The sequence below is a fragment of the Ursus arctos genome, unplaced genomic scaffold (assembly GCF_023065955.2).
Source record: "Ursus arctos isolate Adak ecotype North America unplaced genomic scaffold, UrsArc2.0 scaffold_19, whole genome shotgun sequence".
NCBI lineage: Eukaryota > Metazoa > Chordata > Mammalia > Carnivora > Ursidae > Ursus > Ursus arctos.
The window spans coordinates 54,392,899-54,461,480 of NW_026622863.1; the positions used below are offsets into that span (position 1 = coordinate 54,392,899).

Sequence of the window (68,582 nt, forward strand, 5' to 3'; positions counted from 1 at the left end):
CATGTTTCAACCTTCCTCTCCCCAGGAATGTATGAGAAACCGTCCCTCTCAGCCCAGCCGGGGCCTTCAGTGTCCTGGGGAGAGAAGGTGACCCTGCAGTGTCGCTCTGAGATCTGGTTTGATACCTTCCACCTGTCCAAGGAGGGGTCCCTCGCTCCTCCCCAGGTCCTTCGTCTGCAGGACCCAGCCATACCTCATCAGGTCAACTTCACCCTGAGTCCTGTGACCTCAGACCACGAGGGGACCTACAGGTGCTACGGCTCACGCAGCGACTCCCCCTACCTGTTGTCACACCCCAGTGACCCCCTGAAGCTCCCGGTCTCAGGTGAGGGGCCCACACCCCATGTCCATTGAGTGCCCAGACCCTTGGGCCATGGCACTGTCCCTGGAGAGCGCTGGGCTGGGCTGGGAAGGAGGGAACAGCATGGAGCTCAGCCACTGGGTGACCCCTCTCTGTGGGGGATGGAAAAACCAGAGAGTCCCTTACCATCTCCGTGTCTTACCCCACCCAGAGGGACAGAGGCAGGGCCAAGTCTGTGCAGGGAGGAGATGAAGATTGTAGAGAACGAACTTCGAGGGGAAGCATGAAGAGCCATCTCAGCCCCACAGCCTCCTTCTTCTTCCAAGCAGCATTTCAAGTCTTCAGGCCCTCACCCCATGCACAATTTTCCTGTCCCTTGGGAAGAGAGTCCTTTTAGCTTAGAGGAGACAGTCTTCCCAGACCTGGGCTGAAATTTGCTGATCCTCTGCCCCTCGTATATATACACATGTTCCCACAGGTCCTGGGGCCAGGAGAGGGCCATGAAGGGAGGGACATCATGTATCCAGCAGCACTGAGCTCTCGCGGGCTCCCTGTGCGTCCGTGGGAGAGGAAAAGCACGAAGAAGCCCAGCTGAGGTGCAGAGAAAAGAGTTAACTCCGTCTCTGTCCTTGTGCTGATCTCTAGAAAGTAAGACTATCGTGGCACGTATGGAATCAGGCCCATGACGTGTAGAGCACGGTAAAGGGTGCCTCTCATGTTCAGGTCAGGAGGCTGGGGAATCCCTGGAAGTCATAGCTCGAGCCGAGCTCAACCAGCCACTCTTGAGGGAGACATTGACAAAATTCTATTCATATCGGAGACTTGATTCTCCCAGTTATCAAAGGTTGAATCCTATCCTGGATTTCAAAAGACGAAATCAGATCGGAAATTTGGTACAGTGAATTCTCTGGAAGATGTTCCAGGAATTCCTCTTTCTTGGGACTTCTCTACTCTGAACATGTCCCGTCTCCACCAGTAACTCTTGGCATTATGGAAAGGAAAGAAAGGCTGGATTTCTGCCCAGTTTCCATGAGCACCAGGCTGTCAGCTGGGTCAGGTCAACCTCCAGAACATCTTCCATAAGAACTTATGTTTAGCGTTCCCTCCCCCAATCCTGGTGTTACCTGGTATTTCTTGATATTCCTGTCTCATATCTATAGATCTCTATATGTCTTGTCCATGTGCCCATCAGAGTTTTTTCCTCTATCTTTGATCGGATGTTTGGTTTTTTTGTTTTTTGCTTGGTTGCCTATTTCTTATCTGTCTGCATATCTAGACAACAAATTGAGTGAATCATTAGAAGCGATGTGAATTACGGGAATCCTTGCCCGGAGAAAAATGCCTGATGTGTGGTATATAATCCATCATGTATTTTTTTATTAAGTTCAGTGAGCCAGCATACAGTACATCATTAGTTTTTGATGTAGCGTATAATGATTCATTAGTTGCGTATCACACCCAGTGCTCCTCAGATCACATGTCATTTTCAAAAAAAACCCAGGGGCGCCGGGGTCGTTCAGTTGTTAAGCATCTGCCTTCAGCTCAGGTCATGATCCCAGGGTCCTGGGATCGAGCCCCGCATCGGGTTCCCTGCTCGGCGAGAAGCCTGCTTCTCCCTCTCCCGCTCCCCCTGCTTGTGTTCCCTCTCTCGCTGTCTCTCTCTCTGTCAAATAAATAAATAAAATCTCAAAAACAAACAAAACCTGGATGGATAAAGATGGAAAGTGCTGTGGAAATATAATCCCAAGTCAGGGACAAAAACAGCTGGCTGATGAGCAGGAAAGAAAAGGGAGACCCTGCCTTTCACCCCTCCACGTTCCTGAATCTCAGGACAAAATGAAGGCTCACGTGTTTATTTTTGCCTCCTAATCAGGTACAAGGTGCATGCCGGAGACGCTCACCTCAGGGATGGAGATGGCATTAGCTAGTTTCAGGGACTCCCTGGAGACGAGAAAAGAGATTACTTCAACATTTCTACGTCTCCTCAACCACAGGCTCTGTTTTTACCTCTCAGGTGTAGCTGATACCCTCAGATAATTACATAACAGGTCAGCCTCCAGGGTGGATGAATAAGGAGAAATTCTGAGTTCTGTGATGGGCTCCCAGGGACACATCCTGTCGATAAACGCAGGAGGACGGACATGGTCGTTTCAATATGCTCTGACCGCCACAATCTCTTTGTCCACAATCTCTAGCCTCGAGCAGCCAAGATTACACAGTGGAGAATCTCATCCGGTTGGGGATGTCTGCCTTAATCCTCGTGGTTCTCGGGGTGCTGCTCTTTCAAGCTCGGCACAGAGAAGACCCCAAGATACAGGCAGGACACAGACGTAAGAGACAGAAGACGGACTTTTCAGTGAGGTAGAACTTTGAAAACAAAATTGATGATACCGAGAGTTTCTGGAAGAAAATCTGGGCATACTCTGGGGAAACATTCTGCTGAGAATATTCTGGGTATTAACACGGTTTGGGTGCGTGGTTTTGGGTGCTGTAGTGGCTCTTCTACAATCAAACTGTGGTCATTTCACTCCCCAGCACGTCTCCTTCCTGGCTTTTCCTTGACGTTTTCTGGACTGGCTTCCTTCTTTCCTCAACCCTATGACATGAGGTTACATCCCCCGTGGTAGCTTTGGGTCCACCTTCATGGGATCCTTGGTTCTCTGTTCCCTGGTGTGTGTAGTCTTCAGCTCAGAACACAGATTCTGTTTTAAATACTGAATAGATGGATGTAACCAAGTCTGGTTTGGGGAAAAGACATGGAAAATCATTCTGTAAAAGAGAATCTGGACCCACAAGACATTCCCTTTTCATCACATGATAAATGATCTAGTTTCTCCAGAAGTATCATCACTTGGAATGAACAGGATGAGGGAACAGCAGGCAAGCTGAGGACAAAGCAGAAACTGACACCCCACAAACACCCCCCCCCCACGGGATGTACGTGACATTCCTCAGGCACTCCTGGCCGCCCTAAAGGACAAAGAAATAGTGAACCTATGGAGACCACAATCCTGCAAGACTTGAGTCTCCCTCAGTTTACAAATGTCTTAGCAGTTTACAAGAACGAAGCATTTCTATCAATAACCTAGCTTCCAGAAGGAAATGCAGATACAGTTAAATGTCCTTATAATCTGCAGCCTCCAGGAAGTTCCCGACTATCTTCTTGTTAATGCCTTGCTGGAGGGAAGAACAACCTTAACCTGACAATGGCAAGGCCTCCGGTATCCTGTGAATCTTCTTTAACGTATGAAAGTATTTTCTCAACTCCCTCTTTCCTCACCTCCCCCAACCCCCTAGTATATAATCAGCCACCCCTCACAACCCGGGGTAGCAGCTCTTTCTGCCCACGGCTCCTGTCCCCGAGCTTTCATAAACCACCAATTTTGCATCAAAGATGCCTCAAGAATTCTTTCTTGGTCGTCGGCTCCGGACTGCACCCCACTGACCCTCACCAAGATCCCACAACCTCATCACACACACCGGTGTGTGAAGTGAGAGCCACATGCTGTGCGAGTAAACTGGCTTTAAGAAAATACCATTTTTGCAGAAGTCCTGACTTCAGGCACTTACTGATTTCTTTGGTAAAAATACTCCCTACGTGGCCAACTTGAAGGGGCCTGTGTGAATTCGCTGAATGCAGAATGAAGAAGTAATGATTACGTCATCTCTCCCACGCTCCTAGGAGCCAAATGCCCCACACCCACTGATAAGACCCACCGGTGTGCGTGTGTGTCCTTCTGTTTTAAGGTTCTGGTCACTTCCACCTCGCGTGGGATGGAGCAAGCCTCATTTTCCCTAGACCCTGAGTATCAACCAAAGTTGTTCTTGAACGAACATAGCAAATGCTTCACGTGTTGGCGTTGAGGTCCCCTCAAACATGTTCCCCATCTACCTGTTCGCCCTCACCTGAGTCTGATCAAACAATGAGCCATGGCCCAGGTGAGAAGTTGCTCCTCTCAACAAACACTTAAAGATCACAGGGTATGCGATTAAGGATTCAAAATAGGGAGCGCCTGGGTGGCACAGCGGTTAAGCGTCTGCCTTCGGCTCAGGGCGTGATCCCGGCGTTCTGGGATCAAGCCCCACATCAGGCTCCTCCACTATGAGCCTGCTTCTTCCTCTCCCACTCCCCCTGCTTGTGTTCCCTCTCTCGCTGGCTGTCTCTATCTCTGCCAAATAAATAAAATCTTTAAAAAAAAAAAAAAAGGATTCAAAATAGGTTCGTGTGAGTTTCGGACCGCGTCCTGTCCTTCCCCATGAATCCGAACTGGGACGGAGGTCATCACTAACGACGTGTGGGCTACTTCAGAGTTAGGGTTCCACCCCATTAGGCAGTACTCTGGGGATCCCACAGGTCGTGGTTTCAGGTCCTATAAGTAGGGGCGGGGAGGCAAGACGGCGGAGGAGTAGGGGACCCTATTTCAGCCGGTCCCCTGCCTCGAGCTGGAAATCTACCAGACCATCTGAACACCCGCGAAATCAGCCTGAGACATACGTCTGGATCTCTACGAACATCTCCGGCGCCGGGTCTCAAGGTAGGAAGCGGGGAGCTGAGAGTCTGCGGGCAGATATGAGAAGATACGCGGAACGGGGAGGGAGCCTCTGTGAACTTCCTCCGGGAAGGCAGAAGCCTCCCGTGCTGGGGAGCGGGCGGTGGCGCAGACCGGTAGCAGCGGGAAGGGTCTTTAGGGCGGCCCCCCAGACTGAGACCTGGAGCTCGGGGGCGCGCGTGTGAGCCGGGGGCGGCTGATGGTTTTAGAAGCACAAAGGGCAGGGACTTGCCAGCTGTGGGACAGAGGACTGGGAGAGCGGTTATGGGGCGCACAACCCGGGACCCTGTGGGGTTTTAGCAGCACCGACAGAAACGGAGTCAGTGTGGCCGGGAGAGCTGAGGGAAGAGCAGACTGCGATCCTCTGTTCTGAGACAGAGGCTAGGATACGGTCACTTCGGCTCAGATCCTGTAAGTTGGGTGCCTGGCCTCATCCTGGTCCCCAATGACGGGGAACTGGAGAAAGTGCATGAGGAAGACGTGGCTCTGCTTTCCTGTAGAATTTCTGCATCGAAAGTCCTTGCATATGACATCCTGGTCTCTGACCCTGTTACCCCATCATGAGAGTCAGAAAGGAACAAAGAAACTAGAAAACAGCCAGAAAACAGCTGATCAAATGGCAATAGCAAGTCTGCACATATCAATAACCACTTTCAATGCAAGAACAACTTTGGTTGATACTCAGGGTCTAGGGAAAACCGAGGCTTGCTCCATCCCACGTGAGGTGGAAGTGACCAATGTAAACGGATTATCAGAACACACGGGGTCCCTGAATGGATAAAAAGCAACATCCACCATTACGCAGCCTACAACAGACTCACTTGAGCTTGAGGACGCGGGTCTGGCGGGCGGACGGGAGGCGCAGTGGAGTGAAAACACACCTTATAAACCCTGTGTGAATTTCAGGTGTACAGGTGTGGACTGGTAGATACCGCAAGGTGATTACTGCCATGTCTTTAACGCCTCCCTCACATTATATAATTACCATTTTTTTGTGTGTGGGGGGAGAACGTCAAAGATCTATTCTCTAAGCAACTTTCTAGGATTTAGTACAGTAGTATTAACTGTAGTCACGACACGGTGCGTTACATGTCCAGAACGTACCCATCTTATAACCGGAAGTGGTAGTCTTTGACCACCATCTCCCCACTTCTCTCTCCCACCCCGGCCCCTGCTCATCACCTCTCTACTTTTGTTGTTTCTACTCCTATGAGTTTGACTTTTGTAGATTCCATACATAATTAAATCGTGAGGTATTTGTCTTTCTCTGTCTAATTTATTTCATTTAGTGTAATGGCCTCAAGGTCCAGCTTTGCTGTTGCAAATGGCAGGACTTCCTTCTTTCTCATGACTGAATAATACACGTATACATACCACACGTTCTTTATCCGTTCACCCATTGTTGGCCATTGATGGGTATGGTTGTTTCCGTATCTCGGCTGTTGTGAACAATACTGCACTGAAGCTGGGAGGGTAGACGGCTCTTGAAGATCCTGTTTCCTTTCTTTTGGATACATACTCAGAAGGAGACTGATGGAACATTCAGCAGTTCTACTGTTAATTTTTTGATGGAACTCCATACTGTTTTTCCATTATGGTGCCCCCAGGTTATATTCTCACCAACAGTGTATGGGATGTTCTTTTCCCCACATGTGTTAAGATACCCTACATTCTCTTAGCTTCCTTTTGACTTTCCAGACTTCTTGTTTGATGAAGATTTATGTGTTTTCCAAACAGACAAAGATAAAAAAGAGAGAAACAAACAACTAAAAATCCCCAGACTCTTAAATATAGAGAGATTGGTGGTTGCCACAGGGCACACCCGCGAAGGGGATGAAGAGCTCACTTACTGTGATGAACACTGAGTGATGGATGGAATTGTTGAGCCCTTGTATTGTACGCCTGACGCTAATACAACACTGTGTTAATCATACTTCAATTTTTAAAAATTAATTTAAATTAAAAAAATAAATAGCTGAAAAAAGATTTGTTTTTTACAATTACACTAACGAGTTTGAAAGTTATACATCGTGTTTCTAATTTTACGTAGCTACCTGCATGGTTATTCTAGGAATTGTCATTTATAATTTTGAACAATTTTTGAGAGAGACGGAGTGCAGGGTTGTGGTGCAGGGGGAGAGGGAGAGAGAGAATCTCAAGTCGACTCCTCACTGAGTATGGAGCCCATAGCAGGGCTGGATCCCAGTACCCTGAGATCATGACCTGAGCTGAAATCTTGAGTCGGTGGCTTAACTGACTGAGCCACCCAGATGCCCCAATTCTGAATTTTTAATTTTTATTTTTAATTTTTAAATCCGCCCTCCCCTCCAGTAAGAAGAGGACACAATTACACATTAGCTGAGCTCTTACTACTTACTTTTTTCTTTTTTTCAAAAGCTCTGTCTGTCTCTGTCACCCACGTGTTTCAAATATTTGGATTCAGCTAATAGTTTGATTCAGCTTCCTTAAGCATTTATGCATATGTGTAAGTAGGACAAAAATGTAACTTTCCAAAGCAAACTTTTTTGCCGTTTCTTCTCACTACCTAATTTTCATTAGGGATTATCTGCTTTTCTAACTGAATTTCACCATGCAGTGAAATTTCACCTCACCTTTCATTGAGATGAGGGCAATAAAATAGCTAAGAATTTGCAGCTCTAGAAATAGCTAGTTTTCATTCTTTTTTTCAAAACCATATCTCAGGAGTGTCTTATATTCTGTTCTAAACACCAGAACAAACTAGCCTAATAATATATTTTTTAAATGAGCACTGGGTGTGCTATGCAACTGGTAAATAACCGAGCTCTACAACTGGAACGAACGATGTACTATATGCTGGTAAGTTGAATTTCAGTTTTAAAAATGACATTCTGGGGGCGCCTGGGTAGCGCAGTCGTTAAGCGTCTGTCTTCGGCTCAGGGCATGATCCCGGCGTTCCGGGATCGAGTCCCACATCGGGCTCCTCCGCTGGGAGCCTGCTTCTTCCTCTCCCACTCCCCTGCTGTGTTCCCTCTCTCGCTGGCTGTCTCTCTCTGTCACATAAATAAATTAAAAATCTTAAAAAAAAATAAAAATAAAAAAATAAAAATGACATTCTATTAGTAAAAAGAAGTTTTCAAAATAGACATTACACTTGTGAACTTTTTAAATTACATGAAGTTTGGAAAGGACTGGATAATACAGAAGAGTTTGGAAGTCGTTGCTAAGATTTCCTCTGGCAGATACAGTTGTCTCTCTTTATCTAGATATTTCTTCACATTTTCTCATTCCAAGGAAAGGACAAGACCCAACTGCTTGGAAGGAAAACCCATCTGGTGGTTGAAGATCTAACCCACAGCCCCTCCCTGTCTGTCTTGAAGGCACAATCTGACACGGTACTTGAACCAGGGGACCGGAGCCCCCCCAGGGCAGACATGGTGCCTGGTCCCCCAGAGCATATAGAAATCTGTCTCTGCTGGTGTTTTCACGTTTGCCCTCACTACTTACCTGGATCGGTGTACAATTCTCTCCCAACAATGAATTCCTTGGGGCCATTTTCCAGTATCCTCTGACACCTGTTTTTGCCTCTAGGCGAGCATGTCATTTTATGGACGATATTTGCATTTTCCCCAGGAAGTATTTCCGGGACATTTCTGTGGACCCCGGCCAGCCCTCACTGCGCACTGTTCCATCGAGGTGAAATTCACAAAGCATAACATTCACCATGTTTAAATGTACGATTCAATGTAGAAACTTGAAATCTAATTTACCCTGGATTTCTGCGGTTTACTCTGAAGTATCAAGATATGGGTTTGTTTGCTTGCTTTTTGAGTACCTTGTTTTATTAGGTTTGGCAGAGACCGCCCGGTAGTCTTCCAAAGTGTCATCGTCTTTCTTCATCTCTGGAAAACACTCACCTACTTACCTCTTGGGCTGCTGGCAGGTTGTGATTATCAGGTCTTCCTGACACAGTGCATGTGACCTAAGCCTCCTCATTCTACTCTGATGTACCTGAAATGTCCTTTTCTGGTCTCACTACTCCACATCCTGGAAAATTTCCTCAATGTCCCGTCCCAGCTTTCCTGTTTAACTTTTCACCTGTGTCTTTTCCTTGATGGAATAACTGCTCTGAAGGTGCTCATTCTGTTCGAGTTTTCGCCATTAGGATTTCTGATTCCTAACGGTTTCCTCTTCTTCTGCAGTGTAAATCATATCCTTGTCTCAAAGATTCAGGTTGCTCCATGATCTCGCAGATGTTTAAACACAGGCTTCATTTAAGAGAAGTCTCAGTCTTCCTAGCGCTGTATCTTCACGCACGCGGTGAGAGCGTTCTTGATGATGGTTACCATTGTCTTTCGTAGCACTTTTTCTTGTTGTTAGGATGCCCTCTTGGGGTGACCCCTTTGCAAGGCTGAATTGCCACGCGCCTTATTTTCCAGACAGATTTCCTCCTCTAGGTGTGCTAGGAGTCAGGCACGGTGACGTGGGCATACCTGCAGTGCTTTCTGCCCCACGGCACCCACTTCCCCTCGTGTGAGAGTATGACTCCAGTCCTGGGAGAGGAAGCTACTTCTGGGGGTTAAGGGAGCCAGTCCCAAAGCCCTTCTTGTCTCTCGTGAGGAGGCAGCCCAACCTTCTCTTAGAGCCCGCACCCGTCTCCAGGGAGAGGACCCTGGGGAACCCTCTGTGACCACACCGGTGGAAACATCCTCCCTACGAGCCCTCCCAGGTCCCAGGCACCAGTGGGGACTCAGCTTAGTTCTCTGTTCTCTGCTGCAGTTCCACCCCATCTGGAAATCCATTTCCGTTTACTTGCCCGTGTCTGTGGCTGCATATTTCCGACGTACTGTGAGCGGCAGTCCTGGTATTCCGAGCAGACAAGGTCTCCAGTGGGTGCCCAGAGCAGCCACCTGACGGCAGAGTCTGGCCCCAGGACCCCGTCACCGCAACAGGACCCCCGGCCCATGCTCCTCTCACCTGGTCTGGAAACTCACAGCTCCCCATCCCTCCCGTGACCCCAACACCAAATCCCCACAATCACTCTGGGGGGTGAGTTCAGGACCACATGCAGCAGGTGGGAACTGAGGCTCAGAGCAAGGACATTACTGCCCACGGTCATGGGGGCAGTGGACGATCCAGGAATAGGTCAATGACGATCCACTTTCCTTCAGAATCAGAGCTCTGGCCCAAATACACGTGCCGTAATGCTTGCACACAGGATCCCCCCAGATGGGAAGGTCAGCTCTGTCACAGGAACAAGGGGCATCAAGGAGCCAGGAGGACACACTGGCGTGTTCCAGGAAAGGGGGGAGGGGAGGCGGACAATATCAGAGCAAAAAGAGAAGTTCATGCAGGTTGTGATAGAAAGAAAGCCCACACTCCGGGGCCAGAGGGGAGCTGTGTTTCCTTCCCTATTTGCCCGTATTTCTTCTCTGTGCTCATTGCAAGGGTGACCTTGACATGAGCCATTCAGAGACATCACACGTGTGTCTGTGCTGACATGAGCTCCGCAGCACAGCAGGAACCCGCGTCCCCTGCAGCATTTCCAGGATCCTGGCACCCTGTCCATGGTAAGGACCCCAGGGATGTGCTGAGGATGCAGGAGACCCTATGGGAGAGGATCCGGGACGGAAGGACATACCCTGGTCTCCTCCTCTGGACAGGGCGTCTCAGGAAGCCTCGGGGTCCACTTGCTGCAGCGTCATGGACACCAGAGCCAGGCTAGGTCCTTGGGGAGGGGCTGTTCCCCTTCCTGTGTGGCAGCTGACGTGACAACCCCGTGACAGGGAGAACCGGCTTCTGCATGGCCCTACCTTGTTTGTCTTCCTGTCCTGTGGGCACCGAGGTCCCTCCCTCTGCACAATCAGGGCCAGAGGAAGGAGACGCCATGACCTCCACCCTCACAGCCCTGCTCTATCTCGGTGAGATCTGAGGAGGGGAGGGGACACCCTAGTCTGGGTGGGACCCGCCCCACAGCCAGGCCCTGGTCTGTCAGAGGCCCCAGACTCAGGAGGCTTATGGGGAAGAGGGGTTCTGATCAGGATTCGGGGCAAAGCTCTCACGGGGACTCTCTTCCAGGGCTGAGTGTGGGCCCCAGGACCCGAGTGCACGCAGGTGAGTCTGTCCCCAGGGTCCCAGTCCCACCTCCTCACGGGGCACAGGAGCCACCCACCAGGCAGTGGGGGACAGAGATCAGCACTTCTGGGTTGACGGGGGGGGGGGGGGGGCGACGTCTGGGGCTTTGGGCAGAACTGGGACCTGGGGGTGGAGAAGGTCTTGTGACCCAGCCTCTGTTTCCTTCCAGGAACCCTCCCCAAACCCACCATCAGGGCTGAGCCAGGCACTTCAATCCCATGGTGGACCCCTGTGACCATCTGGTGTCAGGGGAGCCTGGAGGCCCAGGAGTACCGCCTGCATAAAGGGGGACACCCAGGGCCCTGGGACACACAGAAGCCACTGGAGTCCACGGACAAGGTCAACTTCTCCTTCATACACATGACAGAGGATTATGCAGGACGATATCACTGTGACTATCTCAGTCCCACTAACTGGTCGGAGCCCAGTGACCCTCTGGAGCTGGTGATGACAGGTGCAAGCCCACTCAGGGTCCCAGCCCCAGGCTCCGTCTTCAGGAAAAGGGTCTGGTCTCAGGGTGTCTCCCTCTCACAGCTGAGCCCTGGGATCATGTGGGGGGATCTGAGCCCCATTTAACACCGCCCCTTCCTCCTCTCCTAGGATTCCATAGCAAACCCAGCCTCTCAGCCCTGCCCAGCCCTGTCGTGGCCTCAGGAGGGTACGTAAACCTCCAGTGTGCCTCTTGGATGACATTCGACAGGTTTGTCCTGATGAAGGAAGGAGAACGCCAGCCCTCCTCGACCCTGGACTCCCAGCAAGCCCCCAGTGGGCAGTTCCAGGCTCTGTTCCCTGTGGGCCCCGTGACTCCCAGCCTCAGGTGGACGTTCAGATGCTACGGTTATTACAGCCGCAGCCCCCACGTGTGGTCCTACCCCAGTGACCCCCTAGAGCTGCTGGTCTCAGGTGAGGGAGTCTGACTGTTGCCCCATCCGTGTTTTGAGGCACCAGACAGATTACGAGGGCTCTGCTCCCAGGGGAGACCCAGATGAGAGGGTGGGGTGAGGGGACCATGGGGGATCAGAGGTCACAGACACAGAGGGTGAGGGACAGTGAGACGCGGGGGTCAGGATGGGAGAAGGCAGGTTTGGGGAGAATCAGCCCCTGAGATCCATGGCTGATCTTCTCCCAGGTGTGTCGAGGAAGCCCTCCCTCCTGACCCAGAAGGGCCCTGTCGTGACCTCTGGACAAAACCTGACCCTCCAGTGTCGCTCTGATGTCCGCTACAACAGATTCGTTCTGTCCAAGGACGGGGCACGTGACCCTCCCTGGCGCCTTGGCCGGCAGCCCCAGGCTGGGCTCTCTGGGGCTGATTTCGCCCTGGGCCCTGTGAGACCCTCCCACGGGGGCTGGTACACGTGCTATGGTGGACACAGCCTCTCCTCCGAGTGGTCGGCCCCCAGTGACCCCCTGGATATCCTGGTCGCAGGTGAGGAGGGCCCACGATTCAGCCAGGGGAGCCCAGGTGGTGGTGGTGGGACCAGGGGTGTGGGGTCCCAGGGAGGGAGGAGACAGAGAGATATAGGGGATGGGGAAGGGGAAGGGGACAGACTCCGAGGACAGACAGACTCAGTTCAGAACAAGGGCCGCACAGCCCCTCACCCGCCCTTCCTCTCTCTAGGACAGCTCCCCTACACACCCTCCCTCTCCGTGCAGCCGGGACCCACGGTGACCTCAGGAGAGAATGTGACCCTGCGGTGTCAGTCACTGAGCCATGTGGACACCTTCCATCTGTCCAAGGAGGGGGCAGCCGGTCCGCCGCTGCGTCTTAGATCGAAGGCCCGAGCTGGGCAGCACCAGGCTGAGTTCTCCGTGCATCCTGTGACCTCAGCCCACAGGGGGACCTACAGGTGCTATGGCTCTTCCAACACATCCCCCCACCTGCTGTCACAGCCCAGTGACCCCCTGGAGCTGCGGGTCTCAGGTGAGAGGCCCCCGACCCTGACTCTTCAGGGCTCTGCCAGCTCTGGACGCATGTCTCGGGAAAGCCAGACACAATAATAAATGGGGGGTCATGGGGGCTCCAAGGAGAAGGATCCAGCCCAGGAGAGGTTGGAAGGATCCACAGTCTCCCCCGGGGTCCCCGTCCTGCAGTCTCAGCGGAGGGAAAGGGTAGGGGCTTCAGGAGCGGTGGGTGGGAGATGACAATGGTGAGCAGACAGAGGCCTTCCGCTCACCTCCTGCCGCCTCAGTATCACAGTCTGATCCGGGGTGTCGGCCCCACGGGACAGTCTCCTGGAGAGAAGCCTCCCGCCTGTGGGCACTGCTCCGCCACCCCCTGTGCTCCCCGGGGGGCCTCCACGGCCCTCGGTGCCCACCTGAGACCGGCGAGGCCCAGCCCGGCTCGCGGGAGTCCCGGGGATGCCTCACCGCGGGTCCGAGCACAGTGATGACCGCTCTGCACTGCGGCCGACGCTTGTCCAAGGTCCCTGTGCCTGCTCCTGCAGACAGGCTGAGAAGGGCCCGCAGGCGACAGGGATGCCACACTCAGAAGCAGGTCCTCTCCCCTGGGGCGTCGCTTAGATGAGATGCTCACCTGCCTGGTGGGGAACAGCCTTGCCGCTGTCGCATCTCAGCACATTCTCAACGCGCCTCGTTTACTTATGTACGTGCCGCGTAAAGTGCAGGGATTCATCGCTCACACGACCTTCAAGGCCCTTGAACTTTATTCGTACAAGTGGTGTCAGTTCGCAGCCTGTCCAAACAACCGCTCAGCCGCCTTACCGCGGCTCCGTCAGTCTGAACGCTGGTTGAGGCGCCTAAGGCAGCGCCGGCTGGGGGCGCTCACGGGCTGGGACCCGCCGCGCTCTCCCTTTCCGCTGGGCTCCGCGCTGCGCACGTCACCGTCGCCTGGACACACGGAAATCTCCCTTCTCGCGGCTCCATGCACAGCGGCGATTCTCACTCCCAAGGACGGAGGAGGATGTCCTGAGGCCTCACGTCAGGGCAACAGCTTGATTTACACCCAAACTTCATTTTAAAGCAAGCTCATGAGAACCACTTTTTATATCGAATGCGCTGTTGACCTACGCATTTCAGCCCATTTTCCTGCTTCATTAGGGTTTTATTGGAAGCGTGATCTTTTCCTGAAAGATGTACATCTTCTGAACAACTAACTTTTCTCTTTGATTTTTAACCGCATGAGGCTCTTTACAAAGGCTCCCTGGTTTCACACATTTGGGGGTTCACCCAACTGCATAATGTTCACTGTGCACTGGCGTTTTCTACATTGTAGAAGCTAATATTACTTAGACTGTTTGTATGAGTCTTTATAATTAGGACTGGTCCATATTTTGTTCTTCCTTTTTTCTTTTATTTCACTCCTGCTTTTCATATGAAAACTAGGGAAGCAGTGTCCGTGACGTCCTAGTTCGCGCGCTCACCCCATATTAGAGTCCCACTGACTTTCACTGGTCCTGGGGGTTTGAAATCCGCACGTATGGACTTCCTCAGGTCTGGCTGTGATATAGTGGGGACAGCGGTTGTCTTGTCAGTGCAAATAAGACGATTAATTATCCTTACTTGAAACCTCACCAGATTTCTAGGGTTTGCCCCAAACAGTGAGATGATGATGGAGACTCCCCCTCCTGACCTGCCTCCAATTCCCCAAAGCCTGAGTCCAGACCCTCCTGCCCCCGGCCTGCCCCACACACCACAGACTCGACTGCACTCCTGTGAGGAACAGACAGACCGCGCCTCTCTCTGCCTCTCTCTCTCTCTAGACAGTAAGATGTAGATATCCCCACATATACACCTGATTACATATGTACGTATTTACATGATATTGGCAATTATAGAAATAAACATGGTTATATATGTCCATACATATACCCTATGAGTCTGTCTACAGCCATTCGTCCTCATGCCCGTAATCTTCCTCCCGTAGATTTTCACGTGTCTGTAACTGGTCTTCCCGCCTAGGTCCACACAGCAAGCAAGGACTAACGGTGTTCATAGGACCCAGTGACTGAACATCACCTTTGGGACATACATGTTAGTATGTAGATGTGTGGTTATCGATCTATCATCATCTATCTATCACTGTCGGTATTTGTAATTAAATGAAGAATGATTAATGAACATATCCAAGGATAAATATTCTAGGTCCTGATGAGAATGCAGACCCGGAAGGAAGGGAGCTGGCTGACACGGAGCGAAGGGGACCTGCCCCAGACGTTGGCCACTCTGAGCTCTGACAATCAGCAGACCCTGACACCAGCCCCTCGTCCACGGATGCTGCTGGGTCCTGAGCTACGGAACAGTTGGGAATTCTCATCTGCAGGGACATGAGCACATTGGGTCTCGTGTCCCAGACGGAACAGAGAACATACGAGGACATGATGATGTCTGTGTCGGGAGGCCATTTTTCTCTGCCACCCTGACCTCCTGGGGCACAGCCAGAATCTATCCAGTGTGACCGGGTAGCAAAGTCTGAAATCAAGGAAAACAGGCGGCTGAAGGAATGCAGTGAGGAGAGCCGAGGAGATCCCTGTAGCGCAGAGAAGGGCTAGTTCAGGAACTGTACGAAAACTACATAGTGACAGGTCGAGGGATCTAGAACACGGAGCAGAAGACAGGCTGGACGGGGGTCTCTAGCTCCTCACCTTCTGCTTCCATTTTCCCCGCAGGAACAGCTGACACCGTGAGCCCACCCCAAAACAAGTCAGCCCCCGGCAGTGGTAAGTAGGAGAAAGTCTCAGAGATGGGGCTGGCGTGGACGGGCTGTCCTGACAGGCGGAGGCGGTGCTCTGGGTGGACACCCAGGATCCGGGCTGATTTGGGTCCACACTGACCTCTGCAACCCCTCTGTCCTCCTTCTCAGCCTCTGATCCCAGAGATTACACGGTGGAGAATGTCATCCGCATGGGCGTGGCTGCCTTCATCCTGCTGGTCCTCGGGATTCTGCTACTGGAGGCTCGGCACAGCCAGACAAGGACCCCAGAGGCAGCCAGCAGCTAAACCCAAGGGGGAGCGAACCCGCCGTTCCCTGTGGCAGAGCTCTGGACATGGATCTCATGTGCCCAGGGGGCTCTGGAAGAACGCCTGCGGCTCATGCTAGCTGATCTGTCTGCCGAGAACACCGAGGGGGAAACAGGTGCCACGATATGTCTGGGTTTCTCCCTGCTCGGTACTCGTCCCCCCGTGAGCTATGATGCTTTCCCTCCCGCCATTGTTGGATATCCCTGACTGACCCCCGTCTTTCCTCGTCCCTGTGACTTGAGGGTTCATCCCACCCAGCAGGGTTGGGTTCCTACCTTCCTACAGCAACAGGGACTTTCGTGGGATATATTTTCCTTTACTTTCCATTCCTCCCTTCCTTGATGTGCCCTACTGACCTCCAGCCTTTCAGCCCAAAACACAGAATCTGTTTTCACAAGTAAATAAATGGGTGAAAATCAGGTCCGTTGTGGAACAGATGAATCCAAAACCTTTCCCTAAACTCTCTCTGCACTCACAGAGCGCTTCTCTGCTCATGCGATGACACCTGGTAGAGTTTTCCAGAAATACCACCAGTTTGAGCTCAGGGGTGTCTGAAGTGAAGCCTGCTGCTGAGCTGCTACACAGGCTCCAAGAAATACATGTGTTTTTTTTTTTTAAAGAGTTGTGATTCGTGGCATTTGCCCATTTGTTTGGTGTAAACACCCCCATCATGGCCAACGTCAGGGACCCGTGTGAACGCTCCGTGTGTCCAAGTGGGAGTCATGGATACAACGTCTTTCACACATGAGTGTGACCGAGCTGTGGGCTCACCTCACTGCTGACCCCGACGGGCACGTGTGGCTCATTCTAGTTTAAAAGGTCCTGGTATTTTCCACCCAGTGTCATGCCACAGTTTCAGGGAAATCGTGACGCCCAAATCCCACTGCATCCACAGGAGAGACAAGAGAACACAAGGGCAGAATGGATTGTTGGAGAAAATACTGTGCACTTAGAATCCCAGCTCGTTACCGGTCAGAGAGTAACTTCCTGCAGACAATCCGGGGAGTAGATCCGAACCACCTGGTGAGAGAAGGGACACAGGTCTGGCCCATGAGTCCACACCCTCGAAGAAACCGTGTGCATATGCACGGTGACAGCTGCAGGAGAATATAGACACGGGGTTCTCTCCGTGTAGACAGAGCCATACAAATAAAATTACAACTGATGACTGCTCGTGTGATGTGTACGGAATGGAATCTCTTATGGCCAAAAAAGCACCGATTAAAACACTAAGCAGTCATAGAAATCACTTGGAACTAACGTGAAAAAATCAAGGGACATTTCAAGCACTTTGTGTGTAGGGTTATTCCATTATATACACAAGGGCAAAAAAGAAGCACGTGTTATCGAAGGAGGCGAGGTGATACTTAAGCCTACAAATAAAGGAAGGGACACAATCCCATGGCATCCCTCGGGTGGTAAAGCACAGGGTCAAGGTGTGGGGTTATTTCGGGATAAAACCGACGTCTGCAGCACTGGTGGTGTTCGCACGGACGCTCGACTGTCCGCTCAGGGTCCACGATTGTTCCTGGTAAAGAGCACGTTTCTGTAAACTAGTCTACTCTGCAGACATGTTAGTGAGGTGGGCCTGAGGCGGGACGGAGCGGCCGGAGTCGACTAGACCCTGAGCATCATCCAAAGTCACCCTGGATCTGACGCAGCGTCTGTCTCCCAGTGACGGCCCTGAGGTTCCTCAAACCGGGATCGCCATCTCCCCGCGGAGCCTCACCTGAGTCCGATCAACGAGCCACCTGCCAGGTGAGAAGCTGGGTCTGAGCAGACACTTCAGTGTCACCGGGTGTGTGATTAGGAAATAAAAACTGGCTCGAGTGAGTCAGGACCTGGCATTCCCCACAATCTGAAGCAGGATGGAGATGGTCGGTGCAGACCTGGGGCCGCTTCGGAGACGGGGCACGGCCATCTCTGGTTGTGGTTGTCCACATCGATCACCTGGGGCCATGACGGCCAGAAATCTTAGTCCGCCATCCCGCTATCTGTCCGTATGTCTGCGGTTTCAAATCTGACAGTGTCCAGCTTCTCGTGTGATGCACTTTGATCTTCCCCTTTTCTTCACGTCTCATAAACCTAAACGAAGGTCGTAAGTCTTACACTTTTGCTTCCATATTTTTGTCCATGTTCCTTCGAAGGAAACTGGGGTCTTCACTCAGGGGCTCTTGTCTGGAAACACTAACAGAAATCATGATTTGCAAAACAGTCTCGTTACAAAGAGCAGAGCAGATCCACAGAATGTGCATTGCACTGTCCCCAGTGAGCGTGTTCTCACACCCGTGGCTGACGGTCCTGCTCTGCTCACTCCCGTGGGCGGTGTGAGCTTCATGTGATAATTCCATATACAGCATTTGGCATACCAGGTGACACCAAAGTTTGCCTTCAATTATTGCATTTGTTTTAAATATTCACTCTTTTAAGTTTATGTACAGTCTGCTTTCCATGTACGATAACAGCTAATATAAGCTTCCTAGAACTCTCTGACTACAGCAGTCCTTTGCTTTAATATTCCATAAACACTGGAAGAGGTGGTCACTTCTTCTGATGTGAAGACACCAAAATAAAGCTACAAGAAACAGGAGGAATCAGGGAAATATGACGCTATCAGGAAAAATCACATCTGCATCAGCTGACCCTGAAAACAATGGAGATGGGTGAACTGCTCCTCGATTCAAACTAATTTTCTCTAAGAACCTCACTGAACTCATCTTCCACCAGCGCCCAGGAATACAACTGACAAAGGACAGTCTCTCCAATAAATGGTGTTGGGAAAAGGAGACGTCCACGTGCAGAAGATTGAGATCGACGCTCACCTCACGCCATATCACAAACATCAACCCGTATGGATTGAAGACGGAAACCTAAGACCTGAAACCATAAAACTACTAAAAAAAAACATAAGGGAAAAGCCTCTTGACATCAATGTGGGCCATAATATTTTTTGGATATGACATCAAATACATAGGCAACAGAGACAAAAACAGACAAGTGGGATTTTCAAACCGAACACCTTCTGCTCGGCCAAGGGATCATCAACAGGGTGAAAAGGCAACTTACTGAACGGGAGAAAATACTTGCAAACCACCCATCTGCAAGGGATGGCTTTCAGATATACAAGGAACTCACACAACTCAGTGCAATAACAGCGATAATACTAATAACAACCTAAATGAAAATGGGCAAAGGACCTGAACAGGCATTTCTCAGAAGAAGACATCCACATGGCCGATGTGTACATGAAATGGTGCTCAGCATTCCTCAGCATCAGGGAAATGAAATCCAAGCCACAGTGACACACCAGCTCCCACCTGTCAGAATAGCTCTTATCCAAACAACAAGGTATAACAAGCTTTGGCAACAACGGGGAGAACACGGACCCCTTGTGCACTACCGGTGGGAGTGTAAATTGGTGTAGCCGTTGTGGAAGACCAGATGGAGTTTCCTCAAACAATTAAAAAGAAAGGAACCCTGGGATCCATGGGATCCAGCAATCCCACTTCGGAGTCTATGTCCACAGTAAGTGACATCAAGATCGCAAAGAGACAGCTGCACCCCCGCGCTCACTGCAGCATTATCCACCACGGCCAAGATATGGGAACAGCCTAAATGTCTTTCTACACATGAATGCATAAGGAAAATATGCTATTTATGGGAATGCAATGCTACTATACCTTGACAAAGGAAATTCCGTCGTCTGCGACAACCAGGGAGAACGGGGAGAACGTTGTGCAAAGTGACATAAGGAGGACACAGAAGGGCAAGTGCAGGGCAATCTCACTGATATGTGAAATCTCAAATAGGCAAACTCCTAGACACCCAGTAGAATAGTAGTTCCAGGGGCCGGGCGAAGGGAGGGATGGGGAGAGGTTGGTCAAGGGGTATCAAGGCTCAGTCATGTAGATGAGCAAGTTCTGGAGATCTAACGCACAGAGACGTGACTGGAGCTAACAATACCTACTGTATACTGCAAATTTGCTGAGAGGATAGGTCTTCCGTGTTCCTAGCACACACATGCACACACACAGGCACACACACATGTGCTCGCTGTGTGACATGCTGGATACATTAATTTGCTTAATCGTGGTGATCACTTCACAATGTATACATATTTCAAGACATCAAGTTACGTACCTGAAATATACACAACGTGCAGTTGGCATCTCTATCTCAATAAGGCTGAAACAATTTCGTTTCATTTAATGACACCAAGCATGGTTGGTTGTCATGTCATTTCTCATTTCAGGTCATCGCACTCGTATTAAACACGTGTTAACATTTTTCTGAACATGTGCTCGTTACCGTCTCCCTCCAGGTAAGACAAGATTCCAGTGACACGTCAGCTGGACTCTGAGTGCTCCCATATATATGTGTATATGTGCACACCTGCGTGTCTTTGTCCCTGTGTGTGCATGGGGGTGTGGGGATGCTGTGTGTGCAGCTGTGTCTGCCTCTGATATTTTCCAGTGCTTATGTTTTTACCATTTGTCCTTCATGCTGCCCCTCACCTTCTCCAGCCTGGGTTCCTATTCCAACCTGGGTTCCTGTTCTTTTTTTTTTTTTTTAAGATCTATTTATTTATATGAGCGAGAGTGGGGAGGCAGGAGCAGAGGGAGAGGGACAGACAGACTCCAGGCTAGGTGCAGAGCTTGACATGGGACTTGACCCGGACCTCGATCCCACAGCCCTGAGATCATGACCTGAGCCGAAATCAAGAGTCAGATGCTTTAAGCCACTGAACACACAAGCGCCCCCTGGGTTCCTGTTCTAACTGAACTTCAGCACTTGGCATTCCACACACTGACAGTGAAAATATTCAACTACCTAAAAACTGTCAGTCTGCAAACGCCTTCTCTCCCGTTCTCTGTCTATAGCAAGCTGCTTGGAAACCTATTGTCCTTTCCTCGTGTGAGTGTATGACTCCAGTCCTGGGAGAGGAAGCTACTTCTGGGGGTTAAGGGAGCCAGTCCCAAAGCCCTTCTTGTCTCTCGTGAGGAGGCAGCCCGACCTTCTCTTGGAGCCCGGACCAGTCTCCAGAGAGAGGACCCTGGGGAACCCTCTGTGACCACACCGGTGGAAACATCCTCCCTACGAGCCCTCCCAGGTCCCAGGCACCAGTGGGGACTCAGCTTAGTTCTCTGTTCTCTGCTGCAGTTCCACCCCATCTGGAAATCCATTTCCGTTTACTTGCCCGTGTCTGTGGCTGCATATTTCCGACGTACTGTGAGCGGCAGTCCTGGTATTCCGAGCAGACAAGGTCTCCAGTGGGTGCACGGAGCAGCCACCTGACGGCAGAGTCTGGCCCCAGGACCCCGTCACCGCAACAGGACCCCCGGCCCATGCTCCTCTCACCTGGTCTGGAAACTCACAGCTCCCCATCCCTCCCGTGACCCCGACACCAAATCCCCACAATCACTCTGGGGGGTGAGTTCAGGGTCACATGCAGCAGGTGGGAACTGAGGCTCAGAGTAAGGACATTACTGCCCAAGGTCATGGGGGCAGTGGTTGATCCGGGAAGAGTTCAAGGACGACCCACTTTCCTTCAGAATCAGAGCTCTGGCCCAAATACACGTGCCGTAATGCTTACATGCAGGACCCCCCAGGGTGGGGGAAGACGGCTCTGTCCCAGAAACAAGGGGCACCAAGGAGCCAGGAGGACACACTGGTGAGTTCCCAGGAAGGGGTGAGGGAGGGTGGACAATGTCAGAGCAAAATAGAGAAGTTCAAGCAGGTTGCGAGAGAGAGAAAGCACTGCTCTGGGGTCAGAGGGGAACTGGATTTCCTTCTGTATTTGTCTGTATTTCTCCTTTGGGCTCATTACAAGGGTGACCTTGACCTGAGCCATTCAGAGACATCAGACGTGTGTCTGTGCTGAGATGAGCTCCCCACACAGCAGGAACCCGCGTCCCCTGCAGCATCTCCGGGGTCCGGGCACCCTGTCCATGGTGAGGACCCCAAGGATGTGCCGAAGATGCAGGAGACCCCATGGGGGAGGTTCCGGGAGGGAAGGACATACCCTGGTCACCTCCCCCGGACGGCGCATCTCAGGAAGCCTCGGGGTCCACTTGCTGCAGCGTCATGGACACCAGAGCCAGGCTAGGTCCTTGGGGAAGGGCTGTTCCCCTTCCTGTGGGGCAGCTGATGTGACAATCCCGTGAGAGGGAGGACCGGTCTCTGCATGGCCCCACCCTGTGTGTCTTCCTGTCCTGTGGGCACCGAGGTCCCTCCGTCTGCACTGGTAGAACCAGAAAGAGGAGACGCCATGACCCCCACCCTCACGGCCCTGCTCTGTCTCGGTGAGATCTGAGGGTCAGGGACACCCTAGTCTGGGAGGGACCCGTCCCACAGCCAGGCCCTGGTCTGAGACCCCAATCTCAGGAGGCAAACAGGAAGAGGGGTTCTGCTCAGGATTCGGGGCAAAGTTCTCACAGGGACTCTCTTCCAGGGCTGAGTGTGCGCCCCACGACCCGAGTGCAGGCGGGTGAGTCTGTCCTCAGGGGTCCCTGTCCCACCTCCTCATTGGGGCAGGGGCCACCAACCAGGCAGTGTGGGATGGAGATCAGCAGTTCTGGGCTGACAGAGGGGGGACCTCTGGGGGTTTGGGCTGAGCTAGGACCTGGGGGTGGAGAAGGTCTTGTGACCCAGGATCTCTTTCCTTCCAGGGAGCCTCCCCAAACCCACCATCTGGGCTGAGCCAAGCTCTGTGATCCCCTGGGGGATCCCTGTGACCATCTGGTGTCAGGGGAGCCTGGAGGCCCGGGAGTACCGCCTGCATAAAGAGGGAGACTCGTGGCCCTGGGACACACAGAAGCCACTGGAGTCCGGGGACAAGGTCAGGTTCTCCATCATACACATGACAGAGGAATATGCAAGAAGATATCGTTGTGACTATCTCAGTCCCACCGGCCAGTCAGACCTCAGTGACCCCCTGGAGCTGGTGGTGACAGGTGCGAGCCCACTCAGGGTCCCAGCCCCAGGCTCTGTCCTCAGGAAGGGAGTTTGCTGTCAGCGTGTCTCCCTCTCACAGCCGAGCCCTGGGGATCATGTGGGGGGATCTGAGCCCCATTTAACACCGCCCCTTCCTCCTCTCCTAGGATTCCATGGCAAACCCCAGCTCTCAGCCCTGCCCAGCCCTGTCGTGGCCTCAGGAGGGAACGTGACCCTCCAGTGTGCCTCACGGTTAGGATTCAACAGGTTTGTCCTGATGAAGGAAGGAGAACGCCAGCCCTCCTTGACGCTGGACTCCCAGCGAGCCCCCAGTGGGCAGTTCCAGGCTCTGTTCCTTGTGATCCCCGTGACCCCCAGCCCCAGGTGGACGTTCAGATGCTATGGTTATTACAGCCGAAGCCCCCACGCGTGGTCACTCGCCAGTGACCCCCTGGAGCTGCTGGTCTCAGGTGAGGGAGTCTGATTGTTGCCCCATCCGTGTTTTGAGTTACTGAACAGGTTACAAGGGCTCGGCTCCCAGGGGAGCCCCAGATGAGAGGGTGGGATGAGGGGACCACGGGGCTCACAGGTCAGAGACACAGACGGTGAGGGACAGTGAGACCTGGGGGTCAGGATGGGAGAAGGGAGGTTCTTGGAGAATCAGCCCCTGGGATCTACAGCTGGTCTTCTCCCAGGTGTGTCGGGGAAGCCCTCCCTCCTGACCCCACAGGGCCCTGTCGTGACCCTGGACAGAGACTGACCCTCCAGTGTCGCTCTGATGTCCGCTACGACAGATTCGCTCTGTCCAAGGAGGGGGCACATGACCCTCCCCGGCGCCTTGGCCGGCAGCCGCAGGTTGGGCTCCCTGGGGCAGACTTCCCCCTGGGCCCTGTGAGACCCTCCCACAGGGGCCGGTACACGTGCTCTGGTGGACACAGCCTCTCCTCTGAGTGGTCGGCCCCCAGTGACCCCCAGACATCCTGGTGCTATGGCTCCTCCAGCACCTCCCCCCACCTACTGTCACAGCCCAGTGACCCCCTGGAGCTGCGGGTCTCAGGTGAGAGGCCGCTGACCCTGTCCTTTCCGAGCTCAGCCAGCTCTGGACGCATGTCTCGGGAAAGCCAGACACAGTAATAAATGGGGGGTCACGGGGGTCACGGGGGCTCCAAGGAGGAATATAGGGCCCAGGAGAGTTTAGAAGGATCCACAGTCTCCCCCGGGGTCCCCGTCCTGCAGTCTCAGCAGAGGGAAGGGGTAGGGGCTGCAGGAGGGGTGGGTGGGAGAGGACGGTGGTGAGTAGACAGAGGCCTCCCGCTCACCTCCTGCCGCCTCCGTATCACAGTCTGATCCGGGGTGTCGGCCCCACGGGACAGTCTCCTGGAGAGAAGACTCTGCCTGTGGGCACCGCTCCGCCGCCCCCTGTGCTCACCTAGTGGCCTCCACGGCCCTCGGTGCCCACCTGAGACCGGCGAGGCCCAGCCCGGCTCGCGGGAGTCCCGGGGATGCCGCACTGCGGGTCCGAGCAGCTGGCGGCCAACGCTTGTACAGGGTCCCTGTGCCTGCTTCTCAGGCCTTCGAGAGCAGCCCCTGCAGACAGGCTGAGAAGGGCCCGCAGGCGACAGGGATGCCACACTCAGAACAGGTCCTCTCCCCTGGGGCGTCGCTTAGATGAGATGCTCACCTGCCTCGTGGGGAACAGCCTTGCGGCTGTCGCATCTCAGCACATTCTCAACGCGCCTCGTTTACTTATGTACGTGCCGCGTAAAGTGTAGGGATTCATCGCTCACACGACCTTCAAGGCCCTTGAACTTCATTCGTACAAGTGGTGTCAGTTCGCAGCCTGTCCGAACAACCGCTCAGCGGCCTTACCGCGGCTCCGTCAGTCTGAACGCTGGTTGAGGCGCCTAAGGCAGCGCCGGCTGGGGGCGCTCACGGGCTGGGACCCGCCGCGCTCTCCCTTTCCGCTGGGCTCCGCGCTGCGCACGTCACCGTCGCCTGGACGCACGGAAATCTCCCTTCTCGGGGCTCCATGCACTGCGGCGATTCTCACTCCGAAGGACGGAGGAGGATGTCCTGAGGCCTCACGTCAGGGCAACAGCTTGATTTACACCCAAACTTCATTTTAAAGCAAGCTCATGAAAACCACTTTTTATATCGAATGCACTGTTGACCTACGCATTTCAGGCCATTTTCCTGCTTCATTACGGTTTTATTGGAAGCGTGATCTTTTCCTGAAAGATGTACATCTTCTGAACAACTAACTTTTCTCTTTGATTTTTAACCGCATGAGGTTCTCCACAAAGGCTCCCTGGTTTCACACATTTGGGGGTTCACCCAACTGCATAATGGTCAGTGTGCGCTGCCGTTTTCTACGGTGTAGAAGCTAATATTACTTAGACTGTTTGTATGAGTCTTTATAATGAGGACTGGTCCATATTTTGTTCTTCCTTTTTTCTTTTATTTCACTCCTGCTTTTCATATGAAAACTAGGGAAGCAGTGTCCGTGACGTCCTAGTTCGCGTGCTCACCCGATATTAGAGTCCCACTGACTTTCACTGGTCCTGGGGTTTGAAATCCGCACGTATGGACTTCCTCAGGTCTGGCGGTGATATAGTGGGGACAGTGGCTGTCTTTTTAGTGCAAATAAAACGATTAATTATCCTTACTTGAAACCTCACCAGATTTCTAGGGTTTGTCCCAAACAGTGAGATGATGATGGAGACTCCCCCTCCTGACCTGCCTCCAATTCCCCAAAGCCTGAGTCCAGACCCTCCTGCCCCCAGCCTGCCCCACACGCCACAGACTCGACTGCACTCCTGTGAGGAACAGACAGACCGCGCCTCTCTCTGCCTCTCTCTCTCTCTAGACAGTAAGATGTAGATATCCCCACATATACACCTGATTACATATGTACGTATTTACATGATATTGGCAATTATAGAAATAAACATGGCTATATATGTCCATACATATACCCTATGAGTCTGTCTACAGCCATTCGTCCTCATGCCCGTAATCTTCCTCCCGTAGATTTTCACGAGTCTGTAACTGGTCTTCCCGCCTAGGTCCACACAGCAAGCAAGGACTAACAGTGTTCATAGGACCCAGTGACTGAACATCACCTTTGGGACATACATGTTAGTATGTAGATGTGTGGTTATCGATCTATCATCATCTATCTATCACTGTCGGTATTTGTAATTAAATGAAGAATGATTAATGAACATATCCAAGGATAAATATTCTAGGTCCTGATGAGAATGCAGACCCAGAAGGAAGGGAGCTGGCTGACACGGAGCGAAGGGGACCTGCCCCAGACGTTGGCCACTCTGAGCTCTGACAGTCAGCAGACCCTGACACCAGCCCCTCGTCCACGGATGCTGCTGGGTCCTGAGCTACGGAACAGTTGGGAATTCTGATCTGCAGGGACATGAGCACGTTGGGTCTCGTGTCCCAGACGGAACAGAGAACATACGAGGACATGATGATGTCTGTGTCGGGAGGCCATTTTTCTCTGCCACCCTGACCTCCTGGGGCACAGCCAGAATCTATCCAGTGTGACCGGGTAGCAAAGTCTGAAATCAAGGAAAACAAGGCGGCTGAAGGAATGCAGTGAGGAGAGCCGAGGAGATCCCTGTAGCGCAGAGAAGGGCTAGTTCAGGAACTGTACGAAAACTACATAGTGACAGGTCGAGGGATCTAGAACACGGAGCAGAAGACAGGCTGGATGGGGGTCTCTAGCTCCTCACCTTCTGCTTCCATTTTCCCCGCAGGAACAGCTGACACCGTGAGCCCACCCCAAAACAAGTCAGCCCCCGGCAGTGGTAAGTAGGAGAAAGTCTCAGAGGTGGGGCTGGCGTGGACGGGCTGTCCTGACAGGCGGAGGCAGTGCTCTGGGTGGACACCCAGGATCCGGGCTGATTTGGGTCCACACTGACCTCTGCAACCCCTCTGTCCTCCTTCTCAGCCTCTGATCCCAGAGATTACACGGTGGAGAATGTCATCCGCATGGGCGTGGCTGCCTTCATCCTGCTGGTCCTCGGGATTCTGCTACTGGAGGCTCGGCACAGCCAGACAAGGACCCCAGAGGCAGCCAGCAGCTAAACCCAAGGGGGAGCGAACCCGCCGTTCCCTGTGGCAGAGCTCTGGACATGGATCTCATGTGCCCAGGGGGCTCTGGAAGAACGCCTGCGGCTCATGCTAGCTGATCTGTCTGCCGAGAACACCGAGGGGGAAACAGGTGCCACGATATGTCTGGGTTTCTCCCTGCCCGGGACTCGTCCCCCGTGAGCTATGATGCTTTCCCTCCCGCCATTGTTGGATATCCCTGACTGACCCCCGTCTTTCCTCGTCCCTGTGACTTGAGGGTTCATCCCACCCAGCAGGGTTGGGTTCCTACCTTCCTACAGCAACAGGGACTTTCGTGGGATATATTTTCCTTTACTTTCCATTCCTCCCTTCCTTGATGTGCCCTACTGACCTCCAGCCTTTCAGCCCAAAACACAGAATCTGTTTTCACAAGTAAATAAATGGGTGAAAATCAGGTCCGTTGTGGAACAGATGAATCCAAAACCTTTCCCTAAACTCTCTCTGCACTCACAGAGCGCTTCTCTGCTCATGCGATGACACCTGGTAGAGTTTTCCAGAAATACCACCAGTTTGAGCTCAGGGGTGTCTGAAGTGAAGCCTGCTGCTGAGCTGCTACACGGGCTCCAAGAAATACATGTTTTTTTTTTTTTTAAAGAGTTGTGATTCGTGGCATTTGCCCATTTGTTTGGTGTAAACACCCCCATCATGGCCAACGTCAGGGACCCGTGTGAACGCTCCGTGTGTCCAAGTGGGAGTCATGGATACAACGTCTTTCACACATGAGTGTGACCGAGCTGTGGGCTCACCTCACTGCTGACCCCGACGGGCACGTGTGGCTCATTCTAGTTTAAAAGGTCCTGGTATTTTCCACCCAGTGTCATGCCACAGTTTCAGGGAAATCGTGACGCCCAAATCCCACTGCATCCACAGGAGAGACAAGAGAACACAAGGGCAGAATGGATTGTTGGAGAAAATACTGTGCACTTAGAATCCCAGCTCGTTACTGGTCAGAGAGTAACTTCCTGCAGACAATCCGGGGAGTAGATCCGAACCACCTGGTGAGAGAAGGGACACAGGTCTGGCCCATGAGTCCACACCCTCGAAGAAACCGTGTGCATATGCACGGTGACAGCTGCAGGAGAATATAGACACGGGGTTCTCTCCGTGTAGACAGAGCCAAAGAAATAAAATTACAACTGATGACTGCTCGTGTGATGTGTACAGAATGGAATCTCTTATGGCCAAAAAAGCACCGATTAAAACACCAAGCAGTCATAGAAATCACTTGGAACTAACGTGAAAAAATCAAGGGACATTTCAAGCACTTTGTGTGTAGGGTTATTCCATTATATACACAAGGGCAAAAAAGAAGCACGTGTTATCGAAGGAGGCGAGGTGACACTTAAGCCTACAAATAAAGGAAGGGACACAATCCCATGGCATCCCTCGGGTGGTAAAGCACAGGGTCAAGGTGTGGGGTTATTTCGGGATAAAACCGACGTCTGCAGCACTGGTGGTGTTCGCACGGACGCTCGACTGTCCGCTCAGGGTCCACGATTGTTCCTGGTAAAGAGCACGTTTCTGTAAACTAGTCTACTCTGCAGACATGTTAGTGAGGTGGGCCTGAGGCGGGAGGAGCGACCAGAGACAACTAGACCCTGAGCATCATCCAAAGTCACCCTGGATCTGACGCAGCGTCTGTCTCCCAGTGACGGCCCTGAGGTTCCTCAAACCGGGATCGCCATCTCCCCGCGGAGCCTCACCTGAGTCCGATCAACGAGCCACCTGCCAGGTGAGAAGCTGGGTCTGAGCAGACACTTCAGTGTCACCGGGTGTGTGATTAGGAAATAAAAACTGGCTCGATTGAGTCAGGACCTGGCATTCCCCACAATCTGAAGCAGGATGGAGATGGTCGGTGCAGACCTGGGGCCGCTTCGGAGACGGGGCACGGCCATCTCTGGTTGTGGTTGTCCACATCGATCACCTGGGGCCATGACGGCCAGAAATCTTAGTCTGCCATCCCGCTATCTGTCCGTATGTCTGCGGTTTCAAATCTGACAGTGTCCAGCTTCTCGTGTGATGCACTTTGATCTTCCCCTTTTCTTCACGTCTCATAAACCTAAACCAAGGTCGTAAGTCTTACACTTTTGCTTCCATATTTTTGTCCATGTTCCTTCGAAGGAAACTGGGGTCTTCACTCAGGGGCTCTTGTCTGGAAACACTAACAGAAATCATGATTTGCAAAACAGTCTCGTTACAAAGAGCAGAGCAGATCCACAGAATGTGCATTGCACTGTCCCCAGTGAGCGTGTTCTCACACCCGTGGCTGACGGTCCTGCTCTGCTCACTCCCGTGGGCGGTGTGAGCTTCATGTGATAATTCCATATACAGCATTTGGCATACCAGGTGACACCAAAGTTTGCCTTCAATTATTGCATTTGTTTTAAATATTCACTCTTTTAAGTTTATGTACAGTCTGCTTTCCATGTACGATAACAGCTAATATAAGCTTCATAGAACTCTCTGACTACAACAGTCCTTTGCTTTAATATTCCATTAACACTGGAAGAGGTGGTCACTTCTTCTGATGTGAAGACACCAAAATAAAGCTACAAGAAACAGGAGGAATCAGGGAAATATGACGCTACCAAAGGAAAAATCACATCTGCATCAGCTGACCCTGAAAACAATGGAGATGGGTGAACTGCTCCACGATTCAAACTAATTTTCTCTAAGAACCTCAGTGAACTCATCTTCCACCAGCGCCCAGGAATACAACTGACAAAGGAGTGTCTCTCCAATTAATGGTGTTGGGAAAAGGAGACGTCCACGTGCAGAAGATTGAGATCGACGCTCACCTCACGCCATATCACAAACATCAACCCGCATGGATTGAAGACGGAAACCTTAGACCTGAAACCATAAAACTACTAAAAAAAAAACATAAGGGAAAAGCCTCTTGACATCAATGTGGGCCATAATATTTTTTGGATATGACATCAAATACATAGGCAACAGAGACAAAAACAGACAAGTGGGATTTTCAAACCGAACACCTTCTGCTCGGCCAAGGGATCATCAACAGGGTGAAAAGGCAACTTACTGAACGGGAGAAAATACTTGCAAACCACCCATCTGCAAGGGATGGCTTTCAGATATACAAGGAACTCACACAACTCAGTGCAATAACAGCGATAATACTAATAACAACCTAAATGAAAATGGGCAAAGGACCTGAACAGGCATTTCTCAGAAGAAGACATCCACATGGCCGACGTGTACATGAAATGGTGCTCAGCATTCCTCAGCATCAGGGAAATGAAATCCAAGCCACAGTGACACACCAGCTCCCACCTGTCAGAATAGCTCTTATCCAAACAACAAGGTATAACAAGCTTTGGCAACAACGGGGAGAACACGGACCCCTTGTGCACTACTGGTGGGAGTGTAAATTGGTGTAGCCGTTGTGGAAGACCAGATGGAGTTTCCTCAAACAATTAAAAAGAAAGCAACCCTGGGATCCATGGGATCCAGCAATCCCACTTTGGAGTCTATGTCCACAGTAAGTGACATCGAGATCGCAAAGAGACAGCTGCACCCCCGCGCTCATTGCAGCATTATCCACCACGGCCAAGATATGGGAACAGCCTAAATGTCTTTCTACACATGAATGCATAAGGAAAATATGCTATTTATGGGAATGCAATGCTACTATACCTTGACAAAGGAAATTCCGTCGTCTGCGACAACCAGGGGGAACGGGGAGAACGTTGTGCAAAGTGACATAAGGAGGACACAGAAGGGCAAGTGCAGGGCGATCTCACTGATATGTGAAATCTCAAATAGGCAAACTCCTAGACACCCAGTAGAATAGTAGTTCCAGGGGCCGGGCGAAGGGAGGGATGGGGAGAGGTTGGTCAAGGGGTATCAAGGCTCAGTAACGCAGACGAGCAAGTTCTGGAGATCTAACGCACAGAGACGTGACTGGAGCTAACAATACCTACTGTATACTGCAAATTTGCTGAGAGCATAGGTCTTCCGTGTTCCTAGCACACACGTGCACACACACAGGCACACACACATGTGCTCGCTGTGTGACGTGCTGGATACATTAATTTGCTTAATCGTGGTGATCACTTCACAATGTATACATATTTCAAGACATCAAGTTACGTACCTGAAATATACACAACGTGCAGTTGGCATCTCTATCTCAATAAGGCTGAAACAATTTCGTTTCATTTAATGACACCAAGCATGGTTGGTTGTCATGTCATTTCTCATTTTAGGTCATCGCACTCGTATTTTATAAACATGTCGTTAACATTTTTCTGAACACGTGCTCGTTACCGTCTCCCTCCAGGTAAGACAAGATTCCAGTGACACGTCAGCTGGACTCTGAGTGCTCCCATATATATGTGTATATGTGCACACCTGCGTGTCTTTGTCCCTGTGTGTGCACGGGGGTGTGGGGATGCTGTGTGTGCAGCTGTGTCTGCCTCTGATATTTTCCAGTGCTTATGTTTTTACCATTTGTCCTTCATGCTGCCCCTCACCTTCTCCAGCCTGGGTTCCTATTCCAGCCTGGGTTCCTATTCCAGCCTGGGTTCCTATTCCAACCTGGGTTCCTGTTCTTTTTTTTTTTTTTAAGATCTATTTATTTATATGAGCGAGAGTGGGGAGGCAGGAGCAGAGGGAGAGGGACAGACAGACTCCAGGCTAGGTGCAGAGCTTGACATTGGACTTGACCCGGACCTCGATCCCACAGCCCTGAGATCATGACCTGAGCCGAAATCGAGAGTCAGATGCTTTAAGCCACTGAACACACAAGCGCCCCCTGGGTTCCTGCTCCAACTGCACTTGGCATTTCACTCACCGACAGTGAAAATATTCAACTACCTAAAAACTGTCAGTCTGCAAACGCCTTCTCTCCCGTTCTCTATAACAAGTTGCTTGGAAACCTATTGTCCTTTCCTCGTGTGAGTGTATGACTCCAGTCCTGGGAGAGGAAGCTACTTCTGGGGGTTAAGGGAGCCAGTCCCAAAGCCCTTCTTGTCTCTCGTGAGGAGGCAGCCCGACCTTCTCTTGGAGCCCGGACCAGTCTCCAGAGAGAGGACCCTGGGGTACCCTCTGTGACCACACTGGTGGAAACATCCTCCCTACGAGCCCTCCCAGGTCCCAGGCACCAGTGGGGACTCAGCTTAGTTCTCTGTTCTCTGCTGCAGTTCCACCCCCATCTGGAAATCCATTTCCGTTTCTTGCCCGTGTCTGTGGCTGCATATTTCCGACGTACTGTGAGCGGCAGTCCTGGTATTCCGAGCAGACAAGGTCTCCAGTGGGTGCACGGAGCAGCCACCTGACGGCAGAGTCTGGCCCCAGGACCCCGTCACCGCAACAGGACCCCCGGCCCATGCTCCTCTCACCTGGTCTGAAAACATTAGAGACATTTCTCCCGCGATCCTGACACCAAATCCCCACTATCACTGGGGGGTGATTTCAGGACGACATGCACCAGGTGGGAACTCAGAGTAAGGACATTACTGCCCAAGGTTATGGGGGCAGTGGACGATCCAGGAAGAGTTCAAGGACGACCCACTTTCCTTCAGAATCAGAGCTCTGGCCCAAATACACGTGCCGTAATGCTTACATGCAGGACCCCCCAGGGTGGGGGAAGACGGCTCTGTCCCAGAAACAAGGGGCACCAAGGAGCCAGGAGGACACACTGGTGAGTTCCCAGGAAGGGATGAGGGAGGGTGGACAATGTCAGAGCAAAATAGAGAAGTTCAAGCAGGTTGCGACAGAGAGAAAGCACTGCTCTGGGGTCAGAGGGGAGCTGGATTTCCTTCTGTATTTGTCCGTATTTCTCCTTTGGGCTCATTACAAGGGTGACCTTGACCTGAGCCATTCAGAGACATCAGACGTGTGTCTGTGCTCACATGAGCTCCCCACACAGCAGGAACCCGCGTCCCCTGCAGCATCTCCGGGGTCCGGGCACCCTGTCCATGGTGAGGACCCCAAGGATGTGCCGAAGATGCAGGAGACCCCATGGGGGAGGCTCCGGGAGGGAAGGACATGCCCTTGTCTCCTCCCCTGGATGGGGCGTCTCAGGAAGCCTCAGGGTCCACTTGCTGCAGCGTCATGGACACCAGAGCCAGGCTAGGTCCTTGGGGAAGGGCTGTTCCCCTTCCTTTGGGGGAGCTGACATGACAACCCATACAGGGAGGACCGGCCTCCATGTGGTCACACTCTGTGTGTCTGCCTGTCCTGCGGTCACAGTGGGCCCTCCATCTGCCGAGCCAGAACCAGAGAGGGGAGACGCCATGACCTCCACCCTAATGGCCCTGCTCTGTCTCGGTGAGATTTGAGGAGCAGAGGGGACACCCTAGTCTGGGAGGGACTTGACGCACAGCCCGGCCCTGGTCTCAGACCCAGGGTCAAGAGGCTCATGGGGAAGAGGGGTTCTGCTCAGGATTCGGGGCACAGCTCTCACGGGGACTCTCTTCCAGAGCTGAGTGTGGGCCCCATGACCCGAGTGCATGCAGGTGAGTCTGTCCCCAGGAGTCCCAGTCCCACCTCCTCACGGGGGCAGGGGCCACCCACCAGGCAGTGGGGGACGGAGATCAGCAGTTCTGGGCTGACAGAGGGGGGACGTCTGGGGGTTTGGGCTGAGCTGGGACCTGGAGGTGGGGAAGGTCTTGTGACCCAGCCTCTGTTTCCTTCCAAGAACTCTCACCAAACCCACCATCTGGGCTGAGCCAGGCTCTGTGATCCCCAGGGGGACTCCTGTGACCATCTGGTGTCAGGGGAGCCTGGAGGCCTGGGAGTACCGCCTGCTTAATGAGGGACACTCAGGGTCCTGGGACACACAGATGCTACTGTAGTCCAGGGACAAGGCCAAGTTCACCACATACATGACAGTTGTATATGCAGGACGATATCGCTGTGACTATCTCAGTCCCACCGGCTGGTCAGAGCCCAGTGAACCCCTGGAGCTGGTGGTGACAGGTGCGAGCCCAATCAGGGTCCAGGCCCCAGGCTCTGTCCTCAGGAAGGGGGTCTGCTCTCAGGGTGTCTCCCTCTCACAGCCGAGCCCTGGGGATCATGTGGGGGGATCTGAGCCCCATTTAACACCGCCCCCTCCTCCTCTCCTAGGATCCCATGGCAAACCCCAGCTCTCAGCCCTGCCCAGCCCTGTCGTGGCCTCAGGAGGGAACGTGACCCTCCAGTGTGCCTCACGGTTAGGATTCAACAGGTTTGTCCTGATGAAGGAAGGAGAACGCCAGCCCTCCTCGACCCTGGACTCCCAGCGAGCCCCCAGTGGGCAGTTCCAGGCTCTGTTCCCTGTGGGCCCCGTGACCCCCAGCCTCAGGGGGACGTTCAGATGCTACGGTTATTACAACAACACCCCCCAGATATGGTCCTACCCCAGTGACCCCTGGAGCTGCTGGTCTCAGGTGAGGGAGTCTGACTGTTGCACCGTCCGTGTTTTGAGGCACCAGACAGGTTACGGGGGCTCTGCTCCCAGGGGAGCCCCAGATGAGAGGGTCGGGTGAGGGGACCACGGGGCTCAAAGGTCAGAGACACAGAGGGTGAGGGACAGTGAGACCTGGGGGTCAGGATGGGAGAAGGGAGGTTTGGGAAGAATCAGCCCCTGAGATCCATGGCTGATCTTCTCCCAGGTATGTCGGGGAAGCCCTCCCTCCTGACCCAGGAGGGCCCTGTCGTGACCTCTGGACAGAGCCTGCCCCTCCAGTGTCGCTCTGATGTCGGCTACGACAGATTCGCTCTGTCCAAGGAGGGGGCACGTGACCCTCTCCAGCTCCTTGGCTGGCAGCCCCAGGCTGGGCTCTCTGGGGCTGACTTCCCCCTGGGCCCTGTGAGACCCTCCCTCGGGGGCCAGTACACGTGCTCTGGTGGACACAGCCTCTCGTCCGAGTGGTCGGCCCCCAGTGACCCCGTAGACCTACAGGTGCTTCGGCTCCTCCAGCTCCTCCCCCCACCTGCTGTCACAGCCCAGTAACTCCCTGGAGCTGCGGGTCTCAGGCGAGGGGCCCCTGACCCTGTCCCCTCTATGTCCCAACATTGTCTTCAGGGCCCTGTGCCCAGGAGGGCTCTGGCCTGAGATGGGAGTGAGGGGGCTCCAAGGGAGGGTCACCAGAGGGGTCCACCCCTCTCAGTGCAGGAGGGAAATGGGGCCCTCCCACCCCTGCCCTGTCCTTCGCCCCCATCATCAGAATTCTCCAGGTGGTGGAGGAGGACCTTGGGGATACATGAGGGAAAAGAGTGTGAGCAGAGACAGGGTCTCTCGGGGGAGCTCCAGCCCCACCCCCACACTCCTGTCCTTTCGCCCAGGATGGTCTAGAGACCCCTGCCCTCCACCCACAGGGCCAGGCTCCACAGCTGGTGAGTCCCAGGGGCCGCTGTCCGGGGGCTTTTCTCCCAGTGTCTCAGAGATGCCAGGGGGACGACGGGACTCCAGGGGCTCTGAGGCTGTGGAGGAGGGCTGGGTTGCTCATGGCAGAGGGAGAGGGTGAACCCCCAGGTCGGGAGGAGCAGCCAGGTGCAGTGGGGAGTGTGGCAGGCCCCGCCCCTCCCCCTCCTGACCCCAGGAGGCTCTGAGGGTGAGGCTTTCTGTCAGGAGTGGTGGGAGGGTCCATGGGGAACAGGGGCTGAGTTACCCCCTCAGTTCAGGGACCTCTGGAGTCGCTGGCTTGCACATGCCCCTCCCCTGTGTGGGCCTCAGTTTCCGCAAGTGTAAAGGAGAGAGTCGTGGCCTAGAATAGATTTCCCCTCAGTTCTGACCGTGGCTCTGATCCTGGGAGAGGAGGCTCAGGGGGAAGTCCCCACGTCATGAGCTATGGGGGGGTACTGTCCCTCTGCAGCACTGATGGTGACATTGTAGGGGGAGGGGAGGAGCACAATGGCTGGGGGCGTTCAGGTCGAAAGGGAATCCGGAAGGACCCTCAGCTCCAGAAGATGCTGGGACAGGCCCTGCCCCCAGATGAGGAGCCCAGAGCCCCGAGCTGGTGTCCACACAGGGGACAGCATGAGGAGAGCACAGGGAAGCCACAGCCCTGGTTCCAGCCCCAGCCCTGCCGCCTCCATGCTGGGCGACCTGGGACACGTGAATGACCTCTCTGCGCCTCAGTTTCCTGTCTGTGCAGTGGGTAGGAGGGGCGGCGATCCCCTGCTGCAGGGCTGTTGGCAGGGTCAGAGGTGAATGCACACAGCAGGTGCTCAGTGAAATGCCATCGTTGGCTCAGTCATGGTGCGGCTCGTGCCCAAGGTCCCCACTGGTACCTGTACGTCCTCATCGGGGCCGCGGTGGCCTTCGTCCTGCTGCTCAGCCTCCTCGTCCTCCTCCTGGTCCGACACCGGCGTCGGGGCAAAGGCAGGAAGCGGGGTGAGAAGGGAAGGGGGTGACAGGCCCTGGGGGGTGGAAGCTGCCCCGTGGGCCGACCGAGGGTGGGCTCAGGGCAGCGGCCAGAGGGAAACCAGGGAGGTGGGAAAGGCTGGTGTAGAAAGACACTTGCAGAATCTCAGGCTCCTTCCCTGGCATCACATGGGGGGGTCGTAACCTCCCGGCCCAGAGGGAGGCTGATTCCCAACGCCCTGCAGGGGCTGCAGATCCGGAGGCCAAGGACAGAGGCCAGCAGAACAGGTAACTCCCGCCCGCATACCCCCAGACTCCCACCCACCCGCCCCCTCGATGCTCCCCTAACACCCCGTCTCCTCCCCAGATCCAGCCCGGCTGCTGCCGCCCAGGAGGAGAGCCTATGTGAGAGGAAGGGGGCCGCCCTGGGGGTGGGCTGGGAGGGTCTGGGGTAGGGGGTGAGGACCGAATTCCCACATGCACGACCTCGGCACCTCACCCCACTGCTGAGCCCCCTGGATCACAGCGGCCCCGTCTGGGAGCGGGGCGGGGTCTGCAGCCCTGAGAGGAGAGCTCAGGGGACCTTGCCAAGAGGTACCCCCGTTCTGCCCCCGCAGATGCTGCCGTGGGAGACACACAGCCTGAGGAGGGGGTGCAGCCGGAGCATCAGGTGAGACCCCCGCTCTCGTGCAGACCCCAGGGCCCCCGTGGTGCCAAACTAATCCAGTGGCCACTCTGTCCTCACACCACCCCGTCTCAGCATGGTCCCACAGAGGCCCTCTCCCTCCCTGGGTGCCCTGGCTCATCCTGCTGTGACCTCGTGGGGCCTCGTCTGTGCTCCCCTCGCCTGGCTCCCCATCCACTGTCTGACTTCTGGTTGTTGGGGTGCATGCCCAGGTCTCAAGACGGTGCATGAAGAAATGAATCCCCCACAGGTCTCTAGGCCCCTTTCATTCATTCACCCAGCAAATGGGCACAGGGAGCCCACATTTACCACGCCCCCCCAGTGCTGTAGGCACAGCAGTGAGCAAATCTGACCCGTCCTCCATGAGCTCACCTTGTGGGTGATGGACAGTAGGCAAGGAAGTGGGCAGCGTCCTCGAGTGCAAAGTGTGGCCAAGGAAAATAAACCAAGAGAAGGGGGTAGCAGGTGCAAAGGTCCTGAGGCAGCAACATGCTTTATCAGGAACATGGGCCATGTGGCTGGAGCCAAATGAGCAAGAAACAATGTCAGGAGTAGAGTCAGAGCCGTAGAAAGCATCACACGCTCCAAGGCTCAGGCAGCCCCTGGAAAGCCCACCAGGAAAGTGACCTAATCTGCCTGAAAGTTTGAAAGCATCACTCCAGCAGTAGTGTGGAAAATTGTCTGAGGCGGTGGAGTGGCACCAAGCAGACAAACTTCCCCGCACTGTCTGTCCGCAGCAGAACACACAGGATGACGACCCCCAGGGAGGGACGTACGCCCAGGTGAGCCACTCAAGATAAACACTCAGACGGGGCCTGGCCACTTCTCCTTCCCCCATGTCGGGGGGATTGCTGGACTCAGGGGACAGACAGGCAGAGGAAGAGGGGCAGACGGACTGTCAGGTGGGTCCCTTCTTCTCTGAGTCCCCAGGCTCCCCCCACCCAACCACGTACCTCCCCTGTCACTCTCCCCACAACAGGCTGCTGCATCTGACGTCCCAGAGGATGTGACCTACGGCCAGGTGAACTGCTTGACCCTCGGACGGGAGACAAGTGCATCCCCTCCCTCCCAATCAGGAGAGCCCCCAGCAGAGCCCAGCGTGTATGCTGCTCTGGCCATCCACTAGCCCAGGAAGGACGCAGACCCCGCACTCCAGGGAGGGGGACTGCAGGGACCCTGGAGGGCACAGGAGCTGCCCACAGCGCGTGCCACCTAATGACCCCAGCCAGCCTGGACTCCTCACGCGGACCAGTAGGAGCCCCCGGGACCCTCTGGGAGTCGCCAGATTCTTCCGTCGAAGAGAGTAATATCCCTACACCATGGGAATCAAAGGAACGGACTACTCAACAATCCATGAATGAAATGAGAAAACCAAAATGGAAATGAGAGAATGTTTACACTGAAGGACAATGGAAATGTTACACGTCAAACCTATGAAATGGGAAAATAAAGAACCAAGTCAATGATCCAAGCTATCCAAGAATTTAGAAAAAGATAGCAAATTATTCCAAATGAACATAGAAGGAGGGAAATTACAGTGTAAGAGAAGCTACTAATGAGGACAAACAAAAAATAGAAAAGAATCAATAAAGCCCAAAATGTTCATTTGTGTAAATATTCATAACATGTATAAATCCTCGCCACAATGTCAAGGACCAGAGAGAGATCGAGAGAAGGCACACGCACATCACCATGATCAGGACTGCATCACATCCTACAGACTTTAAATCAATAACAGAGTTTCTTATGTTCACTTTTATTAGTTATTATAATATTATGAACAATTTTATGCCAAAATATTAGAAAATGTATATGAAACAGACAAAATCCTCAAAAATACAGGTTACCAAAATGATGGACACAGGGATAAATAGAAAATCTGAATTGCTGTATGCGTAAAACATGGTGACTATGTAATTCAAGTTTTTCCCACAGTGTGAGCTAAGTCTGGAACTTTCACTGGTGAATGCCTCCAAATACTGGTGCACTCGTGAAACACACACACACACACCCAGATGCATGAACACACCTGCATACATACACTGAACACACGTGAACACACATGCGCACACATACACATGTGGACACACCCACATACACACAAACACGCGAACACAGAGACACGCCTACACACATGAACATGTGGGCACACACTGACATGCATGCATGCACACGAACATGTGAACACACGAGAAACAGACACATGCATGTGAACACGCATGCACACGGACATGCCTGCATGTCTGAACACATGGACACACATGACCACGTGGGACACACATACACACATGAACATGTGAACACATGCGGACATGGGGGCATGCCTTCACGTGTGAGCATGCGAGCACACATGTGAATACACGCGTGCACATACACGTACCAGACTTACACAGGCTTCCCCTCAGAATAGAGAGAGAGGGAATACTTCCCCAGCACATTTTATCAGGCCAGAAAAACAAAAATTGACACAAAACCTGACAAGAAGAGCCATCCAATTAAATAAAGGGGGAAAAAACGTGATAAGCGCTGAACGGATAGAATAGGGACTCTGCCTGGCTGTTTCAGCCGGGACACCCCAGCTGAGGGGGCTGGATGTTGTAAGTGCCCGATTTGAGGTTACTTTGCCTAATTGTCATTTGTTGCCTATTATTTCCTTCACCTATGTGTACGTTCCTTTCCTCTTCCATTAGATTTCTATAAAAATAAAGTTTTCTTTCCTCTTTGAAACTGAATGAATGAATGAATGAATGAATAAAACAGTATTGATTATTCATGGATCACAAAATTGTATGCATGGGCTATCCAAAATAATGTAAAGACCTATTCTATTACTCTAGTTTGAAAAGGATTTATGCCACGTCACCGGAAACATCATCAATATACAAAAATCAATTGCATTTCGGAGGTCCAGTTTGGGACCAAGAGGAAATGGACGTATGTTTCCCTACGGACCCCGTAAATCACAGCAGAAACTCCCACACGATATAAACAAGAAACGTAAGAGCACTCTGAAAAGTAGAGCGAAGGCGGCCGCCGGGCTGAGACTGTGAAGACCCCAGGAATGGCACAGCAGGTGTCACAGGAAGGCACGTGGGCCATCTGGACTGAGGCTTCCCCCTGGCAGTAATGAGTCAGCACCCCAGCAATGTGCCAAGGTCTCTGAGACAGAGATTTAAATAAGATCCAGACCCTCAAAACATCATATCCAAACTGACCAGGTTTCCATAAAAAAAAAAAAACAACCACTCATCATGCCAAGAACCAGGAAAATCTCCTGTGGAGTGAGAAGGAGCACGGTCTGCAGCTGCGAGCTCTCAGATGACACAGGCCGTTTCCTGACAAGGGCTCTGAGGTCGATGTACTGGAAATACTTCGAGGAGCCATTGCATACACACGCCCTTCAGATACATCGAAAAATAAATAGAAAATCTCAGCAAAGAAATAGGAAATATATAATGAAGAGCAAAAATGGAGATTTTAGATGGGAAAAAATGCAGAAATCAAAATAAAAATCCCCACGGATGGATGGGCTTGCGGCCGAGTGGAGAGCACAGAGAAGATGAAGGAGCAACGACAGAAAGTACTCGGTCTGAACGATGGGAGGGAACACACTAGGGAAGGAGACCCGTGGGACTGTTAGCAGATCTACCCTCCGTGATCACAGTCCCAGAAACGGACAAGAAACGGGACTGAAAAACAATTCAAGAAATAATGTCTGAGGGTCGCCTGGCTGGCTCCGTTGGAAGAGTGTGCAACTCTTGATCTCGGGGTTGTGAGTTTGAGCCCGATGTTGGGTGTAGAGATTTAAAAATAAAATCTGGAAGAAGGAGGAGAAGGAGGAGAAAGAGGAGGAGGAGGAGAAGGAGAAGAAGGAAGAAATAATGTCTAAAATTTCTCCAAATTCGGCAACGGTGATTCATGAAAACTCAGTGAACCCCAAACACGATAAGCCCGGAGAAACCCGTGTTGAGGTTTCAAACATTGGCAGCAAAGCAAACATACACCAATTATCATCCGATGATGTTCGCATATTCTGTTAATCTACTGACATTTTAAGATACAAGGATAAATTTAAGTCTTACTTTAATTCCCCAGAGCTCACAAAGTGTTGCGAGATGATTGAATTCCATGCAATGGAGGCACGTTTCATCTTATCACACTTCACTTTATGGCGATTCACAGATATTGCGATTTTTACAGATCGAAGGTCTGTGCCAACCCTGAGTCCAGCAACCCTATCGGTGCTGTTTTTCCAACTTTTGCTCACTTCGTGTCTCTGGCTCACATTTGGTAAGTATCCCAATATTGCAAGCTTCATCATCATTATTGTATTTGTGACGGTGATCTGTGATCAGTGATCTGTGACGTCACTACTGTCGTCGTTTTGGGGCACCACAGGCCACACCCACATAAGATGTCAAACTTAATAACCGTGTGCGCGCACTGCTCCACCAACCGACCGCTCCCCGTCTCCCTCCCTCTCCCCGCAACCCCTGTTCGCTGAGACACAGCAGTATTGAGATGAGGCCAGTTAATACCCTACGGCGGCCTGCAAGTGTCCCCGTGAAAGGAAGAGCTGCGTGGGTCTCACTCTCCATCAAAAGCTAGAAGTGACTAAGCTTAGGGAGCAGGGCGTGTGGGAGGCCCGCCCAGGCCCAACTCTAGGTCTGCGGTGCCGAACAGCCCAGCTGTAAATGCAGAGGGAAAGTTCGTGAAGGATACTGAAAGAGCTCACCCAGAGCCCGGCCCTGACTTCCTTCAATCCTGCGAAGGCCGAGAGAGGCGCGGAGGCTGCAGAAGACCAGTTTGAGGCTGGCCCAGGCGGTTCAGGAGGTGGAAGGAAAGAAGCCGTCTCAGGGAACGTGCGAGGTGAAGCAGCCCGCGCTGGTAGAGAAGCTGCGGCAAGCTACCCAGAGCGAGCTGAGATATCCGGGAAGGTGGCTACACGAAACACAGATTTCCAGTGTAGACAGAACAGCCTCCTACCACATAGGATGCCGTGTGGGCTCTCATCACTAGAGAGAAGTCAGTGCCTGGCTTCAGAGCCTCAGAGGACAGGCTGACCCCTGTCAGGGGCTGAGGCAGCTGCTGGCTTCACGTCGGAGCCGGTGCTCGGAGACCATTCTGAGAATCGCAGGGCCCTTGAGCGTGACGCGAAATCCCCTCTGCCTGCGCTCCGTAAATGGCACAGCAAAGCCTGGAGACGGCACAGCTCCTCACAACACGGCCACTGACTATTTTAAGCCCGCTCTTGAGACCTACTGCTCAGAGGAAGAAAAAGAACCCTTGCACCTGGTGACGATGCCCCTGGTGACCCAGGAGCTCTGATGGGGATGCCCGACGAGAGGAATGCTGTGTTCGGGCCTGCTAACACAACACCCGTCCTGCAGCCCATGGATCAAGGAGTCATTTCCACTTTCAAGTCTTAGCATAATAAAATACGTTTTGTAAGGCTGTAGCTGCCTTAGATGGTGGGTCCTCTGATGGATCTGGGCAAAGTCAACTGAAGACCTTCTGGAAAAGATTCAGCATTCTAGACGCCATCAAGAGCACTTGTGATTTGGGGCGCCTGGGTGGCTCAGTCGGTTAAGTGTCCGACCCTTGATCTCAGCTCAGGTCTTGATCTCAGGGCCGTGAGTTCAAGCTCTGCGTTGGACTCTAAGCCTGTGGGGCCTACTTTAAAAAAAAAAAAAAAAAGGAACATTTGTAATTCATGGGAAGAGCTCAAAATATCCACATTAACGGGAGTTTGGGAGAGTGGATTCCAGCCTCATGGATGACTTTGAGGGGTTCAAGACTTCAGGAGAGGAAGTCGCTACAGATGCGGTGGAACCAGCAGGAGAACCTGAACTGGATGTGGAGCCTGAAGAAGGGACTGAATGGCTGCAAGCTCGCGGTCAGACGTGAGCCGATGAGGAGCTGCTGCTGGAGGAGCAGGGGAAGGGGCTCCCGGGTTGGAATGTGCTCCTGAAGATGCCGTGGATTGTTGGCATGACAACAGAGGCGTCAGGATATCACATGCACTGATCGGGCCGCAGCAGGGTTTGAGAGCATCGACTCTGATTCTGAAAGCAGTTCTCCTGTGGGCAAAACGCTATCACACAGCATCACCTGCCACAGAGATGTTGTGACAGGAAGAATCAACCGATGTGGCCAACCTCACTGTTATTTTAAGAAGTTGCCGCAGCCCCCTCGTCTTCAGCACTCACCACCCTGACCAGACAGCAGCCAGCAACACGGAGGAGACAATGTCACAGGATTTTTGTTCCTTTAGTGCCCGCGTTTCTTGGTTACGCTGCTTTGGAGAATGAAGAGGCAGACCAGAGAGCTGGGCAGCCAAGCAGTTTATTGAGTGATGGTACAAAGCTCCCAGAGAGGGAGAGCACCCAAGCAGGTTGCTGTTTTGGAGTTCAAATCCAGGGGTTTTATAAGGTCCTTCAAAGAACTATCTCAAGCATCCTGAGAGTGGGCCCCTGTGGACTGGCCACTAAGGTGTGCCAGTCAGGGCTCTGACCGTGCACCCGTCTACCTGTCGGGTTATTGTTGGCTTGTTGATGGTCTTTTGGGCTGATATCTGGAGACTAACTGCCTCAACTTGTGATAGTGACCAATGTATCATGGTTAATTGTTTTGTTTCAGGATGTTCTGCAAAAGTCGCTTCTGCAGAAACTGCTAGACAGGAGGCTATGGTGGTCTTAAGCTGCAAAACAGGATGCTAGTGCGGTTTTGTCTCAACTGTCCTGGCTCCCTGTTTTCTTACTGGGGACCCTGGCCGGACTACTTAAGTGTCCAATTAACTCCTAACAGCAAGACTCTCCAGCAGCAGAAAGATTACCGCTTGCTGAAAGCTCAGAAGATGATTAGCATTTGCTAGCAATAAAGTATTTTTAAAATTAAGGTGTGTGTACATTGCGGGGTTTTTAGACATAATGCTATTGCACACTTAGTAGACCACCGTATAATGTGAACAGAACTTTTAGATGCACGGGGAAACGAAAAATTCATTTGATTTGCTTACTGCAATATCTGCTTTCTTGGTGGTCTGGAACTAACCCCCCAGTGTCTCCGAGGTGTGCCTGCAATCCTAGAGCCTGTGTGAGGGTAAGAGGTCCAGAAAGGAGGTCAAGACACTGTGCAAGCTCCTGCAGGTGATCAAAGGCGCCAAGGTGGAGCAGGATCGATTGCATGGAAATTTCAGAACATTTCCCCTGCTCTGGAAACCCAAAGAAAACCTCAAGATGCGAACTGCGGTTTTTGGTGAAGGAATGAGGCCCACGGTGCGGGAGGGCGACTTCCACCTAGCGGGAGCGGCAGACACCAGCTCAGTTGTTCCAGGTGAGGCCTGATTCCTGGACGCTCGGGAGGCAGGACTGCAATCCCGTGGGGACGCGAAGGCGCGCAATGCGCGCTCGGGCAGGACACCCACGCGCCTCGGAGGCCTGGCCTCTGCACCTGCTGCCCAGACGGGTGTGCAGCCAGCGGGCGCAGGGCCGGGCGGCTGCCAGCCGAGCCTCAGGCGGACGCCACTCCGGCATGAGAGCCGAGGACATCTGGATTCAGGAACTAACGGGGCCTTTCCTGGAAGATCGCCCTCGGGGTGTGGTGGTGGTGGGGGGTAATCTTTCCACGGAGCGGGGGCGCCTGCGGCCCAGAGAAGAAGGACATCACCTGGCGACTCTCAGCCTCGCCAGCGGGACAGGGGCCGAAACAACACCCACCTCCCAGCGCGCGACCCGCGGCTGCGCGGGGCACGGTCGTCCGGCTCAGCTCGCCGCTCTGGCCCGACCTGTCGTCTCGAATGCGTTTGCGTCCGCTAACGCCTCTTCTGATTGGTGCAGACGTGCGGCGTGCGCGCTGACCTCACCAGGCCGCGTCGTTGCTATAAAAACGTGGCTGGGCAGCGCGTGCGTCTCTTTCTCAGATCTTGGAAGCTACGGTAAGGAGGTGTATGGTGTTCTGCGGGCTGGTCAGGGTGTGGGCTGCGGGGTCGGGCAGACCCCCCCGACCTCAGATGAATACGTTGAGGAGGTGGGAGGTAGAAGGTGGTCGGACAGGACTGCCCCGCGGGAGTGCGGGCAGTGCGTGTCACGGAGGCGGCGCGGGCGGTTCTCGCGAAGTTGCGGTGTGGCCACGGTACTGCGCAGGCGCCGTCCGCGGCCCTAAAGCGCCTGGCTTGCCCTCTCGCGCAGGCGCACGCGCGCAGCCAACATGCCGGTGGCCCGGAGCTGGGTTTGTCGCAAGACCTACGTGACTCCTCGGAGGCCCTTCGAGAAGTCGCGCCTCGACCAAGAGTTGAAGCTGATCGGTGAGCGGTCTAGACCCGGTTTCCGCTTCCGGGTGTGGGAGGGCGAGGCCGGCCGCGTGCTGGGTCCGCCCCGGGTCGTGGGGCCCGGCCTGTCCGGCCCCGCTAGCAGTCCCCTGTCTCCGCAGGCGAGTACGGGCTCCGGAACAAACGTGAGGTCTGGAGGGTCAAGTTCACCCTGGCCAAGATCCGCAAGGCTGCCCGGGAGCTGCTGACGCTGGACGAGAAGGACCCGCGGCGCCTGTTTGAAGGTGCGTGTGTGACGCCGGGTCCCCGAACACGGCCCGCGCGAACCAGGTGGTCCCGGGCCTTCAGCAAGGCCTGGACAGGAGGGGACTGTGGGCGTCCCAGGGAAGATCGTGGCAGGTGAAAGTTAACAATCGTGGTGACATGTGGGTACTACAGCTTATTACTATCTTATCACTGTGATTAAGGTCTGGAATTTCTCTTTTGAGACGGGAGTTGGTTAATGACGGGCTTCCCAGAGCAAAGACTGGATAGAATGATCGCGTTGAAACTTAAACGGTAGCTTTCAGACTGGACCAAAGGAATCTAATATTAAAGTAGCTGGAATTTCGTGAGGATTCCCTAAGTGCCTTTTAAAGCTTTTCTACTGCGTTGGATCTGCTTGACAACCTCCTAGCGGTAGCTTAAGATGTTATTAGCATCTTGGGGGAGGAGGAAGGGGTCAGAGGGGCCTCTCACTGTAGTGGGATGAGGGCCGCCAGCTCAGTGATGGGGATGGGCTGAGATGTTAGAGGATGCTTAGAGAACGTGACGCAACGTTGGAACAGTGACTGAAAGGTAAAGGATCCCCCTCATTACCTCAGCAGTGGAAAAGGTACCTTGTGTTTTGTATAAGCTTGTATGGGAGTAAAATTTACACGCCACAAATTGTTGTGTGTTGACCCCTAAATAGGCTGCCTCGCAGCTCTCTTCCTGGAGGTGCTTTGCGCCCGAGCTTAGGGAATCTTGGTTCATGGTGAAAAGCAGGAGGGGCTGGAATCCTGTCTGGCTTTTCCTAGATTTTCAGTCAAAGTTACTGGTTTGATTTCTCTCCCATGTATGCTTAAGAAGGAAACCTGATTTTATTTATACTTGAGCCCTCGCTGTTAAGTGTGAGTCGTCATTCCTATTCGAGGTGGAGAAAAGCATGGAGCTTGTTTAACCAATAACCGACCACACAGTCCTGAAAATTCAGGAATTTCCTCCCCTGCGGATGCTTGGGTGGGACCTTATCCCAAATTCTGGGGAGCCAGCCACAGGTAGTTGAGGACAGAGGGACTTTCTGAAGATAGAGCTATTCGACACCCGTAGTTGAATAAGCAGTCACGTGGCAGACCGGGCAGGGTTGAGCTGTAGGTAACCCAGGAGTATTTGTGGTTTCCTGTGGAAGAAGTGGAAGTTACAGGGAAGGCAGCACCACAGGCTGTAGGCTTTCTAGTAAACCGAAGCCATTTATCCCCACGGGACAGGAAGGAGGAACCTGCAAGCTCTGCCTGTGTCTGGAGGTGTTTGTCACAGATACAGCCTGAGGTCCAGCCTTTTCCGCTGAGGCCTGCAACTTTGCTGCGCAAGAAGCTTCTCTGATTCTTGTCTGTTGAAAAGACGTTGACTCTTAAACCAGTTGCAGCCAGCTTGTGGCCCGGGGTTTATACGGGTATGGGCTCTATCCTAATGGCAGCTGTAAAGAAACTGAAACTCAAAAACATTCGTTTTTCAGATCAGAAACTAAGGCGCTTCAGTGTTCACCTTGTGCCATGATGACAAGGAAGGGCCTCTGCCTCAGGATTGTGCACATTGGTTTACATTTGTACAGCGTTCTGGTGGTTCTTGCTTTGGTCAGATGGAGCCCGGGTAGCTTTTCAGTTGTTGGACATACTGCTGTTGAAGATGCGAAGTTCATTCGACGTGCACTGAGAATTATTTTAGTACTTATACATCTATAAGGCTTGTTTGGTGTTGATGGAATGGCTGGCCCCATTCTTCTTTAACGATGTGTAGATGGTTCAGTAGTAAATGTGAAATATTTTTAATGATACTGGTTTTATTTTACTTAGAAGTCTCTAAGAAGGTTTTAAACTTTGAATTCTTGTTACGTTTCTGTTCTCTAGCGTAAGTACAAAAACGCATAAAGTGTCCTAGCTGGTACATAATCCCAAACTGGTTTTTTTAAGATTTTTATTTATTTTGACAGCACAGGTAGGCAGAGAGCCCAACGCGGGGCTCAGTCCCAGAACCCTGGGATCATGAGCTGAGCCAAAGGTAGACCCTTAACTGAATGAGCCACCCAGGCGCCCGGACCCAGACTCGTTTTTATTTGCCTGTTGGGTTTCTTTTTTGTATTGATATTTGAACGTCATTGTCCTTTGTTAACCGACGTGTGATTCACAGACCGTGTTCTGTAGTTCTGGGTGTGCAGCGTAGCGTTTGCTGTTTGTGTGCTGTGAGATGATCACCATAAGTCTACGTCCTCCGTGTCATAAAGCCTTTGAAAAAGGTCTGTGGGGCACCTGGGTGACTCCATCGGTTAAGCGTCTGCCTGCCATTCCCCCTGCTTGTGTGCCCTCTCTGTGTCAAACAAATCTTTTTTTAAAAAAGATACACTCTCATCAACTTTGCGGTATACAGTATTATAACTGGAAGTTTGTACATTTGACCACCCATTTCCCGTTACTCTGGCAACCGCCATAATCTGTTTTCTTTTTTTTTCTTTTTAAGATTTTATTTATTTATTCGACAGAGATAGAGACAGCCAGCGAGAGAGGGAACACAAGCAGGGGGAGTGGGAGAGGAAGAAGCAGGCTCATAGCGGAGGAGCCTGATGTGGGGCTCGATCCCATAACGCCGGGATCACGCCCTGAGCCGAAGGCAGACGCCCAGCTGCTGTGCCACCCAGGCGCCCCCATAATCTGTTTTCTGTATTTATGAACTTGATGAGGTGTTTTTTGGTGGTGGAGGTGGTGGTGGTTTTGTTTAGATTCCGCGTATAAGTGAGATCATGGGATTTGTCTGATTTCGTCCACTTGGCATAATGCACTCAGGGTCCAACCACGTTGTTGCAGGTGGTGGGATTCCATTCTTTTTATGGCTGAGTAATACCCCACTGTGTGTGTGTACCACCCCTGTTGTCCATTCAACTGTCTGTGGACACAAAAGGTTTCTGTGTCTTGGCCAATGGAAATAATGTAGCGAACGAGGCGGGCAGGGGGGCTTCTCTCTTCCAGTTAGCCCTTTCATTTTCTTTGGATAAATACCCAGAAGTAGGATCTGCTGCATCATCGTAGTTAACTTTTGAGGAACCTCCATAGTGTTTTCCATAGTGACTGTGCCACTTCGCATTCCCACCAACCATGCACAAGGGTTCCCTTTTCTCCACATCCTCACCAGCACTGTTGTCTGTTGGGTTTTAGATCCAGCCAGTCTGGTGTGTGTGAGGTGACCTCACTGTGGTTTTGATTTGCATTTCCCAGATGATCTCTGACGGTGAGCACCTCTTCGTGTACCTGTTGGCCATCTGTGTGGCTTAGGGAAGATGTCCGTTCGGACTCTTCGCCCGTGTTTGAATTACATTGTTTGGAATATTTTGCTATTGAGTTGGAGTTGCTTGTGTATTTTTGGTGTTGACCTCACGTCAGATACATAATTCACAAGCATTTTGTCTTTCTCAGGATAGCTTTGGGGTCCCTTGTTCTGTACAAATTTTAGGATTGATTCTTTGTTGCACTTAAATGGAAAACACCTTTGGTGGGGCGCCTGAGTGGCTCAGTTGGTTAAGCCTCTGCCTTCAGCTCAGGTCATGATCCCAGAATGCCGGGATCAAGCCTCACTCCTGCTCGCAGCACGTGAGCTCGCTCTCTCAAATAAATGTTAAAAAAAGAAAACAACACTTTTGGAATTCTGATAGGGATTACATTGAATTTGTTTATTGCATGGGGTAGTGTGGGTATTCTAACAATATTTTTCCAAACCATGAGCATGGAATATCTTTTCATTTTGTGTCTTCAGTCTTTTTCTCATCAGTGTCTTACAGTTTTTAGTGTACAGGTTTTTCATCTCTTTGGTTAAGTCTGTTTTTAGGTATTTTATATTTGTTGATGTTTTGTGAATAGGAGGATATTATGTCTTCCGCTGAGCATTCAGCCATGCAAAAAACAAAGCCATGTTATGATTTGGGGTATTGGGAAAGGTAAAGTGTATTTCTCCATTTTGATCTTCTTTCCCATCGACTGCGAGGGAAACTATCGCTTCACAAAGTCATGGAGCTTGCTTGAATTGTTTTGCTGTAATTAAAGATAATGGACACTTATAACAAGTGAAACTAACCCTCTTGGGGGGAGGTGGTGGGGTTTTACCCCAGTGATAGGGTGTTGATTAGCTATGAAACTATGTGGTAATCAACAGTATGAGCCCTGGGGCTGGGGTTTGCCCCTTGAATCCCTAGGGCAGTCCAGCATGGAGTGGCCCGGGGCTGCTGGGAGAAAGTCAGAAGCTGGCATCTGCTGGGTTGTCGCCTGCCGTGCATTGTTAGCACATCCACACCATAATTTTTTAGTGGAAAACCACAGAATGATAAGTGAATGACAGATATTCAACTTCAGCGTGTTCCCGGCCTGTGACTTTTCTTGGGTCCAGAAGCTAAGTACTGCCAGTCCAGTGTTAACACTTAGGAAGGTGGTTTAGCGTCAGATATGATGAGTGGGGCTTTCGTGACTCCAGCTGGTTAGTGCTCGACCACTGCGCTTCATCGTGGGAGTAATGGTTTAGCGACAGCAGCATGGAGTCTTTTGCAGAGAGATGCTAAGTCCTCTTCCGGGGATTGTCTCATTACTCTCTTGACACCTCCAAGGAAGGTTCTCCTTTTTTCAGAGGAGAGCAGAGGTGTGTGTGGTCACTTGCCCTCCTTGGTAAGATGAGTATGGCCAGTAGTGACCTGCCTTAGGTTGCGTGACGATTGCAGGAGTCACAGTGGCTGCTACGTTGATTCTTAAATCAGAATCGGTTCTTAGTTCCCACTCAAGTCGCAGCTCCGTGATAATGGAGCTCCTTAAGTGGGGGATTTGAACCCCAAGAAGTCCGAAGTGAGCCAGACGCCTCAGTCCGTGCTTTCCCTCCTACCAGGCAATGCCCTGCTGCGGCGACTGGTGCGCATTGGAGTGCTGGACGAGGGCAAGATGAAGCTGGATTACATCCTGGGCCTGAAGATCGAGGATTTCTTGGAGAGGCGCCTGCAGACCCAGGTCTTCAAGCTGGGCTTGGCCAAGTCCATCCACCATGCCCGCGTGCTGATCCGCCAGCGCCATATCAGGTAACGTGTCGAAGGGGCTCCCTGAGTCTGTCTCCTGTGCCATCCCCCATGCTCAGTTTGCTGTCCTTACCTCCTATGCAGCCCTCGGAGGTGACAAAGGTGTGAGCACACCTTCAGGGTACAGATCGGCCCCTGCAGACAGCTCATGGGGTGTGGGGACAGCCTCGTCCCCTGCCCCGTAGCCCGGCGCAAGGGTCACTGCGGCCTGAGCCGTACACCTTGCGAAGGCTTCTCCAGGCTTGCAGGCAGCAGACAGGTAACCCTTCGGTGTGCCCGGGTGAGAGGAGTCGTCGGGCCTCAGCTGGTGCGGGCGCGTTGTGGAATCAGTTGTCTGTTGGGCCTGCTCGCGGACTCATTCTGGATCCTGACAGCATTAGCTGATGTTAACTTGGCGAGTTGACCACAGCTGCGGTCTGATGTTCAAGTGCCAGAGTTACAGGAGCCTGGCTCCCTCGGGGGGCAGACGGGTCTTTCATCTGGGTGCTCAGTTTGCCCTTTGCCGCATTTTGTAGAACGGGGTCTCAGCTGCTTCAAGGGCAGGGAGGCTGCTCCTTAGCTGGTAAAGCCCCCCGTCTGGCACGGTTCCGCTTTGAGAATCAAACCCTGGAATTACTGGCTGCCACCAGCTGCCCTCCTTACTCCGTGGTCCTGTGTGAGTTGAGTGGTGCTCTAACGCTCTCCAGACAGAACACACGGGTGCTGGAGGGGCAGGCGCACTCTGGCGGTTGGTGGTGCTGCAGCAAGTCGGAGTCCCAGCAGAGAGCAGTAGTGTCCCCTCCCACTGGGGTCCTGTCCCCCCCATCCCTCACCTGCCGTCCTCGCCTCCAGGGTCCGAAAGCAGGTGGTGAACATCCCGTCCTTCATTGTCCGCCTGGATTCCCAGAAGCACATTGACTTCTCCCTGCGCTCTCCATATGGGGGTGGCCGCCCAGGCCGTGTGAAGAGGAAGAATGCCAAGAAGGGCCAGGGTGGGGCTGGAGCCGGTGATGACGAAGAGGAGGATTGAGCCCACCCTTCATCCCCTCCGGGCCGTGGATTGTCTAGTTTCCCAGTCAGATAATAAAACAATCCTTTGAAACTGGTGTTTATTGGTATTTGTGTCTCCCTCCCTGTTCTGAACATACAGCCTCTGGTGTGAAGAGGCACAGGCTGGGTCCTTGACCAGGCTCCCTCCAGCCAGTTCACACTCCAAGCCTTGCCTCCTGCTTAGAGGGGCCTGGGGAGCCTACCAGCTGGTGGTCCTTGCTGCTTGGGGCAGGGGTTCAGTTGTGAGCAGCACAAATACCACTTCCTCATTTCAGCGGGGATGCCAGCAGTGTTAGGGGAAATTGTGGAGCCAGCTATTTGCATGGGGGTCAGGGGACTCTTTTCCAGGCAGGGGAAGTAGCAAGTGGAGGTCAGGGTCAGCCCAGCGTCTCTAGCCCTTTGAACCTTGACCCTGGCAAAAAGAAGTCAGGGTCAAGGTTGGCAGGAGCTAAGCACTGAACCAGTTGAATTGGGGTTTGCTGGGGGGTTACTAGACAGGACAGGCTGGTTTCAAAGCTTGCATTGGTGTGGTTGGGAAGGGACAGCTGAGGCACCCTGGTCCCCTCCCCCCTGCATCTGGAGTTGCTGAACACAGGGTCTGGAGGGAGACCAGCTTCCCTTTTCTCTGCCTTGTTGAGAAGCTGCATGGAGAAGGGAAAGGGGAAGCCCTTGGCATTGGGCAACCCCTCCTGGGCTACAGCACTACTCACAAGTCCATCTTTTGAGGCCTTGGGCTCTGAGGTCAGTTGAAAGTGCCCAACTTCAAGTGTGATGGCACTGGGCCCTGGGATGCTGCTGGGAAGCCTCCAGAAGGTCCCTATTTCTTGCAGCTTAGTGCTGGGTTCCCCCCACACCACAGGTTGCCACTTGATAATTAATGGAACTGTAACATCAGCTGTGTCGTGATGGAAATTCCTGGAAGCAATCAACTTCCACAAGGTCCGAGGAGTTGCTGGTGGTCCATGTCCTGCTTCCAGGCTCCTTAGGTACCACCCAATGTGGGCAGCTCCTGTGCCTTCCAGGGTCCTTGCAGGAAACCTTCCAGACCCGTGGAGTGGCCATATGGGTCTTTCCTGGGCTAGTGGATGGCCAGAGAGGCATACACGTTGGGCTCCTCTGGGGGCTCCCCTGATTGGGAGGAAGGGGGTGCACTTGTTTCCCGCGTGAGGGTGAAGCAGCTCAGCTGGGCGTAGGTCACATCTTGGTCTTCAAACACTGCGGCCTGGAGCAAGGGGAGAGGAAAGGCATCTGGCTGGGGAGGAGAGGATGTCCTCCCTGGGGGTCTAAGGGGCTAGCTAGACACAGTGAGGGGTGGCCTTGAGCCCCCTCTTGCCCTCTTTCAGTGTATCTGGGGAGGAGGGGTGTGAGGTGGGAATGCCTGTGGTGAGGACGCAGGGAATGGGCACGTGGGTAGTTGGCCATGGGAATCTGGTGCTGGGGGCGCTCAAGGCTGGAGGCAGGAATTGAGGTGGGCCCTCAATGTGGAAGGACAGGCAGACCCAGGGGCCCCTGCAAGGCGGCTCAGCTCGGTGGCCAAGGTGAACTCCGTGAACCTGCCGCATTTTGTCAGGGAAAGAACGAACAGCAGAGGACTGAGCGAGGCTGTGGGACCACTTTCTGTGGAGTGTAGGCCCAGGGCGTGGAGTTCAGCCCCTCTGCAGAGCACAGACTGTTCAGCCCTAACCGCCAGCTCCGCCAGCTCGACCCCAGTGTCCCAACAGGTGGAGATCAGAAGAGGCCTAGGGGAGTGGGGTTGCCGCAGTGCAGAGGGCTATGGGCTTCCAGAAGGGAGAGGCCTGCTGCCGGGTAGAGTGTCCACTGGGTTTACCACGCGAGCAGGGAGGCAGGGGTTCCCTGGTCAGGAGCACAGGGAGCTCACCTGGCTGGCCAGCTGTCTGTCCTCAGGCTGTGTGTCTTTCACGACAGCATCTGGTGGGGACAGAACAAGGTGGCCCCCTCTCTTGCCAAGATCCCCTGAGATCTCAATGGCAGGAGCCCAGAGAGGGTGAGTGATGTTACAAAGCCACACGGAATCTGTCCCCCGCCTCCACTGCCCACCCACGTCTCTGGGCCTGCCTCCCCCCCCCCCCCCAGGGCTGCCCCACGCTTCTTACACAAGGTCTCCTCCTCGGCAGCCGCAGCGGGACCGGAGCTGGGGAGGAGACAGGGTGTTAGCAGCAGTGAGGGGGCCGCTGGCTGGCAGGAGTCAGGGTCTCGGGGTGGTCTTACCTCCTGGGCGGGCCTCTGTCCTCAGGCACTGCCACTGCCGCTGCTGCAGGAAGTTGGAAGTGAGCCTCAGGGCCCCCTCCCCGAACCCTCCCCGGGCCTGCCTTCAGCTGAGGACCTAGACAATCCCTGCCCAGCCCGCGTACAATTCACGAGAAAGCAGTTCTAAACAGTAAAAAATGCTTGTATGTGTTTTCAAACGTAAGTTCGAAAAGGCAAAGGGATAAAACATTTACACGTATGCTCACATGTAACCTTCTTTCTAGGGTTTCTCACTGAGAGATGCTGGAGTCCTGCTACGCTGGCCTTTCCCACCTCCCTGGCTTCCCTCTGGCCGCTGCCCTGAGCCCACCCTCGGTCGGACCACGGGGCAGCCTCCACCCCCAGGGCCCGTCACCCCCTTCCCTTCTCACCCCGCTTCCTGCCTTTGCTCCGACGCCGGTGTCGGACCAGGAGGAGGACAAGGAGGCAGAGCAGCAGGACGAAGGCCACCACGGCCCCGATGAGGACGTACAGGTACCAGTGGGGACCTTGGGCACGAGCCACACCATGACTGAGCCAACAATGGCATTTCACTGAGCACCTGCTGTGTGCATTCACCTCTGACCCTGCCAACAGCCCTGCAGCAGGGGATCGCCGCCCCTCCCGCCCACTGCACAGACAGGAAACTGAGGCACAGAGAGGTCATTCACGTGTCCCAGGTCGCCCAGCATGGAGGCGGCAGGGCTGGGGCTGGAACCAGGGCTCGGGGTTCCTCGTAGGATTTAGGGTTTTTCTTGCTGCCCCCTTACCCTCCAGGCAGAGCACAGGAGTGGAGACCTGTCCACCAGACCCGTCTCCCACACTGCACAGGCCTGACGCCCCCACAGGGGCCTGTGTGGACCTGGAGTGTGTGCATCTGCGAGGGCAGGAGGGAGGGCTCTGGCCTTCCAGAGCTCCAAGAAGGGCCATGCTGACGCCTTCACCGAAATCTCACAGCGGCCCTGAGGGAGGTGGTGGGCGGCCTGTTGTGCAGACGGTGAGCCTGGGCTGCGGAGAGGGACATGACTTGTCCAAGAGCTCATAGCTGGGAAGTAGCAGAGCTGGGGTCTGAAGCTGGGGGTGTGACTTGCAAGCCTTGCTCCTGCCCTCGCTCCCCGGCTGCTCTCGGCCAAGCCCCCTGCCTTCTGTGAAGGCGACTCAGACACCTCCTGTGTGCGCCTGCTCCCCTGCCCCGCACTGCGACGAAGCCACCTTCTTGCCCTTTGCAGTCAGATTTGCAATCCGCAGAATTGTCCCAGTGAGAAGGAACTTTTCTCCGGCCGTAATCTCAGGAAGTGGCTGAGGCAAGCCTAGGCTGAGCTCCTCCCACCCACCACCTCCCGACAGAGACCCCCCTTACCTTTCTGCCAGAGGAGGGGTGCATCCTCAGAGCCTCCTGGGACAGGACAGGGAGGTGAGGGGCAGGGGCTACATGCTCCCCACTTCAGGGTGCTCCTCCCCTTGCTGGGTGCCACCCTCTCCCTCTGCCATGACCACCCCACCTGCCACTGGCCCAGGCTCAGAATCCCCGGGGCCCTGTGGTCACCCCAGAACAAGCCATGCCAGAGAGGGTGATCTTGGTCCTTCCAGGGATCAAGCCTCCGCTGGTCACCCACCCTGGTGTTGGTGTCTCTGGGGGAGGGGCTCCTAGGACTGGAGGAGGATGAGAGGAGTGGGCCTCTGGCCTTCCTCCTTTCTGTCAGCCCTGAGCCCTCTCCAGCCTACTTTACTCCCCAGACACTGCAGGACCACAGTGGGGAAGGTGGGAGCCAGGCATGGGGGTTGTTGCCCTGACAGTCCCTCTGAGAGCTGAGGTTCCCCTCTTGCTGATCCCCTCCTTCTCTGGCCCCCTCACTCCCATCCCAGCCTAGCACTCCCCTGAGGACAGGTGCCTGAGTGGACCATGAGGATACAAAGGGGACAGGGCTGGGGCCCCTCACCTGAGACCAGGAGCTTCAGGGGGTCACTGGGGTGTGACAATAGGTAGGGGGAGCCACTGTGTGAGCCGTAGCACCTGTAGGTCCCCTCGTGGTCTGAGGTCACAGGACTCAGGGTGAAGTTGACCTGATAAGGTATGGCTGGGTCCTGCAGATGAAGGACCTGGGGAGGAGCAAGGGACCCCTCCTTGGACAGGTGGAAGGTATCAAACCAGATCTCAGAGCGACACTGCAGGGTCACGTTCTCTCCCCAGGACACTGAAGGCCCCGGCTGGGCTGAGAGGGACGGTTTCTCATATATTCCTGAGGAGAGGAAGGTTGCAACATGGAGAGAGCCACTCCCTCCCTACACGCCCTTGATCCTGGACCTGGGGAACACTGTCCTCTTTCCAGAGACTCTGTGTGGGACCCCCTCTCAGCACCTCTTGTCTGAGTGGTGTCCTTTATCTCCATGGCCCTCACTGTGCCTTTCTCAGTCCCTGTCTCTAGACCACATCCCCACCTCAGCCTGTGCTCCTGCCCCTCTCCCTGGACCCCATCACCCAGGGGCAACCCTGGTCCCGGGCCCTGAGCAGACAGTCAGGACACGGGGCAGGGGCTCCCCACCTGTGATCAGGATGTCCAGAGGGGCGCTGGGTGCCGACCATGTGGAGGAGAGATTGTGTCCGCCGTAGCATCTGTACCGGCCCCCGTGGGTGCCGCTCACAGGGCCCAGGGGGAAACTGGGGCTGGGTTGCCCATCCAGACGCTGGGGAGCTCTGAGCTCCTCGTCCTTGGTCAGAGCAAATCTGCCAAAGCCAGTCTCTGAGCGACACTGGAGGGTCAGGCTGTCTCCAGACTGCACCAGGGAGCCCGGCTGGGCCGAGAGGGAGGGCTCCCTGTAGACACCTGGTCAGAAAGGGACAGTGGGACTGGGGACACACACCGCACATTGGCCCAGGGCCTGCAGTGAGGCTCTCATGGGTCCCTCCCAAGGCCCCCCACCTGTGGGTCTGGCCCCAGGAGGACCGTGTCGCCCACCCCCATCAACCCCAGGGCTCCACTGGGCATATGGCTTAGGTCAGTCATCTGGGCCCAGGAGGTAGGTGGGGAGGGGGAAGGGGCCCCCTCACCTGTGACCTGAAGGTGCAGAGGGTCACTGGGCTGTGACCACGAATGTGGGTATGACTGGGGAGAAGCGTAGCATCTGTAGGTCCCCGCGTGGGAGGTGTTCACAGGGCCCACAAGGAAGAGTGCATGGTACGTCTCAGCATGGGACGTGAATTCCAGTTGTTGGGGCGCATCAGCTCCCCCCTCTTTCAGCAGACGGAATGACTGCCATGCCTCCTGTGAGCTACAGGAGAGGGACACGGTGCCTCCCAAGGCCACCACAGGGCCTGGGTTGGCTGAGAGGGAGGGTGCACCATACGCTCCTGAGGGAGAAGGGGGGAGCTGTGTTACAGGGGCCATCACTCCAGGTACCCCATGTACTGTGGACCGTGAGCGAGGGGTCCCCCTGAGGCCACACTCCATTCCCTTCTGCCTGGAGGAGGGACTCGGGGAGGGGCCGGCTTCTGCCCTTACCTGTCACCACCAGAGGCAGGAAGTCACTCCTCTGTGACCAGCTGTTCCTGCTGTGATACGCACACTGGTATCGCCCTGCAGTGTGTGAACTCATGGATGCAAAGGGGAAACCGGCCTTGTTGCTGGAATCCGGTGAGGTCTCCCAGAAGGGCTCAGAGACCCTCTCTTTATACAGATAGTAGCCGTCAGCCCGCAGAGACGCCTGACACCAGATGGTCACAGGCCTCCCCTGAGTGACTATGTGGCCAGGATCAGCCCAGATGGAGGGTTTGGGGAGGGTCCCTGGAAGGGAATCCCATGGAGAGTTACAAGGGTGCCCTTCTCCCCTCAGTTTTCCACCTGTCACCCCAAGCCCCCTCCCACACTGGTCACCATCAGCCCTGACCCTCTGTGCCCTCCAGCTGCCCAGGGGGTTGTTGGGCGGAAGCAGGAGGTCTGGGGAGGACTCACCCGCGACTGCCTGGTCCCACAGGCCCCGACACAGCCCTGGAAGAGAGTTCCTGTGAGTGCGTCCCCCACCCACACATAGCTGCTCCAGGCCTGGTCTGGGCCCCTGGGCACTGGGTCACATCTAGGGCTGAGCGCACTCCCCCGCCCCAGAAATTCTGCCCCCACTGATCCTCCCCAGTCCTGAGGTCTCCCAGGGACCACGACCTGGGGCAGGGGGAAGACGACGCCATCCCTCCTCTTTTCCAGAACGCTCACCGAGGCAGAGAAGGGCAGTGAGGGTCGGGGTCCTGGCGCTGCCTGCCATGGTCCCCAGCGGTGCAGACAGCTTATAACGTCCTCAGAGTGTGCTGGACGGACAGATGCATGGGGTGTGGTACGGCCCAGGCCCCGTGTTCCTGGTCACGGGTCCCGGATGGATGGCTTCACAGAAGGGGAACAGCTCCTCCAGGGCCTCGCTCTGCTGTCCCTGAAGGGTGTCCCGAGAGCAGCAGGTCCTGGGACCGTTCAAACCAGACGTGAGTCTCCCCAAACCCCACTGTCTCTGCCTCCTCCCCACCAAGCCCAAGTCCAGAGAACAGCGCTGGTCCCCGCGCATGAGGCGGGGGGAGGTAGGGCAGGGCCTGGGAGCCAGCCCAATTTCAGTTCTACTTCTGCCCCTGCCTCTCCCAGACGCTGTGTGACCTGCGCTGAGACACTTCCCTTTCCTGAACTTCTGTAAATGCAAATTTTCTTCCTTCCTTCCACAATGCTGGCAACCAACCCGTGTATAGTGAGCAGTGACCACATCCAGTCATGGCGCCAGGCACGCTGGGGATTCACTGGTGAGGCGACAGACTCGTGCCTTCCCTGGACGCGTGGGGCTGTGATTAGTGACAACAGACTATATAAATATCCAGGCGGGAAACAATTCTATTATAGTCTTATAAGGCTGTTCCAAGTTGGAAGAAAATAGAAAACGGAATCATGAGTATCGTAACATGTAGACATCATACAGTCTGGGTCCTTGTTCGGAGGGGTCCTTCTGGGGGCTGGAGTGACGGAAGGCACAAGCCAGGGGTAGCGCAGAGACGGGAGTGGGGGCATCCTCGACCAGAAAGATTCGAGCTGTTGGCAGAACTGAGAGCAATCAGGAGGCCAGGGCCTTGTCACACAGGATTTCGAGCATCCTGCGAGCGTTCGGGTTTCTACTTTAAAGCAATGGGAAGATTTTAACCAGCAGACAGTCGGAGAAATTTCTGTCTGGGAAAGACTAACACTGTAGGAAATACTGACAGTTAGTAGTCAGACCCCAGCATTCATCTGGTCCCCGGGTGGTGTGTTGGTCAGTATTTAAGCTGTGTACGTGGTTTTCTCACTTTAGCTTTATACAAATCTATCACATGAAACACCTGTGCAGTTGAGCAGAACGAGCCAGGATGGCAGGTTGGTGAGGAGTCGGCCAGGTTCAGGTTGGCTGAGGGGGCAGCCCAAGAGAAGGCATGGAATTGGTAGCTGTTTGTGTTGCTCGGAAGGCGTTTGGGTTGGAGGTGAGTAGTGTTTGCTGGGGCTGGTGTGCTTAGTCCTGGTCTGATGGTCACAGCCTTGAAGATGAGATGGTGCAACTTAGATCTTTCTGAAGGAGAGAGTGGGAGGGTTTTGAGCCTCCCACGGGATCAGACCAGCCTGGTGATTAGAAGGGTCCTCTGGAGGTGTGTGAGGCATGAACTGGGGGAGGAGGGGCCTGGTTGGAGGAGCAGGGGGGAGGCTGACGGGCTGGCACACACAGGCTTCTTGAGTTCTTGCGATGGGTTGGACGTCGTTAAGGTCTCAGGGGCCCGGTGGTGTGTATCCGGTGAGTGGACGTGAGCGCCAGAGCACAAGGAGCACAGGCTGTTCCACCATCGTCTGGTGCCTGGACGATGACCCCGGGAGAGGCAGGCATTGGGAGGTGCTTTGAAGACAGATCATCATTTCTCAGAAGGAAGCATGGCCCTTCCTCCTGCCCTGGGATTGCGGATTTTCTTTGCCCCCCACACCTCCCTTCACTGACTTCCCCGTTTCTGTAAGTCAGCGCCATCTTTCTCCTCATCACTCCTTCCAAACCTCCGATTCATTTCTGCCTCCTCAGGGCCCCGTTGTCCCCTGGGCAGAGCTCTCGGTCCCATACCGGGAATTCCTTCTCCAGACACGGAGAGCACGGGCTGGAGCAGCTCAGAGACTGAATTGCAGTTAGAGCTGAAACACTGTCCTTCTGTAGCAGGTACTTCCCCTTTCTGAGTCTCCTGTTCCTCACAGTGAGGCCATAGTGGACTCTCCCTCAGCATTGCTGTGGTGCCCGAGACTCGGAGGGGCCACCTGGGGTGGTTTCGTATGCGGCCTGTAGGCATCGAGATGACTGCAGTGTCAGAAATCGTATCACGGGGCCAACTGAAGGCCACGGCCAACATCCGCTCCAAGCACGTGGAAGTGCTGGATAAAGGTTTGTAGGATACACGGCCACAGTTAAATCGGAGTAACTGAAGTGCCAGAAAAGCAGAGTGAATCCGTAGACATAAGCAGAGACCAACGCCGCGTGGGCTGGGTCATGGGTCCCAGGGACGGGCCCCAGGCTCTGGTTTGCTGCGTGTGTATGGAGACAGGTGACAAAGCCCCAGAGGAGACACAGGGTTCCCGGTGTGAGGTTGGGAGCTCTGAGCCTGCTGCCTGTCTGAATGGGGACTGCACTAGCTCCACTCCCTGATCTGAGTCACACCCAGAATTCAGCTCCTTTCTCCAGGTGTGAGCGAAAAATACTCCGTGCAATATGGGCTGGTATCAGCGTGGTGCGGAGCTCAGTTTGGACTACTTCGTGCATTGCCGCAACCCTGTGTTTGGAGCACCTATAAATCGTGTGTCTGAAGCAACTGCAAGCGAGTCACTTGGTTAGGACTCACAACGCAGGCAAATGGGGGTGATGACTTCCGTGGAGGGTTAGGTCAGTGGCCAAATGACCGAGTGCACGCAATCAGCTATGCCGTGAAAAGTAGAGTACAGACCCGGTCACTGGGGGACTCCCAGCAAAGGCGAGGGAGATAAATTGAAAATCGGGAAGAGATTTTAAAATAAGCATGCTTTAAATCCTCAAACAGCTAGACGAAGATGTTCATGATACAAGAAGAGTTTAGTGCAAAAAAGGGTGCTGAGGCAATTTCATAGGTAAAAACTCATTAACTGAATAAAAGGATTCAAAAGATCTATTCCATAACAGACACTAGATATCTGATCAGAAAATTGGGGAATTGGAAAACGAAACTCAGGAAGTATCCCAGAATGCAGCTGAACATCAAGAAATAGAAACCAAAAAGATAAAATCTGACACGTGGAGAATAGAATAACTAGGTCCCAAGACACATTTTTCCTTCATTTTAGTGGGGGAAATGCAGGGCGCCTGGGTGACTCAGTCGGTTAAGCGTCTGCCTTCAGCTCGGGTCATGATGTCAGAGTTCTGGGATCAAGCCCCACAGCAGGCTCCCTGCTCAGCGGGGAGTCCGCTTCTCCCTCTTCCTCTGCCCCCGCCCCTTGCTCATGCTCATGTTCACTCTCTCTCTCTCAAATAAAAAAAAAAAAAAAGTTTTAGTGGAGGAAATGAGAGAATGATGAGGTGGCAGTAATCAGGTATTGTTAAGAGTTTTTTGGAAGTGAAACCAGAGAAATGGTCAGCGTGGGCTGTGAAAGCTGAACTATCACTGGGAGCTACATCCTCGAAAGCAGGTCAAAATGTCAGTGAAACACCTGGGGGCTCAGTCGGCAAAGTGGCAGCCTTCAGCTCGGGTCATGATCCCAGGGGCCTGGGATCGAGCCCCACATAGGGAGCCTGCTTCTCCCTCTCCTTCTGCCTGGTGATCTCCCTGCTTGTGTTCTCTCTCTCTGTCAAATACATTTTTAAGAAATCTTAAGGAAAAAAAAGAAGAAGGAGAAGAAGAAGAAGAAATCATCCTGGTCAGAAGATTTTAATGTCATAGAGCCAACCTAGAATTCTTCTGCATATATTGTTCAGGAATGGAAGCAAAATAGTCATTCTTAGAGGAAGGAACAAGGGGAGGATTTGTTGCCAGCAGCTCTGCTGTACAAGAAATGATAAGGTAAGTCTTCAGACAGAAGGGAGTTAATTCTAGAGGGAAACTGGAAAGTTTCAGAAAAAGGGAAGAGCAAAAAAGGTAAATAAGTGAATGTAATAGCATACTTCTCTTATGTTCATTGAAATGTGTATGGCTGTTGAAAACAGAACCCATAAGGTCTGGTGGGCTTTGAATGTATGTAGATATAATACATACGACACCTGCAACATAAGGGGGTGAGGGCGAAGGCCCTATACAGTTGTAAGGCTTCTATTTTTTCTGAAAAAGGTGAAATATTAACTCTATGTAGACTCTGAAATTAGGTATGTATAATACCTACAAGAGTCATTTTAAAAACAACGTACAAAGAATTAAAACAGCAATAGATAGGGGAGTCTGGGAAGTTCAGTCGTTCAAGCATCCAACTCTTGATTTCGGCTCAGGTCATGATCTCAGGGTCATGAGGTCAAACCCTGTGTTGGGCTCTATACTGGGCATGGAGCCTGCCTGAGATGCTCTCTCCCTCTCCCCCCGTCCCTCCACCCTCTCAAAAAAAAAGACCCCAATAAATTAAAATGGAATACTTAAAAATATTCCAATACCAGTATTACATTAAACCTAAGTGGGGAAGGCACAATTAAATGGCAGGTATTATAGGACTGGATTAACACCACCAAGACCCAATGATGTGCAGTCTACAGGAGGCCAAGGATAAAGACTATATTTTGCAAACGTCAATCAAAAGAAAGCTTAAGTGACTGTGTTAGTTTCCTACGGCTGCTGTAACAAATTACCATAAACTCGGTGACTTGCAGCAGCAAAGATGTATTGTCTTACAGTTCCGGAGGTCACAAGTACAAAATCACTGGGCTAACGCTGAGGTGTCAGCAGGGCTGCTTGCTTTCGGTAACTGCAGTAAGAATCTGTTCCCCTGCCTTTCCAGCTTCCAGAGGCTGCCGGCAGCGCACGGCTCCCGACCCCTTCCTCCCATCACTGCAGCCTCTTGATCCCGTCCTCACATCCCCTACCATTGACTCTGACCCTTTGGTCTCCCTCTAGTAAGAAGCCCATGACTACACTGGGCTCACTCAGATAACCAGGGTAATGTTCCCATCTCCAGCGACTTATTTTAGTCACATTTACAAAGTCCCCTTGGCCCGTAAGGTAACATGCTCACAGGTTTCAGGGATTAGGACACGGACACCTTTGGGAATTGGGAGGAAGCGGCAGCTTTCTATCTACCACAGTGGCCATACTGTCCAAGATCGTATGGTTAAAGATACCAGAGCAAGTAGGTTTTTGAATAAGAAAGTTATCAGAGATAGAAAAAAAAAAAAAGACAATTCACCAAGAAGGCAGTAATCCTAAATGTGTGTGCACAAAACCACAGAGCTTCAAAATACATAAAGGAAAAACTGTCAGAAATGGAAGGACAAATACGTAAATCAACAGTCATGGTCACGGACTTTGACCCTCCTCTCTTGGTAACTGATAGAGCGAATAGATAGCAAATCAGCAAGGATATAGAAAACCTTAGCTACACTATCCACCAACTCGACTAGTTGACACGCACACAGCAGCACCCAACCAGCGGCAAAAACCAGTCTTCTCAAGTGCTTGTGGCATGTCGGCCAACATAGTTCATATCCTTGGTTACAAAGCAAAGCTTAACATTCAAAAGAATTAATACCCTGTGTCACTTCTTTTCACACCCTAATGGAATTTAAGTTAAAGTCTATTACTAGAGGGGCGCCTGGGTGGCACAGCGGTTAAGCGTCTGCCTTCGGCTCAGGGCGTGATCCCGGCGTTATGGGATCGAGCCCCACATCAGGCTTCTCCGCTAGGAGCCTGCTTCTTCCTCTCCCACTCCCCCTGCCTGCGTTCCCTCTCTCGCTGGCTGTCTCTCTCTCTGTCAAATAAATAAATAAAATCTTTAAAAAAAAATCTATTACTAGAAGGATAATCTGGAACATCCTCAGTTATTTGGAAATTAAACAACATACTTCTAAATAATTCATGGGACAAAGAAGAGCTCAAGGAAAATTGGAAAACATTTTGAACTGAATGAAAATGAAAACAGCATTCTAAACTTTGTGGGATGCAGCTAACACGTGTTTAGGGGGAAAGTTGGAGCAACATATTCATATTAATATGAATAACTCATTAAAAAAAGAATAGCTTCTAGTCACCCAAATGTCCATCTGAAGACACAAGAAAAAGAGCAATTCACCCCAAAGTGAGCATGATAAAGGGCAGAAATCAATGAAAGCAAAACCAGAAAAACAATAACAAAAATCAATGAAACCCACTGCTGATTCTTTTAAAAGACCAAAAAAAATTGCCAATGCCTCGCCCGGCTAATCATGGAAAAAAGGAAGATACAACTTGCCAACACCTGGAATGAATGACAGAAAATCAATACAAACCACACTGACATTAATAGGACCTAAGAGAACACTACAAATTCTGTGCCCCAAAATTTGGCAACTTGAATGGTCCAACTCATTTTATTTTAGTATAGTTGACACGCAATATTACGTTACCTTCAGGTGTATAACTTAGTGAATTGACAAGTTTATACGCTATGCTATGTTCACCACAAGCGTAGCTACCACCCGTTTGATCACATCGCTATTACAGTATCATTGCCCATATGCTGTGCCTTTTATTCCTGTGACTTACTCATTCCATAACTGGAATCCAGTATCTCCCATTCCCTTTCACCCATTTTGCCCATCCCTCCATCCTGCTCCCCTCTGGCAACCATCAATTTGTTCTCTGTATTTGTAGGTCTGATTCTGCTTTTCATTTGTTTATTCTTAAATTCTGCTTTTGACTGGATTCGTTTGGTATTTGTCTTTCTCAGTCTGACTTATTTGACTTAGCATAAGAGCCTCTAGGTCATGGGGCGCCTGGGTGGCACAGCGGTTAAGCATCTGCCTTCGGCTCAGGGCGTGATCCTGGAGTCCTGGGATCGAGCCCCACATCAGGCTCCTCCGCTATGAGCCTGCTTCTTCCTCTCCCACTCCCCCTGCTTGTGTTCCCTCTCTCGCTGGCTGTCTCTATCTCTGTCGAATAAATAAATAAAGTCTTTAAAAAAAAAGAGCCTCTAGGTCCATCCTTGAATGGACCAACTCCTGAAAGACACAAACTACCAAGACTCATTCAAGAAGAAATAACCTTAATATTCTTTAATATATTAAATTGCATTTGTAGTTAGAACACCTGCCCAACAAAGAAAACTCCCAGCCACAATGTTCTCACTGGCACGTACCACCGAACATTTGGTGAAAAAATTCTATTCTACACAATCTCTCAGAAAGTAGAAGAGAAAGGAAAACTTTGCAACAATTTTATGAGCAAGCATTACTCCGAATTCAAATCAGACAAAGACAGTACGAGGAAAGAAAGCTGCAGACCAATATCCCTCAAAAACATAAATGTGAAAATCCTCACCAAAACATTGGTAAGTAAAAGCAAACAATACATCCAAGTGTGAATTATCCCCAGATGACAGGCTAGTTGAACACCTGAAAATCAATAAAGGTAATCCATCATTTTAATAGACTAGCAAAGAGAATACATATCCCGATATAAAGTGCACACACAAAATTTGGTAAACTGCTCAGCTGTGTGGGAATAGAAGGGAACTTGCTTAATCAGATAGAGAGCATCTATGGCAAACCTTTAGCTAATACCATACTATTGTATGAAACAAGTCAATGATACTCTCACAACTTCTATTCAGAACTGGCTAACAGTAAGACAAACGAATAAAAGGCATACAGATCGAAGGGGAAGAAATATCAACTGAATTTTATTCTATAAAATAATGAGGAACAATTGGAAAGCAAAAGTAAAATATTATTATAATAGCTCCCTATACACAGGGAGGGATAAGTATAGGAATAGATGTATAAGATCTGAAGACTAAAAACTATAATAGTTAGCTAAGAGAAATTAAAGAACTAAGAAAAGATACCACATTCGTTGATTGAAAGACTCCACATTGGGAGTGGCTTCCTGGCTCGGTCAGTGGAGCATGCGACTCTTGATCCTGGGGTGTGAGTTCAAGCCCCATGTTGGGTATGCATCCTACTTTAAATAAACAAACATTTAAAAAAAAGAACATTGGGGTGCCTGGGTAGCGCAGCCGTTGGGTGTCTGCCTTCGGCTCAGGGCGTGATCCCGGCGTTCCGGGATCGAGCCCCGCATCAGGCTCCTCCGCTGGGAGCCTGCTTCTTCCTCTCCCACTCCCCCTGCTTGTGTTCCCTCTCTCGCTGGCTGTCTCTCTGTCACATAAATAAATAAAATCTTTAAAAAAAAGAAAGACAACATTGTCATTAAGAAGAATGAAATCTTACCATTTGCAACGACATGGGTGGAGCTAGAGAGTAGAATGCTAAGCAAAATAAGTCGGTCAGAGAAAGACAAGTACCATATGATTTCACTCATATGTGGAGTTTAAGAAACAAAACAAAGGAGCAAAGGAATAAAAAGAGGGAGACAAACCAAGAAACAACACTCTTTAACTATTGAGAAGTGATGGTTACCAGAGGGGAGATGGGTAGGGGGACGAGTTAAATAGGTGGTGGGGATTTAGGACTGCACTTGTGATGGCCCTTGGTTGATCTATGAAAGTGCTGAATCACTATATTATACACCTGAAACTAATATTACACTGTACGTTAACTAACTGGAATCAAAGTAAAAACTTTTTTAAAAAGGGGAAAAAAGATTCAATATTGTCAAGATATCAGGTCTCTCTAAACTAGTAAGCAAAAGCCAAATCAAAATCCCAGCTAGCTGGGGCGCCTGGCTGACTCAGTCAGAAGGGTGTGTGACTCTTGACTTCAGTGTCATGAATTCCAGCCCCACGTTGGGTGTAGGGATTACTTAAATAATTTTTTAGAAAGCCCAACTAGCTGTTTTAGCAGTTGACAAGCTGATACTAATATGTATGTGGAAATGTAAAAAGAACAATAATAGCACAACAGTTCTGAAAAGGAATAAAATTGGACATCTTCTTACTCCAAGACTTTCTATGGGAGGAACAAATGTAATGGATGGTGTGGTATTGGCATAGGGACAGGTAGGTGGAAAAAATAAACAATAGAGATGCCGGAGGTCAACCCACACATACATGACCGACTGACTTTTAACAATGGGACAGAAGTACTTCCTTGAGAGGGGAGGGGGTGGGGGAATGGGATAGGCTGGCGATGGGTAGTAAGGAGGGCACGTATCGCATGGTGCACTGGGTGTTATACACAACTAGTGAATCATGGAACATTACATCAAAAACCAGGGATGTACTGTATGGTGACTAACATAATATAATAAAAAATATTATATTAAAAAAAAAAAAGAATACCTGACAGCAAGGGCGCCTGGGTGGCTCAGTCGATGAAGAGTCTGCCTTCGTCTCAGGTCATGATCCCAGGGTCCCAGGATCGCATTGGGCTCCCTGCTCAGTGGGGAGTCGGCTTCTCCCACTCCCTCTTCCTCTTCCCCCACCTTGTGCTCTCTCTAACTTGTGCTCCCTCTCTCAATAAATAAAATCTTAAAAAAAAAAAAAAAAAGAAGTACTTCCTTGAGGAAAAGATAGTCTTCTCAACAAATGTTGCTGGAACAGCTAGATAATCTATTTGGGAAAAAAATGAGCCTTGACCTTTACCTCACACCATCACCATACACAGTAACTCACACGAAATGGATCATAGACCTAATAGCAAAAGTCAAAACCATAAGGCATCCTAAAAAAACAAACAAAAAAAAACTTTCAAGAATCTTCACAACTTTGGATTAGACAAAGATTTCTTTTTTTTTTTTTTTAAGATTTTATTTATTTATTTGACAGAGAGACAGCCAGCGAGAGAGGGAACACAGGCAGGGGGAGTGGGAGAGGAAGAAGCAGGCTCACAGCGGAGGAGCCTGATGTGGGGCTCGATCCCATAACGCCAGTATCACGCCCTGAGCTGAAGGCAGACGCTTAACCGCTGTGCCACCCAGGCGCCCCTAGACAAAGATTTCTTAGCAAGGTACAAAAAGCACAAACAACAACAAAAAGATTTACTGGACTTCATAAAATTAAAAAATTTTTTCTTCAAAAGACAGCATTAGGTAATGGAAAAAACAAGCCAAGAGTAAGAGTTGTGTGTGTGTGTGTGTGTGTGTGTGTGTCCAATAGAGGATTAGATGTAGAATAAATAAGGACTTTTACAAATAATACTAAAACTCTCCCACATGAGCAGAACAATTGGAAGACACTTCTCAAAAAATATATATAAATAACAATGAACACATGAAAAAATGCTCAACATCTATAATCATTAGAGAAATTAAATTTAAAAAGACATCAATAAAATGGATGAGTTTTCAAAAACATAGTACACAAAAGAGGGCAGATATGGCAGAACGTATACTTTCTGGCTTCATTCCTGTGAAATTCTACAATGAGCAAAATTGATACCTAGAGAAAGAAAGCTGGTTGCTGGTTGCTTCCATCAGGTTGACTGAAAAGCTCACCATGGAATTTTTAGGAGCGATGGCAATGTTTCACGTACTGATCGTGGCGATGGTTGTTGAACAAGTGGTACGTTTGCCAAAGCTGATCACACCGCACGCCTAAAGGGGGTATTATTTTATGCC

The 68,582-nt window shown here is 52.3% G+C and overlaps 6 protein-coding genes and 1 long non-coding RNA gene across 9 annotated transcripts in view; 5 read left to right on the forward strand and 2 right to left on the reverse strand.

Annotated features, from left to right (window-relative positions):
- Positions 1–4,507, forward strand: part of LOC113247400 (leukocyte immunoglobulin-like receptor subfamily A member 6) — a 6,937-nt gene extending 2,430 nt beyond the window's left edge. The window contains exons 6-7 of the mRNA XM_057314049.1: positions 26–325; positions 2,497–4,507. Coding sequence (XP_057170032.1) covers positions 26–325; positions 2,497–2,666 — 470 coding nt within the window. The 3' untranslated portion in view covers positions 2,667–4,507. The remainder of the gene's footprint in view (positions 1–25; positions 326–2,496) is intronic.
- Positions 4,508–10,647: 6,140 nt separating this feature from the next.
- On the forward strand, positions 10,648–16,361 carry LOC130544091 (leukocyte immunoglobulin-like receptor subfamily A member 6). The gene is made up of 8 exons (XM_057314047.1): positions 10,648–10,751; positions 10,909–10,944; positions 11,135–11,419; positions 11,566–11,868; positions 12,095–12,391; positions 12,584–12,886; positions 15,591–15,641; positions 15,785–16,361. The coding sequence occupies exons 1-8, from the start codon at positions 10,718–10,720 to the stop codon at positions 15,919–15,921; spliced, it is 1,446 nt and encodes a 481-aa protein (XP_057170030.1). The 5' UTR covers positions 10,648–10,717; the 3' UTR covers positions 15,922–16,361.
- Positions 16,362–22,162: 5,801 nt separating this feature from the next.
- Positions 22,163–27,560, forward strand: LOC113249892 (leukocyte immunoglobulin-like receptor subfamily B member 3). Its single transcript, XM_057314053.1, is given in 8 exon segments — positions 22,163–22,244; positions 22,394–22,429; positions 22,611–22,895; positions 23,043–23,345; positions 23,571–23,615; positions 23,618–23,932; positions 26,649–26,699; positions 26,843–27,560. Coding segments are annotated over 8 exon segments (1,206 nt in total). The 5' UTR covers positions 22,163–22,210; the 3' UTR covers positions 26,980–27,560.
- A 5,694-nt stretch (positions 27,561–33,254) lies between these two features.
- Positions 33,255–38,557, forward strand: LOC125283338 (leukocyte immunoglobulin-like receptor subfamily B member 4). The gene is given in 11 exon segments (XM_048224216.2): positions 33,255–33,318; positions 33,471–33,510; positions 33,689–33,969; positions 34,117–34,392; positions 34,395–34,418; positions 36,251–36,354; positions 36,537–36,625; positions 36,705–36,742; positions 36,955–37,007; positions 37,760–37,924; positions 38,002–38,557. Coding segments are annotated over 11 exon segments (1,251 nt in total). The 5' UTR covers positions 33,255–33,284; the 3' UTR covers positions 38,149–38,557.
- A 205-nt stretch (positions 38,558–38,762) lies between these two features.
- On the reverse strand, positions 38,763–44,828 carry LOC130544095 (uncharacterized). The gene is made up of 2 exons (XR_008960077.1): positions 44,741–44,828; positions 38,763–42,698 (listed from the first exon to the last, which is right to left on the reverse strand). It is a non-coding gene; the product is annotated as an uncharacterized LOC130544095 (long non-coding RNA).
- Positions 44,829–44,886: 58 nt separating this feature from the next.
- RPS9 (ribosomal protein S9) lies at positions 44,887–51,710 on the forward strand. Its single transcript, XM_026488526.3, has 5 exons — positions 44,887–44,958; positions 45,212–45,327; positions 45,453–45,575; positions 50,446–50,632; positions 51,461–51,710. Exons 2-5 carry the CDS (start codon positions 45,231–45,233, stop codon positions 51,636–51,638), a joined length of 585 nt encoding a protein of 194 aa, XP_026344311.1. The 5' UTR covers positions 44,887–44,958; positions 45,212–45,230; the 3' UTR covers positions 51,639–51,710.
- On the reverse strand, positions 49,384–58,538 carry LOC113247389 (leukocyte immunoglobulin-like receptor subfamily B member 3). Of its 3 annotated transcripts, XM_026488425.4 has the most exons (12): positions 58,111–58,538; positions 57,856–57,891; positions 57,406–57,687; positions 56,955–57,254; positions 56,449–56,730; positions 55,846–56,145; positions 55,266–55,301; positions 54,298–54,414; positions 53,888–53,930; positions 53,773–53,810; positions 53,538–53,587; positions 49,384–52,880 (listed from the first exon to the last, which is right to left on the reverse strand). In XM_026488425.4, the coding sequence occupies exons 1-12, from the start codon at positions 58,157–58,159 to the stop codon at positions 52,737–52,739; spliced, it is 1,677 nt and encodes a 558-aa protein (XP_026344210.3). In that variant the 5' UTR covers positions 58,160–58,538; the 3' UTR covers positions 49,384–52,736. The 3 variants fall into 3 exon arrangements, with proteins under 3 accessions (XP_026344210.3, XP_026344211.3, XP_057170018.1); XM_026488426.4 differs by lacking the exon at positions 55,266–55,301 and having other exon boundaries at positions 58,111–58,516; XM_057314035.1 differs by lacking the exons at positions 49,384–52,880; positions 53,538–53,587; positions 53,773–53,810; positions 53,888–53,930; positions 54,298–54,414 and having other exon boundaries at positions 55,209–55,558; positions 58,111–58,516.
- Between the last annotated feature and the right edge of the window lie 10,044 nt (positions 58,539–68,582).

Bases quoted from the DNA above. Each gene is read 5' to 3' on its own strand.
- LOC130544091 (XM_057314047.1), top strand. From the start codon at position 10,718: ATGACCTCCACCCTCACAGCCCTGCTCTATCTCG. The intron at 12,887-15,590 runs GTGAGAGGCCCC...TTTTCCCCGCAG, and splicing joins CCTGGAGCTGCGGGTCTCAG to GAACAGCTGACACCGTGAGC. The intron at 15,642-15,784 runs GTAAGTAGGAGA...CCTCCTTCTCAG, and splicing joins CAAGTCAGCCCCCGGCAGTG to CCTCTGATCCCAGAGATTAC.
- RPS9 (XM_026488526.3), top strand. From the start codon at position 45,231: ATGCCGGTGGCCCGGAGCTGGGTTTGTCGCAAGACCTACGTGACTCCT. The intron at 45,328-45,452 runs GTGAGCGGTCTA...CTGTCTCCGCAG, and splicing joins CCAAGAGTTGAAGCTGATCG to GCGAGTACGGGCTCCGGAAC. The intron at 45,576-50,445 runs GTGCGTGTGTGA...CCCTCCTACCAG, and splicing joins CCCGCGGCGCCTGTTTGAAG to GCAATGCCCTGCTGCGGCGA.
- LOC113247389 (XM_026488425.4), bottom strand. From the start codon at position 58,159: ATGGCAGGCAGCGCCAGGACCCCGACCCTCACTGCCCTTCTCTGCCTC. The intron at 57,688-57,855 runs GTGAGTCCTCCC...ATTCCCTTCCAG, and splicing joins GTGGGACCAGGCAGTCGCGG to GGACCCTCCCCAAACCCTCC. The intron at 55,302-55,845 runs GTGAGGGGCCCC...GTCCTGTCCCAG, and splicing joins CCTGAAGCTCCTGGTCTCAG to GAGGCTCTGAGGATGCACCC.